Genomic DNA, 72,089 nt, shown 5'->3' on the forward strand with positions numbered 1-72,089 from the left:
AAGGGATGAGATAGTGGAGCGTGACCACAAACTCAACTTCCGGTTTGGCCACGTCACCGTGAGCGGTCTGAAAAAGACCAAGAGAGCTCCGGAAGAGACGCCCAATGACGGCACATGCAAGGCTGTCGAGGATACCCTCGAACAACCGAATGTGGAGCCGAAGTCACAGCGAGGTGAACAGGATGAACAATCCATCACCAGCATGGACATTGGGGACGACCAAGGGGATGGACACCCTATGTCATCCCAAGAGCTGGCCCAGGAGCTCCTCCTGGACGAAAGCTGCGAAGAAGCCGAGGTGACCGTGATAGCCGGTGGTGGAGAGACTTGCTCTCTCTCTTCACCAGACCTCACGGAGCATCAAACCTCGGAGTGATGGCTGCATCAAGCAGCACTCGGCTAGCCCAGGTAAACATCCATCGGGCCAAAGCAGCATCTGCTGTCTTGGCGAGGATGTTCACCTCCCAACACCTCGGGCTAGCCCTTGTACAGGAGCCATGGTGGCACCATGGCATAAAAGGCCTGTACACGAAGGACACTAAGGTAATATGCGATCCAGGAGGATCACCTCCCAGATCATGCATCGTTATAAGGAAAGATATCAACTATAGTATCTTTTCAGAGTTCATGAGCAGAGACTGCGTCGCCGTAACCATCGACGGCACAGAAGCTGCACCGAAGCTAGCAGTGGCCTCCGCCTACTTTGCCGGGGAGGAGGCCTGTCCACCGCCAGGAATACCCGGGCTAGTAGACCACTGCCGGACGAACAAGATCCCCCTCATCATAGGATGTGATGCCAACGCACATCACGTGATCTGGGGTAGCACGGATGTCAACAACAGAGGTGAGCAATTACTAGAATTTATTTTAAACAATAACCTAGAGATCTGTAATGTCGGCGCCAGGCCGACATTTGTTACTAGGGTACGAGAAGAGGTGCTAGACATAACTCTAGTAACCAACTCTTTTAAACCCCACATTAAGAACTGGCATGTGTCACCAGAAGAATCAATGTCAGACCACAGGACAATTTTGTTTGAAGTAGCCTTTAAAACAAAAAGATGTAGCCCTAAAAGAAACCCCAGAAAAACAAACTGGGACAAATTCAGGTCAACTCTAGAGCTCAATCTTTCCAACGAACCGTCAGGATACCCTAGACATCCCTTGGAATTAGACAGAGCGGTAGACAACCTGGGTCACAAGATAGTAAATGCCTTTGAAGACAGTTGTCCTCTAGGTAGACAGAGGCGGGAAACAGACGCACCATGGTGGAATGCTAGTCTTGAACGACTACGAGTAACCACTCGGAAGCTTTTCAACAAACCAAAAACTGATAGAAACTGGGAACTATACAGGCAAAGCCTGACGCTCTACAACAAAGAGATCAGGAAGGCCAAACGGAAAAACTATAGGAACTTCTGTGAGGCAATAAGTAACGTCAACGAGGGCGCGAGACTGCAAAAAGCAATGGCTAAAAGTGCAGCGGATAGTAATTTAGCCCTGAGGAAAGGGAATAACACCTTCACCTCCACGGATCGGGAGAAATTAGAATTGCTATTTGACACGCATTTCCCGGGGAATACTCCCACCATGGGAAACGCAAGGCGTGATCAACATAGAACCCCTAGGACAGTAGCCAGTGACTGGGCAACAGCCAAATCTATAGTTACGCCCGAGAAACTCAAATGGGCTATTGGAACCTTCCAACCATTTAAATCACCGGGATTAGACATGATCTCTCCAGCTTTCTTACAGCAGGGGCAGGAACTACTCCTAACCCGCCTAAGAAGACTATTGGTGAGCAGCCTAGCCCTTGGGTATATCCCAAGTGCATGGTGCAGCGCTAGGGTGGTCTTCATCCCCAAGATCGGGAAGAAAGACATCACCAGCCCAAAGTCCTTCAGACCTATCAGCTTAACTTCGTTTTGTCTCAAAACGCTGGAAAAACTGGTAGACTACAACATCAGAAGAACAGCTCTCAGAGACTGTCCGCTGCAAAACACACAGCATGCATATAGAGCAGGCCGTTCAACAGACACTGCACTTTATCAACTATGTCGCACCCTAGAAGGGGCAATTGACAGCAAAGAAATAGCTATCTGTGCCTTCCTAGACATAGAGGGAGCCTTCGACAACACATCACATGATGCAGTTCGAGCTGCCCTGTCCAGAAGGAACATAGACACTACTACGAGCAAATGGATTGGCAACCTACTTGAATCCAGGCAAGCAACATGTACACTGGGTTCAGAAAGAGTAACAATCGCTACCAGCAAAGGCTGTCCGCAAGGAGGAGTACTGTCCCCTCTGCTATGGAGCCTGCTAGTAGATGACCTTCTCAGCAAGCTTGCTGGAAAAGGAATTCAATGTCAAGGATACGCCGATGACATCGTGATAATCGCCAGAGGCAAATTTGAAGCGACACTCTGCGACATCGTCCAACTAGGACTAAGGACAACGCTAGACTGGTGCAGGGAGGTTGGACTCAACTTAAATCCTGCTAAGACAGTCATCGTTCCTTTCACAAGGAAGTACAAACTACAGAGAATGAGACAAATCTCACTGCTAGGAACTCCTATAGAAACTAGCCGAGAGGTTAAATATCTAGGAATCACCTTAGATAGTAAACTGACTTTCGCTTCCCATGTCCAAAAGACATTGGAAAAGTGTTACAGAGCACTCTATACCTGTCGGAAAATTGCTGGGAAATCCTGGGGAACCAGGCCTCAGATAATACGATGGCTATACTTAATGATCGTGAGACCAATCCTCACCTACGGAGCACTTGCATGGGGCAAACGAGCTAAGCTCATCAGCATGCAAAACCAGCTAGGAAAACTACAAAGACTTGCCTGCGTATGCATGACAGGGGCAATGAGAACCTGTCCTACAGCTGCCTTAGAAGTTTTGATGGAGCTAACACCACTCCACTATGTGATTGATATCCAACGCAAAGCTACACTCCTGAGAATAAGCACTGAGGGCACAGGTAGTGGTTGCATTCTAAATAACAGGGATGCGACTAATTTGCTAGGTGAGGTGCCCCTAATACTCCACCCTAGGGATGAAATGACAGCCGAACTAATCTTCGAGCAGAACTTCACAGCACACCTAGGCAATAAGAAAGATTGGACCACACTGTCTGAAGTGCATCCGATGGCTAAACACACCATTGCATGGTACACAGATGGATCCCTGACACAACAAGGCACGGGCCTTGGAGTAGTAGGGCCTCGCATTAAATACCACGAATCCCTTGGCCAATACACCAGCATATTCCAGGCTGAGGTATGTGCCATTGGACGTTGTGCAGAGCTCAACATACAGCGTGGATACAAGGAAAAGGACATATCGATCCTTTCGGACAGCCGAGCAGCAATTACTGCTTTACATAGTAACAAAATCACCTCGAAGCTAGTCCTAGAGGTGAAGAGTAAGCTAAATATACTGGGCAGTCGAAACAGGCTGGCCCTCAGATGGATTCCGGGACATAAGGACATATCCGGAAATGAACTTGCCGATAAAATGGCAAAACTAGGAGCCGAACAGCCCCTGGTAGGCCCAGAGCCCTACTGTGGCATAGGGAGGCACACTATAAGAGAATACCTTAGGAAAGCGGAAGGCGCCATGAGACAAGAACACTGGAGAAATACCCCAGGTCTTAGGCAAGCCAAAACTCAAATAAATAACTATAACAAGAAGAGGTTCAAGGAACTTATTCAACTGGGGAAAAACTCACTTAGGATCGTTACCGGATTACTAACCGGGCACTGTAGACTGAAAAGTCACCTAGGTAAGATGGGAATAACCAGCAGTGGAACTTGCAGATTCTGCGACATAGAGGACGAAACCTCTAGACACATCATTGCAGACTGTCCGGCGTTAGCAAGCATAAGATGTAAAATCTTAGGAACCAGAACTCTTACACCTGAGCTCCTAGTAAGAATCAACCCACTAAAACTCCTCGACTTTATTCGAGGAAGTGGGTTGATATCTGAGCTGTAGGCTCTGAATGGGGGTACAATAGATCTTATAGGTCGCGGTACACTGGACACCCCGATATTAATAATAATAATAATAATACTTTGCACAGATACGTGTTTGAAAGAGCGGAGGATCGAAACAACCGCCAAAGACTTCGAGACATTTCCGGATTCGATTTTGATGAGACCTCGGAAAATTATCAGGCGAAGCTGTATACAGCACCATCTAAGCGAACGGGTCTTAGCATCGATCTGCAATGTTTTAAACATAACATACAACGTTGATGACGTAGGACTTCACATATTTCGCAATCTGTTGCAAAATAGGCTTCTCGCACACAACCAAATCGACTCATCAGACGACGAAGACGAAAATGTCGATGTGTTTGAGAGCGGAAGAAGTACATGAATCGACATGACTGAGGAAGAAAACAGAATGCAAAATGGGTGAATTTCTGCGAATAGTGCGAATCAACAACCGAAAACTATTTGCAAAGACCTGGCAATGCCGCGTTTCGGCCTTAGCTTCCGCGATTTAGAAGACTCAATTCGTTTTTTCGACGGTACTAACTCAATATCTATTGAATCGTGGTTAACTGAGTTTGAAGAACAGGCCGAGATCATGTGCTGGAAGAGGTGCCAAAGGTAATATTCGCGAAAAAATCTTTAAAAGGAACTGTAAAACTCTTTGAAATGAGTGAGAGAGGTCTAAGCACTTGGAAAGATCTTAAAACTTCTCTCATAAATGTGTTAAAATAAGCAGCAAGCAAATACACCAACAGCTAAGCAAAAGTAAACGCGATAAAGAAGAGTGTAGTTTCGGTTACCTGTACCGAATGAAGGAAATGGCCATTCGTGGTGAAATTAGTGATTCAGTTTTTAATACAGTACGTAATCGATTGACAAAACAATTCTATACGGTGCCAGAAATTTGAGTGAGTTCAAAGAGAAGTTAAAAAGTTACGTCACAAAAAACGAAAGAGAAAAAGTGTACGACCACAGCAAACAAGAACTTTAAAAAATGAAAATTTAATACTGTTTTGTATTAACAACGCGAAAACTTGTGACTGCAGTAGTTCGACGATGTTAAAATTGCGAATTTGTGAAAAACTATTTCGAAAGCACGACGAAAAGGAGTGGCTACGATGACGTTCGATTGATCACTGACTATTATATTTCAATAATTTCTCTAAGAACCTAACTTATGCTACGGTGGCGAGAGACGGGGCGAATTCGCAAGAGCGAACGGACGAAAGCTTTATTGGCTCCCGCTCTCGCCCTACAACTAGTGATTTAAATACAAGCGCCAAGTGCGCAAAGACCTGTTACAATTGTTCACCACACGTTTCGAATAATTGCAAAAACAAAGAACGGGGTACAAAATGCTTTAAGTGTAACCAATACGGACATATTTCACGCAATTGTGAACAAAATGCAAAAGCTGAGAACAGTAAAGTGAACACCCATAGAGTGCAGTCGAAGAGAGCAGTTTCACGAGCTTACATGCTGAGATTATTTTCACTCGTGACGGATTGCAAGTGCGTAAAGTGCCCAGTGACGACGAACAAAAAAACGATTTCGTAAACGTAATGCAAATTGATATGGCTGAAAACAATAGTGAACTTAATATTAACGAGCATAGCAGTACGTTCGCGAAAGCCGAAGTTCGTAAAATAGTTACCAACTACAAGCCGCTTCACACAAAAACAACTAAAATCGAGATGCGCATAGTTCTAAAGGATCATACGCCAATTTTTGCCTGATCAAGACGATTGCCGTTTGGTGAGGCGCGCCTAGTAGAAGAGCAAGTAGAAGAATGGCTACAAAATGGAATCATCGATGAGTCTGACTCCGAGTTCACAAGCCCCGTAGTAATGGTAAAAAAAACAGGACGGCTGGAGAGCCGGTAGGGGAAAATTGTCTTTAACGATTACCTTATTGATCCTTCGAAAATCAACGCAGAGAGTCATGGAGTGACTCTGCGTTGATTTTCGAAGGATCAATAAGGTAATCGTTAAAGACCATTTTCCCCTACCTCCTATTGATGATCAACTAGACCGTCTACAAGATGCAAAGATTTTCCACACGATCGACTTGAAGAACGGATATTTCCATGTACCTGTCTTAGAGTCAAGCCGGCTTTGAACGAAGAAAATGCAGTACTCAATCTGAAGGAGGTTATTGACACCTGTGCAGAGCATGGTCTTGAGCTGAATCTTAAAAAATGTCATTTTCTAAAAACGCGAGTACAATTCCTTGGCCATATCATTGAATACCAAAAGATTTATCCAACACCAGAGAAGATTGAGGCTGTGTCTAAATTTAAATCTCCGCAAACTTTGAAGCAGCTGGAAATTTTTTTGGGACTTACAGGCTATTTTCGGAAATTCATTCGAGACTATGCTATTATTTCTAAACCCCTTACAGACCTAACTAAAAACAATACCAAATTTTTTATGGGTCCGAAAGAAGAAATGTCCGTTAACAATCTGAAGAAGATATTGACCGCAAATCCAGTTCTGAGCATCTACAATCAGAAACTCGAGAGTGAAGTACACACCGATGCTTCCATTGACGGATTTGGGGCAATCCTTTTGCAGAAATCCTTAGACGACGGTCAGATGCATCCAGTACATTTTATGAGCAAGAAAACCACTGAAGCTCAACGAAAATATACCAGTTACGAACTTGATATTCTTGCAGTCATTGAAGCACTAACCAAGTTTAAAGTTTACTTGCTAGGTATCCACTTTAATTATTAACCGACTGCAACGCTTTTACAAAAACTTTGGACAAACAAAATCTTTGCACAAGAGTCGCTCGCTGGGTTCTATTTTTACAAGAGTATGACTATGAGGTAGAACATCGATCTGGAACTCGTATGAAACACGTGGACGCCCTGAGCCGTTACCCAGTCATGACAATTGTTGACCAAAGTTTATCATTAGGTATTCTAAAAGCGCAGGAGCAAGATGAACATCTCAGAGCGATACTTGATATTCTCAACGACGGAAAAGAAGCCTACAATGACTATTTTTAAAGGGTGGCATTCTTCACAAATTAGTCAGTGACGCTGAGTTAGTTGTGGTACCGAGAGACATGCAAAGGCAAATCATAACACGAGCTCATGAGCAGGTCATAGATTGCTGCGTTCCATGTATTCTGAGCAATCGCAAAAAAGGTAAACAAGAAGGACTACTGCACCCTCTGGACAAAGGAGACGTTCCTCTACACACCTTTCATATCGACTTTTTAGGTCCGTTAGACTCAACCAACAAGGATTACAAGCATATCCTAGCAGTAATTGATTCCTTTACCAAGTTCTGCTGGTTGAACTTCGACTTCATCGAACGAAGTAATCCAAAAACTGCTTAACCAGAGTGCAGTATTTGGAAACCCTGCAATCATCATCTCGGATAGAGGATCCGCATTTACTTCGTAGGGCTTCTTAAAATATTGCGACGAGGAAAACATTAAACATATCAAGTCGAACACAGGACTTCCACGCGCGAACGGGCAAGTCGAGAGATTGAACGCCACTATAATTTCAGTCCTCTCGAAATTAAGCATCGACGACCCAACAAAGTGGTACAAGCACGTCAACAAAGTACAGCAGGCGATAAACTCTACATTTTCTAGATCCATCGCCACAACGCCGTTCGAGCTTCTAGTAGGCACCAAAATGCGTACAAAGGAAGACTTCAAGCTCCAAGACTTGATAAACAAGGAGGCGATTTCAGCGTTTAACGACGAGCGAAATGATTTAAGAGTTAAAGCTAAAACTAAAATCTTGAAGGTACAAGATGAAAATAGAAAATCCTATAACTTGCGTCGCAAGCAAGCCAATAAGTACGATGTTGGTGACATTGTCGCTATTAAAAGGACTCAATTTGGCAGCGGCCTGAAGCTGAAACCAAAATTTTTGGGCCCGTATAAAATTGTCAAATCAAAAGGCAACAACTCCTACGATGTGCAGAAGATCAGCAGTTTTGATGGTCGTCCAATTAATTCTTCGACTTGTGCTGAGTATTTGAAGCGTTGGTGAACACCTGATAAAGACGACGATGAATTCGAGGCGAAAGCATAACAGGATGGCCGAATGTGGGGTGTGTCTGCTTTAAGGAGCAAGCATGCCATACGTTTACCCTAGACAACAACCTTTAAGCTGAACGAGAACTACGAAAGATGTGCGATCCAAAAGTAAAGACGAAAGACGAGAAGACTACAAATGAAAATTAAAGACGAACGACGAGGATGATCAAAAAGCGAGAGTTGGCTTTATGCAGACGACGAGAAGACGAAGAGTTGAGTTCGAGCCTTTGACGAGAGTGGTTCCAAGACGATATCCAAGGACGTGAAGACGAGAGATCTTGTTCAATTTAAATTTTGCAAAAGTGTATTTCTATTTCTAATACTTAATAACTAATCAATAAACAATAATAAACAATAATAAAAAATCACACAGTTATTTTTTTGAGTCCTCTGGAATCAATGGACATACGAAATTTAGGAATGCCCGATGCATTTTTTTTCTTTAGTACCATTGCAATAGGACTACAATAAGGAGATTTTAATTTTCTGATAATACCTTGATTTATCATTTCCTTAATTTGTTTTTCTACTTCTGTGTCATTAATGTAGGAATAACTGTATGGTCTCCTATAAATTGGTTCTTCTTGTTTTGTTTTTATTACGTGTTTGATTTCATTCGTGTAAGTCAAATCGTCGCCTTCGCGATACGGAATATCAAAATACTTGGACATTCAATAAAGAAATTCAGTTTTTTCTTCATTATTTAAGTGATCGTCTCTTAAATAATTATTCGTTAAGTCAGTTTGCATGGCATAAATATATTCGTCATCATTTATTATACTTGAAAGAGTTTGATTACGTTCCTCTGTTATATTTACCATTAGAAATTCGTAATTATTAAGATTAATAGTGTTTCTCATAAAATCAATTTTGGCTGAGGTTTCTTTTCGAATTTTTCTTCCTATAAAAATATCATAATATTTAAAAAGTTTTTTAAGAAAAATGTTTGTTTAGATGAAAATAATTTTGGAATACTAAATACGATATATTTATCTTAAGTTACTGATTTTCCTATCATTTGAACTTTTGTCAAAATATTTTTAGATGGATATTTTAAAATGTTTTCGTTTATTAAATTTATGCTTGACCCGTATCAATAAGAAAGAGGCATGCATTGCATTTTTATTGCGGTGGTGTTTCTTCCGATGCTGCTGTCTGAAATTTTTCAATTGTGTACATTGGCTCAGTCTTACGTTGTTGTCCTGAATCTGAGGCTTGGCACGTTTTTGGTGAATATTAGTACTCTGAGTAGTCTGGGTACTTGATTATTTTGGAAGGATCTAGGATAATATTGATTACCAGAAGATTACCAGTTCCTAATAGAGTCGAACTTGTTCTGTCTCTGTTGCTGTTATATCATCTTTGGTAGTTATTATTTTGGAATCTATCTCCTTGAATATTGTCTGACTGATTATTAGAGTACAAGTTTCTTGATGATCTAAAATATAGATTTTCGTCGTCATCATTAGAGTTTTGAAATTTATGCGAGGGAATATTTAATGGTTTATCTACAAACAATCCTAGCGCTTGGGCAGCTTGCTTTGATTTAAGAGGAGTTGATATATCACATTTCCTCAACGTAATATATGTTTCTACTCGCAATTTTTCGCGATTCACTTCCGCTTCATTCAAAGTTCTTGAAACTAAAACCGTGTTTCATGGATGGTTATATAAGCTGAGTTTACAACATATTCTACTTTTTTGTTCTTCTAATTCTTCAACAAATCTACGTACATTATTTTTATACCATTGCAGAGGGTATTATAATTTCAGTCAGAAGTTTCCGACCATATAAACTATATATATTCTTGATCAGCATTACTAGGAGAGTCGATCTAGCCATGTCCGTCTGTCCGTCCGTTTTTACACAAACTAGTCTCTCAGTTTTAAAGCTATCTGCATGAAACTTTCCCAAAAGTTGTCTTTCTATTGCAGGTTGTACTTAAGACGGAACGAGCCGGATCAGACGACTACAGCATATAGCTTCCATAAAAACAATCGGAAAAATAAATGAAAAAAATTATAACTTTTCTGTTTTCTAATTTTATTTTTAGTTCTTCGACGTTTAGTAATGGCTTTCATGGAAACAATAAAAATATTAAAACAAAATTATTTTTTAAATGTTACTTTTTTGTTTTGTAATTTTTTTTTAATTCTTTTTGATTTTTTTATATCATAACTTGACAGTTTATAATTAAGGTTTTAATTATATTAAAATCGGAAAAACGATAACATATAGCTGCCATTGAAACTATCGAATAATTGAGCAGCAAATCATCATAGCTTCAACAATTTGAAACGTAAACGCAAGTAAATCATAATTTGAATGTATTCAAGAATATTTAATTTTTGCAATAGCTGCAAGGGTATATGAACTTCGGCTTGCCGAAGACGGTTTCCTTTCTTGTTTGAATTAAATTTCACCTATCTTAGCCCAATTTTTTCATTCTCATCTAAAGGCTCAATCACATCCAACGGTGGTCGTCCTATCAGAAAGTTGCCAGGTGTTAGAACTTCATTGTCCTCTATATCCTTATCTTTTAAATATAGGGGCTGTGAGTTCAAAACTCCTTCTATTTGGTATAACAATGTCGACATCTCTTCGTATGCCAGATTTCTGTCACCAATGACCTGGTTTAGATGGTATTTCATAGATTTTAGGCCGGCCTACCAGAAACCTTCAAAGTGAGGTCCTGCCGTGGGAATGAAATGCCAATCAATTCCCTCTCTCCCGAGTAAAGATCCAACCGCGAAATTTTCTTTTATTGCTTTCGCCAACTTTTCGTCCATTTTTCTTGCTGCTCCTACAAATGTGTTCCATTGTCGGAATAAATAGCACCACACCACCAAAGTTATGGTAGAATCACTCCAGGCGTATATTTTTTTCGCATTATTAATTGATTGCAGCAGATGCCTTTTCCGAAGCGTCTGCAAACCCGTGCAGTTCAATAATCGAATTCAATTTGCTTTGAATCCATCTCGGTATTCTGATTTTCTCCAAAATTAAAAGTTTTTCTTTATAACCCGACCATTACTGGGGACCAACATTTAATAATTCCTGATCCCAGCTTTTTTCAGAAATCCAAAGATTTTGTAAAGAGCTTCCCTACAATGGTTACTGGGGCTAACCATCCTAACGCGTCATACATTTGTGACAGTGTGGAAAGAAGTGTTCGTTTATTTTCTTTTTTAGAAATCCCTAAGTTAACGTTTCAGATTTGTTAGAAATCCATTTCCTTAAATTCAGGTCAACTTTATTAAACTCGCTGGAAATCTGTTCTATATTATTTATAGCGATTTTCGATGTCATAAGATCATCCATGTTGAATTTTTTCGGATCAGAACCCCAATTAATCGCTCCCAATACGGAGCGCAATATAGGCCTTCAGCCACCAACAAATATTGTTTGCTTTAGCACATAAGTTTATTGTTTGCTCTCGCTTGTTCTCATTTTTGTACCGCTCTTATAATGTCAAATTTATCTAAGCCGAGCGATGCTTCGTTCCGCTCGAAGAGGAGAGGCTCGAAGAAGATTGAAAAGGCAAGCCCGATCACTTTTTATATCACGAATAGAGCAAACATTAAACGGCCATCAAAGGCACATTTGAATTTTAATTCTTGCGTGCATTTTTATTTGTTCGGAAAATAACTAACTAACTATTGGGGTAACTTAGCGAGCAATTTTGGTGTGGAGCGCAATTCGGCGCTCGCAACAGCAATCACATCGACTTCGTTTCGTTTTCTCGCACTTCGACGGGTGCAGTGAACCAAGTCAACGGTTGAATCGGTAGCTCACGCAGCTGCACAGCCTAAATCAATAAATGTTATTGATTCGCGCAGCTCCCCAGCCATACATGGTGTTTATTTCGTTCGTGAAAATAACTCATTTTCAATAACAGAAAAAACTCAACATGGTAAACGCCTTCAAAATGCACATCATAGAACCAAGTGATCGAAATTTTTATAAGCTAAAGTTAGACGAGGAGAGCTAGAAGCCCGTTTGGAGCCAATTCAGCAAATGGATATGGATTTCAATGCAGCACAAACAGCCTTGAAAGGCTGGACTTGCAGCAGCTGGCTTCTGACGCCCGCATGTAGTTTTCGGACGTTTATGTGAAAGTTAAATCTAAGCTCTCGCGGGAATTGATGGCTGCTCGCACAGTAAACGCTGTTAGCTCTACTGCTCGACACCCACTTGAGCAGATGTCCTCGTTTGTCTTCGATATAGGCCGCTCGCGACTTCTAGAATTGCATCTGCCTCGGTTGGCGGGAACTACATGGATTGGCCAGAGTTCTACGCTCTGTTTTCGACAATGGTTCATCAAGAGTCGCGCATTCCAAAGATAGAAAAGTTTCAGCATCTACGTGGATGCCTTGATGTCGCTGCATTAGATACTATTAACCGAGGATAACTGCGATAAGGCCATGAATCTTTTAAAGCATCGTTTTAATAAGTTAATAAGTTTTTATGCATTTTCAGGCACATATCAAGGCCATTTTTTGGGCTGCAGGGGGTGGAAAGGCTCGACTTGCACGAGCTTAGTGACAAGCTCAACTCCTATTTGCAGACCTTGGCGATTTCAGGAGATATCAGATGGTCTTCTAATCTACATCGTCACTAATTGCGAAATTGCCAGAGAGGTCGACCATGGCCACGTTCTTGAAGACAAGATGTCGGATGTTGGAAAATCTGAAATCGGTTATGGTAACAGATTATCGATCATCTCAAGTCCATATATCTGATATAGGGGACTCTTTTCTGCCTTCTACAAAATCTGTAAGCATTGTTGCAAAGTCACAGGACCAACTCAATTACTGGAATACAGGATAACTTTGGTTTGAATGAAAATGGTTGGTCGATTCCAAAAAATTTGATGCTAGTAGACCCAGAATTTTTTAAACCTCAACGAGTTGATTTGTTGATTGGGGCTGGGATCCTCATTGATTTATTGTGCGTCGGTCAGATACGGATTTCGGAACAATTGCCAACCCTACAGAAGACCAAGCTTGGTTGGATGGTATCCGGACGTGTAAGTAGATCTCTAGATAGGCGTGCAGCATTAGCTGTTATTGAGAATTCTCCTGCTATCAACGATGATTATTCGCAGCTAACTAGCATTGTGAAACCTTTAAAAAAAAGGACAATATCGGAGGAAGTCGTTCACTGCGAGCAGCATTTTGTAGCCAATAATTTATATTATATATGCGCTCTGAAGCCTTTGGTATTGTGCATAGTCATCTCTTATGTTTTAAATCTAGTTGCGCCTGTGAAAACGATGACTATTCCCAAGCTTGAGATCTCCGCCGCCCATCTTTTAGCTGAGCTGGTCTCCGCCATTGTGGTGGGATTATCAACTGAATGTCAGTATTGTCAATATTGCCCTTTCCTGGATTCGAGAATCGCCGCTGAATTTTTATGTGTTTGTGCCTAATAGAGTCGAGCGTACCCAAAAGCTCACCGTGGGAATGAGATGACACCATGTACCTTCAAAGTCAGACCCGGCAGACATAATATCGCGGGGCTCAACACCTGTTGAGCTAATGGACTGCAATCTTTGGTTTTTTGGGCCTCCGTTTTTTCTTAAGGGCAAGTCAGAATGACCAGCAGACGTCCAATGTCCTTCTGAAATTTGCCGAACGTCGTCACGTAGAATTGATCATCGCTGATAACAGGGATATATCTTACGATTGCAAATATCAGAACTCGTTTGGATCACTGCAGCGCGTGTTTGCATATATATATCGATTCTACATGCTTAAAAGCAAAGGCGTGCCACGTTTAAAGAGTCGACTCACTGTAAGTGATATCGACAAAAGAAACGCGGCTGCTCATAAGAGCGGTCCAGCGACAGGAAATCGATGCAGTGATAAAGACCCTAAGAAGTAAACAGTCATTACCGCCAGGAAGCGCAATGGCTTCGCTAAACTTTTTTTTGGAAAATTTTGGTCTGATTCGAGTTGGAGGCCGACTCCAAAATTCCGATTTGGATTACGACGCTATACATCCAATTTTGCTGCCGAAGGGACATCCTGTTGCAACATCCGCATTTATCTTTTTCACGAAAAATGTAGGCATGCAGGAGCCCAAGAATTACTCGGGTTGCTTAGGCAAAAATTTTGGCCTATCGGTGGACGGCAATATGTGGCAATCGTCATCAGAAAGTGTGTTCGGTGCTTTCGTTTAAAGCCAGTGCTAAGTCCCACTTCGGAGCATTTCATAAAACCGGCGTTAATTTTTGGCGGACCCTTTTATTACAAGTCGGAAATCAGGAGCAGGCCACCGATCAAATGATACATCGATGTTTTTATATGTTTCAGCACCAAGGCGACGCTTCTGGTAGTCGTCCGGGATTTGTCCACGGATTCTTTCCTGGCCGCACTAAAAAGATTCATAAGTCTACGTCCCAAGCCTTGAGTTATCTGGTCAGACAACGCTACAAACTTCGTTGGAGCTAAAAACGAGCTTGTGGAGCTTCGACAACTGTTTCTAAGCGATCCTCATATATCATCATTGTCGAATACCTGTGTCTCAAATGGAATCGATTAGAAATTTATCCCTCCTCGCCTCCTCGTTCACTGTTGATGAAATTCAAACATTAACATAAAAAATTGGTGCCTTGCTTAGTTCTCGACCGCTTTATGCCATTACAGAGAGTACTGACGACCTAGAAGTGCTCACTCCGAATCATTTCCTTAATGGGGAAGCGAATGCTGCCTTCGACGACCCGAACGTGACGTATCTCAAGGTTAATCTTCTAAGCCGATGGCAGCGACTTTGCCAAATAAAGCAGAGTTTCTCGAGGAAATGGAGCAAGTGGAGATCACAAGTTCAAAACGTCAAGCGAGTAGCAATTGTAATGCTCCAGGAGGAAACGCTACCGCATTTAAGATGGCCACTTGGGCGCATTGAGAGCGTTATTCCAGGGCTGGTTGGAACCATTAGAGTATCAGTAATTGTACCCAGAAGAAACTTTTCAAATGGGATATGAGAAAGATTGCGGCCCTGCCCCTCCTAGACGGGTCTGTTGAAAGCCTGTGCCTTCCAACGGGGGGTGCATGTTCGGTTCAGAACCCCAATTAGGCGCTCCCGAAACGGAACGCAATATAGGCCTTCAGCCACCAACAAATATTTTTTGCCTTTTAGCAAACATTAAACGGCCATCGAATCCATATTTGAATTTAAAAACTTGTGTGCATTTTTATTTGTTCGGAAAAGGGCATAAAATAAACAGAAGTCATACACCCAAAATATGTGTTTCTAATTATATTACCAATTTATCTACTAAAACTCTAGTAGCCAAATATGGATCAGATGAAGTACCATAGGTTACTGTTTTTAATGTATAGGACTTTATTTTACCTTCAGGAGAATCTCTCCGTAATATATATTGATGTTCTTGATCTTTGTTATCAATAAATATCTGTCGGCACATTTTTTCTATGCCCGCTAATATAACGTATTTCCATTTACGCCAATTCAAAATTATATCCAAAATTTCTTTTTGGACTCTACCCACGTTATGTCACCCACCCACGTTATGTCATTAATCGTCAAACACTACTCTTAATTTTGTAGTTAGACTTGAGTCCCCAACTACGGCTTGGTGAGGTAGGTAAAATTTTCCCTCCTTTTTTGACTCTACCATATGTCCAAGATCAATATATTCTCCCTTAAATGATTTATAGGCATCTCTTATTTTCTCATTCTGCTGGAATTTTTTCTCCATGTTAATAAGCCGTGGCATTTCTTGGGGCTTTGAATCATCAATTATCATTATTTTCCAGTTCCCAGCATCCTTCTAAATCTTGTTCTTCAGTAATAGTTGCAACTATTGAGTGAGTGGCCTTAGACTTGGTACAACCAGAAATAATACACCCAAAATGTCTATTTGACCTAACAGGCCATACATTTTGCCAAAACTTTCTGCTCCAATTATGACATCAACTCGTACTGGTTTATTAAAGTGTCAGCTAATGAAAAATTTTGCCGTTTTGCTTTATCTATATTTATTTCTTTAATCGGCAGAGCTTGCATTAATTTTGGCAATATAATTGCCTTGGTGACCAATGGCATTTAGAATTTGGGGATTTTATTACAATTTTCATTTTATATTTTGATACCCATGTACCTTTAGAAGATATCCCATTAATCTGAGCTTTAGATTTTATTTTTGGCAGCTTTAATATTTGTAATGCCTCTTCTGATACAATAGTGGTTTGGGATCCACTGTCTATCAGCGCTCTTTAGCTTTCAAAACCGCTATTGGCAGAATTTACTTTAATTCTAGCTGTTGAAAAAAGTCACACAAGTGTGGACTATTTCTCTCTTTTGAGTATTTAAATGCAGCATTGTGTGATGGGCTTAATTACAAAGCGAACAAAAATATTCGCTTGTACATCTCTGCCCGTTAAGATGCTCTGCGGGATTCAACCCTTTAAATTTGTGACATTGGGTTATGGAATGTTCCATAATTTTGCAGATTGGGCATCGTTTCCTCCGATTTGCAAAATTATTAGGCCTGGAAAAGCTATAATTATTATGCGTACCGGAAGTCTTTTGGATAGACTTTTCTTCCTGTACAGAGCAAGTCGAACACAGCCGCTGCTCAAAAAGTCCATAACATTCGATAATTTCTGGATGTTTTTCGTTTTTTTAATATGACTCACATAAAGTTGAAGAGTCAGGGTATTCAATTTTTTGAGCACCATATGAGCAAATAGCACATTAACTTCGTGGGACAGATTGTCCATCAGTTTTAAGATGTGTGTCGCTTCATTAATGGTGGCAATACAATTTTTTAATTGCCTGACAGAATCAATACTTAAAATTAAAAGGCGATTTAGCTGTTCCGAAAAAATTGTATGGAGGTACTTAGATTCTCCCAGAGGAAATGAATTAAAATTTTTTTAATTCGCAGAGTTTCTCTTTTCTGGCTTCGAGTTTCTAGGAACGTTTTATCTAAATATTCCCTAAGCTGCTTATTTTTTTGATCTATTAACGGATGTATTTGCCCTTTTTTAACCTCTGCCTCTTTTTTTAGAGCCTCATAGTCGATCTTAAATTAATTAATTGTCGACAATACCTGGTCGTACCTTATCTTTTTATAAGCACGCCTTACCACGATTTTGAAAAAAATTGGTTTATATAGCAACCTTTAGCTTTATTAAAAACAAAAGAAGATTCTTTTGTATCTTTTTCCTTACAATGTTATACTCTGTGCCTTACCACGGGTGGGGGGAACAAAAGATTTCTATTTTTCTGCAGTACATACAAAACTTAAGAAGCTGGTTTATAACTCTGAGTCTCTTAGCACTGGTGGGGGAAAACTGCAGAGTGCCTCGAAGGACCAATAATGAAAAGAAGGCCCAAATAATGACACCTCTTTATTTGCTGAGTTATAATTTCGAACTGTTTTTATTTAATAAAGTTTCTTAGCAAGTAACATTGATGTGATTCATATTCTATTCTTATCTAAGGCCTACGCACTGTTGGGACTGAGCGGGAGAGCTTGTACAGTGTGGGAAATATTTTAAGTGATAATATTCAGAGGCTCAAGTGGCCTGCACTTACAGATTACAAGTGCTAACAACTGTTCTCTTGCATGGTAAAAGATCGAAAATTATGGCTCTGGATCGATTGACAAAATGATATGCTCATAAAATCTTATAATCGGGACTATTATCTTATTTCTAATATCCAAAGGAGTGGTTTGTTTATCCCTAACTTCGGAAAACATTATTAAGTGCGATAAGGGATATCACAACTACTTTGAACGCAGGAGGTCATCAAAAGGCTGCTATGTTCAGCTCATATACGTATATTTATACGTGTTCATGTTTGAATAATGTTCAAATCTGAGTGAACAAACAGACGCGGTCTTTGCGTAGGCCATAAATAAGAATAGAATACGAATCACACTAATGTTACGTGCTAGGAAACTTTATGAAATAAAAAAGTTTGAAATTATAACGCAGCAAATGAAGACGTGTCATCATTTGGCCGTTCTTTTTAAATGAATTTGATAACATTTTCGGATTTCCCTTTAACATAAGAAAATTTAACTAGCTTGTTAGCAAATTTCCCTTAAGAATTTTCCTTTTCGGGTGAAATAAAACCGCTACGGCTCTTAACAAAGGCTAATTCTTTGTCTTGTCGTTCCAGCCACATTGAACGCATGATACACACATAGCTTATAAATCCTCTAACAGTCCTTCGTTGTCAACCAAACACTTGGCTCACCTTAAATATGTTAAGACCCGTCTGTATAAAAAGTTTGTAAAACAGGAATCGAATCGGGTTTCTCCGATTAGCGTCGCTAAAACCATTTACATCCATCATAATTCTCAATGCTATAACAGCTATCGTTTACGCTGCAATCCCTTCAATTAAACAAACAAACTGCGTCAAATGACCAGGAAATCAGAACCCTGTTCGCAGATTTTTTCCAATCCACCGATTCGCCCTATTCAACTCATACCAAGCTCAGACTTTATATTCATTCACTTGATAGATGGAGGCGAAGTCTAACGCAGCCTATCAATGACAAGTCTGTCTTTTTCACCAGGTCCGAATATAGTGCCAAGCTTTTTAAGTACTCTTCAGAACTACTTGCAGTTCCATTAACCATTATTTTCAAAAAGTCCCGATCTATGCACCTCCTCAGAAAATTGGAAAGGTTTCTCCGTTATTCCACTTAAAAAAAAGGGCAGCTGGTACGATATAAGTAACTATTTGGCAAAGCCAAGTTTGGTGCTACTCCTAAGCTGTTCGAAAAACTGCATCAGTGTCGCTCCTTAATATTTCTTAGAGGTTCTTAACCTCCTAACAAACTGATGTAATTTTACTGACTTCAGCAAAGCCTTCGATTCAGTGAATCATGAGCTACCGATACAAGCTCTTCTGATGTGGATTTGTTTCAACCTTACAGGTCGGACACAAAAGGTAGAATACAATGGCATTAAGTCCAAAACAGTTTTTGTAAGCTTTGGTGTCCATTATTATATGGCTTATTTATTAATGATCTTCTATAAACAATTGGGGCCTGTCAAGTTTTGATTTACGCAGATGTTGTGTAAGTTAAGTAAGCATCGTCTGGTTCCTACATGCAGCTTCAGCTAGACTTAAATAACCTTCTATCCTTCAATCCAGATTAGTGTAAATCGTGTCGTTTATCGATCCATATCGTTTTATCGATCCAATACTAACACATACTCTACTGGAAATTTCATGTTCGAACGTGGCAGCTTTATTTATTTAATTAATCTAGGTTTCCTGTTCGATCATAAAATGTGCTTTAACCCATACAGATTGTTACCACTTCCAACACAGCTATGAGCCTACTAGCGTTTATTAAACGCTGGACCAAGGAATTTGATGATCCGTACATCACAAAACTCCTATATGTTTCCCTAGTTCGTCCAACACTGGAATATTGCTCAAGCATATGGTCTCCAAATATGAAGATTATCAAGAAATGATATAATCTGTCCAGAATCAATTACTTCTATTTGCTTTGCGAGGATTAAACTGGGAGTCTGGAAGCCGACTTCCTTTCTATAGGGGCAACCTGCGCCTTTTGGACCTGCCAACCTTCACAAACTCTTAACTGGCACTGTGGTTCATCTCAACTGAAAAATTCCCTAAACTGGATTTGATTCATTCGACAAACATAATGAACTTTATCACCAATTATCTCTTGAATTATGATTTAAATTCCAGTAAGGTCCTAAAATTTTTGTCATAAAACTTCTTTCTGATTAATTAATATTATTTTTAAATTATTTAAGTATTGTTTTTTTGACACCACCACCTTTTTGGCAGCTTGTTTTATTTAAATAATAACTCGTAAATTTAATCGTTATAATATATATTTATTTTGGGCTTTAAAATCGCGGGGGAACGACAACGACAATGTATTTTCTTTAGATCCAACGAGCAACAACAACCAGAGAGTCGCAATCGGTATATATATGCCAATTAGGGAACAACGACAAGAGCAAGAGAGCGTAAAAAGATGTTGATGCCGGTAGCATTGCAATGGACAACAATCGATTGTTTACATTTTAAAAATTTGACTGCTCCCAACATTGTTAAATACCTGTAAAGTTTTTAAGTTCATCGAGCTGTCCATAGTCCCAATCAAATAAACAAAAAAAAAATAATCCAAAATAACAAATTGTATTTATTTTTTAAGGCAGTGATGGAAACGGCCCAGCAGAAGTGTTGAACTCTTGTAGAAATCATCTGTGCTGCCCGACATAATTCAAAGATTGTTTTGCTTTGTAAATAACGAGTTGTGGAGACAATAATTGTTAGGCATGAGTCGCAATAAAGGAAACTTCAGAAGCAATGCCCAGCATTGTTAAGGCCGGCGGTCACTCGGTCTCCCTTAACGAAGCCTCTGGCGTTTTTGAAACGACGAATATTTCACCCTGTACTGTGTTCTTGTGCTTCCTATCCTGATAAAATAGTTGATAATAATGTCAATTTTAAACTACCTTACATATCCGTTAGATGTACACCAGTTGTTTTTGAGGTAGTGTTGAAAACTATTCATAATTTGTGTTGCAATGGTTGATGAAAAACGTCCCTACATAACTCGTTTCACACTGTAAGTATATTATGTTAAACGGTAATTAGGACAAAAACACTTTTATCTTTAACTTAGATTAAAAACCTTTCTTTTTATATCAAATCGAACATAAAAGAGTTTTTCCAAAATAAACCCTTGCATCGATCGTCTCAAATTCGTTTGGAAGCTGAATCAGGAAATGCTTAAACTCCGACGGCTAGAATCAAAGCTATTCTGAGGTGCAATCGAAAAATGTTTTTGCAAAAATCAATCAAGTTATTATTCATAAAACATCTAAGAATTAGATAAAAATATTATTTGCACGTTAACTAATTGCAAAGTATTTTAAAATAATTATTTTCTTAGCTGGCGGAGATACATCCGCCATCCAAATTTTTTGCAAAAAGTTTTCGTATAGTTTTTTTCGAAGTTAACAGATAGCTAACAGATGGAAACTCGATTCCGTGAGAAAGAGTGGATTTAGTGGTGTCCGCACTGGTGCTTCCATACCAAAGTCTGGAGGAAAAACTGTCGTTTCTAAAGACCGAGTTGGAGAACCTGGAAAATTTGCAAGGCACGTCAATCGTGGCAGCACACAGGATCACCCTGAAGGACGATTAGTCGGAAAAACAGCGGTACTAACCGAAAATGCGGGGCGAGATCTATGCCAAAGTAGACGAACTACTCGAAAAAGGCTGCATCGAACCGTCAAGAAGTCCGGTCAGCTCACCAGCAGTCATGGTAAGAAAGATGCCCGGGAAATGGAGGTTGTGTGTAGATTTCAAGCAAATTTACGCAAAGTTTAAACTACAAAAGGCTAAATACATAAGCAGCCAGCAGGCAGTACACGGCACTTACAGTGCCAGGAAAAGGCCTATTCCCATGGAAAGTAATGTCGTTCTAGCCAATTCCCAGAACATGTATGGGAAAGTTGAAGAAAGAGCTATTTCTAGTAAAATAAGCTAGCGATGACCGAAATCGAAAACCGAAAATAAATTAACACCCAAAATAATACAATTTCTCAGACAGAGGAAATGAGTAAGCATTGATTGCACAACAAACAGCAAAGCAATGCCCTCAATAATAGAATTTCCCAAACCGAAGAAGAAAGCATTAATTGCACAACTAACAGCAAAGCAATGCTCTCAATAAAGTTATAACGAACTTAGCTTGCACCTTTTGGTCAGCGATCGTGGGAATGCAGAACAGCCAATTTCCAAAGTTGATCGAACTCAACTTAGTGCATACAACAAAAACTATAATTAAAATGCACTGGCCAATTACAATTAAGTTTGGCCAACGGCGACGGCGACCAAGAGCAGCAACCAATAATATGAAAAAACGTCAGCAGAAAAATCAACAGCGGCAGAGACGGCGGCAGCGATGGAGCGACGCGTAGCTATAAAAACAATTGTTTAACCTAAGTAAGTTAGTTCTTAATCCAACTCAATAAAGAAAGGTTTGATGTTTTTATATAAAAATTATAATCAATCTTTTAACTGGCGCCCGAACAGGGACCTGATTAAAACCGCGAAAGGATAACAAGTTCCGCGTCTCGCGAAGTTCAGAAAGTAAACAATTCTGACGTTTCGTTTCAAACCTCCGCCTAATCAGTGAGAAGTAAAAAACCAAAAATACCGAGATTCGGAAGTGCAAAAGTGCCGTTTAAAAAACGCCGCAAATTGTCACTCCTGAAAAAAAACAGGACTTGTACCCGGTGGAATAATCAGGCCAAATTTTATCGCCGTGATACCTTTAGTATCCGTTCGAAGGGAACGTGAATTAAGGTACAGAGAAGGCCCCTTAGTAAACTCACACTCAGGAGAGATCGTTGCAGAGTGAGATAAAACGGAATCAGGCGAGCCTGTCATCACGAGAGCACGCCGAGATATGTTACTACTGTAAGAATAGTTTTAAGCAATTTATTAACAAAAACATAAAAAATATTTAATCGAAAAATATTCAAAGAAGAAAAAGTTTTACCCAAATATAAAGTGGAAGACATATTTTAGTAAGTTAAAAAGAAAAAATCCAAAATATAGGGAAAATAAAAATTCCCACACAATAATTACAAAGGTAATAAAAAATCGCACACCCTAATTCTTAGAAGACAACTTCCGAATTCTGAATAACTAAAATTAAAAAAATTAAATTAAACTTTTCGCTGCTCATATATCCATACCCAAAATGACCGAACAAGATTTGGCAGACAGACTCGCGAATCTTACCGGACCCTCATCAGCCAGTTCCACACAAATAAACACACGAATCATGACCGAGAGGGACATTGAGGAAAAAATAAAAACAATCTTAGAGACAAATCTCAGTAGCCTAGTAAAGGAAATACTTAATCCAAATAAAGATTTTTCCAAATATACAGACCAAACAATTAAAAGAGAATTAACGCACAATCTTAGTGAGTTAGATAAATTACCAGACATTGTTCGGACACTTAGAGACTTTTCAGGAAACAGAAGTGAATATTCATCATGGAGGAAAAGTGTCGAGAGGGTGTTAAAAATCTATGAAAACAGAATTGGTTCACCAAAATATTATGGAATTCTTTTAGCAATCCGTAACAAAATTACTGGTCAAGCGGACACAGTATTAGAATCATATAATACCCCCTTAGATTGGACAGCTATTTCAAAATGCCTAACAGCGCATTTCGCCGACAAGCGCGACTTAAAGACCTTAGAATATCAACTATATGCTCTAAACCAAGGTAACAATACTATAGATGAATATTATCAGGCAGTTTATCAACAATTATCACTAATTCTGAACCAAATTGGCAGCTTAGATGCCTCACAAGAAACTATACAATCTCTGACAGCCATGTATAGGGAAAAAGCCTTAGACACTTTTGTCAGAGGACTTAATGGAAACCTGGCACAATTGCTGGCCATTAAAGAACCACATGACTTAGAATACGCTCTACATTTATGCAGTCTGCTAGAGAATCAAAATGCTAGGAATAACCAGACACCAAAAACTCCGTATTTAGGGAGGGCACCCATGCTACCACCTAAACCCCAACAACCATATAGGATGGTAGCCGTCAAACAAAATTTCCATCCGCACCTCTACCATAACCCAAACCAATCCGGAAAACCCCTAATTACTCAAACTAACCAATTCAAATCTTATAGTCAACCTTATACAAACCAATCCGGTGTAGTAGCGACCTATAGCATACCAAAACCTCCGCCACGACCACAACCGAAACCGGTACCTATGGACGTTGATCAGTCAGTTCGATCACGTCATATAAATTATATGAACAAACCAGTAAATAATGATTATGCAGGGAAAAGACCTGTCAGCACCGCTAATGCCCCAAGTAATAATAAGATGCCAAGACAGTTCCATATTCAACCAGAGACAGGAAGTAACGCGCAGCAAAATTCAGATGAAGCTTCATCAAGTTCAGAACAAGAGTATTATCAGTTGGCAGAAGAAAATAACGTTAACGAACTTCAGGAGGAATATGTATGGCAAAGCGATAACGAACAACAAGAATACATAGATATGTCAGAACTTTATTTTTTAGAATAAGCCGTTCCTCACTACCTTACTTTAAAGTAACCACGGGGAACGGAAAAATTCTAAAATTCTTAATTGACACGGGCTCTAATCAAAATTATATTCAAAATCAATTAGTACCAAATCCAAAGCCAAATGAGAACACTTTTTCAGTTAGTTCAGTCGGTGGTAACAATAAAATAACACAACACGCAATACTTAAGCTCGCTAATATTTCGGATACACCCATGAAATTCTTTTTACTAGACACCCTAAAAACTTTTCATGGTATCTTGGGCAATGACACAATGAAAAGACTAGGAGCAATAATAGATGTAAAAAATGATATATTAATTCTCGGAAATAAACGCAAAATTAAAATTCATCAACTAGCGATACAAGCAGTAAATACAATTGGACCGCAAGTCAGCCTTATGACCGAGTCACAAAAATCAATAATAAAACTCCTCGTACAAAGCCACAAAATCCTCTTCGCAGATCCCGATTCAAAGTTAGCATACACAACTAAAGTAGTAGGTGAGATCAGAACTTCATCAGATTCTCCAGTTTACGGAAAACATTACCCATACCCAATATCACCCAAACAGGAGGTAGAAAAACAAATAACTGAGATGCTAAGAGATGGTATTATAAGACCTTCAAGATCACCATATAATGCACCAGTCTGGGTAGTTCCGAAAAAGTCCGGCCAGTCCGAAGAAAAAAGGTACAGATTAGTAATTGATTATAGGAAACTTAATGAAGTTACTATCTCAGATCGGTATCCCATACCCGAAATTGGAGAAATTATTGCGCAGCTCGGGGACAACAAATATTTTTCGGTATTAGATCTTAAGAGCGGTTTTCATCAAATACCACTGAAAGATACAGACATAGAAAAAACAGCATTCGCGGTAAATGGCGGAAAATATGAATTTACGAGACTCCCATTCGGTTTGAAAAATTCCCCTTCCATTTTTCAAAGAGCGTTAGACGACATATTGAGAGAATACATAGGGAAAATTTGCTATGTATACGTTGATGATATTATAGTCTTTAGCAAAAACGAAGTGGAGCACGGCAAAAACTTGGAAAGAGTATTTTCAACACTACAAAACGCAAATATGAGGGTTCAAATAGAGAAATGCCATTTTTTTAAAAACGAAGTAGACTTCTTGGGGTACACAATATCAGAAAATGGAGTAAAAACCAACATAGATAAAATAAAAGCGATTACAAAATTTCCAGTCCCAAAAACATTAAAAGATCTCCGTTCCTTTTTGGGCATGACAGGTTATTATAGGCGGTTCATAAAAGAGTACGCCAAAATAGCAAAACCCCTAACCATTCTTCTAAGAGGCGAAGAAGGCCGGATATCTAAGACCAAGTCAAGCAGAACTGCTATCAACTTGAGCAAAGATGCGATTACAGCATTCGAGAAACTTTAAAATACTCTCGTCTCCAGGGAGGTTACCCTTGCCTATCCAGATTTCGGAAAAGAATTTCAATTGACTACTGACGCTTCAAGTTACGCAATAGGCGCAGTATTGGAACAAAATCATAGGCCAATAACGTTCATTTCACGTACTCTGTCAAAGACTGAAGAGAACTACGCAACTAACGAAAGAGAGATGCTCGCGATCGTTTGGGCGCTCCAAAGTTTAAGACATTATCTTTACGGGTATTCAAAAGTGGTAATATACACGGATCACCAACCCTTGAGTTTTTCGAATAGCGTAAATAACCATAACGCTAAGCTTAAACGCTGGAGAGACCTCATTGGCGAGTATAACCACGAGATCAGGTACAAGCCCGGAGTAGCTAATGTGGTAGCGGACGCGTTGCCCCGGGCCCCCGCAGAAATTAATTCAATCAGCTCCTCAGCATCAGCCAATAGCGACGGAAGCTCGTCACACAACCTCATATTTTCAGTAGAAGCTCCAATTAACGTATTTAAAAACCAATTATTATTACTGACTGCCGATACAGATTCTTATAGCTTCGAAATGCCATTCCCAACATACCACAGACACATAATTAAACAAAAATCTTACACGGAAGAAAAACTTATTGCAATTTTAACTAGTAAACTTGATCCTAAGCTTATAAACGGAATCATTACATCCGAAGAGGTAATGGGAAAAATTCAAAACATTTACCCTACCTATTTTAAATCGTACAAGGTAAGGTTTACTCAAAACGAAATAGACGACGTAACTTCGGAGTCCCAACAAAACGAAATAATTACCCTCGAACATAAACGAGCCCATAGAGATGCAAAAGAGAACAAATTACAAATTTTGAAGAATTATTTCTTTCCACAACTTACCAAGAAAATCCAAGCAATAGTTCAAGCCTGTCAAACTTGAAAAGAATTAAAATACGATAGACACCCCCCAAAAGGAGAAATCCAACCGACCCCTATTCCTAATTACCCAGGAGAAATAGTTCACATAGATATTTATATTACCAAAAAACATAGAGTCTTAACGGGAATTGACAAGTTTTCAAAATATGTTCAAGTAAAAATTTTAGAGTCAAGAGCATCTGAAGATATTAAAAATCCGTTGAGGGAAATGTTAATTGCTTTCGGTATGCCGAAATGGATAATAATGGACAACGAACGATCATTTGGCTCAGCAGCAATAAAGTTTATGTTAGAAGATGAACTCAAAATATCATTACACACCACCGCACCGTACGCATCGACAAGTAACGGACAAATAGAAAGGTTTCATTCAACCCTATCTGAAATCATGCGGTGTCTCAAAAAAGACAACGGGAGCATATCATTTGAAGATTTAATCTTTAAAGCAGTTCAAGAAAATAATAAATCGATACATTCTGTAACAAAAGAAAGACCCATAGACATATTTTTCAGAAGCACAATCTCTAGTTCAACAGAAGACAAAAAAGGGCAATAGAAGCAATAGGTACTGCATGGAAATGGCTGGCGTGATCGCCAGATCACCACGACTATCAGATCTTAAAAGACAAGATAAATGAGCAGCTAGAAAACAACAATAGACAAGTAGTAATTAACAGATTAATTAATCAAAAAATAAACCAACTTACTAACGCTACTAATGCAATGTTGAAAATTACCCAGAGCTCGGAAGAAATCATAAATCAGAAAGCAAATATTTTAAAGTATAAAATTCAATTAATAAAAGAAGAAATAATTAACATAATATACGCAATTACATTGGCCAAATCTAACACAATAAATTCATTTGTACTTACAAACACAGAAACCAAAATAGTGGAAGAAATTTTTAAAAATGAAAATAACTTATTTTTTAACATAGAAAAATTATTGGAATTTGCTTGAATCAAGTTAGCCACAAATGGCAACGACCTTATTTACATTATTAGCCTACCAACCATTGAATCAGATAATCGTAGAACTTTAAAAATTAAAGCAATAAAAAAAGCCCAAATAATCAATGATATAAAATATGAAAATTTTTTAGAATGTAAGAGACAATTATTGGCAATAATTAAACCTTGTGAATCCTATAATGATAAGACAATTTGTAATTCAGAAAATTTGTTAGATTTAAGTAATGATACTTGCGTAAACGCTCTATTAAACCTTCGAGAACCAGAATGTAAGATGATCAACAATCAACATATACCGGATTTCGAAGAATTACTACCAGGCACCATCCTGCTAAACAACTTCAATGGACCAGTCTCACTAGATGAAAAACTTCTACAACTGCAAGGCTCTTTCATAATACAATATCGTTATTCGACGGTAACAATTGGTGAAACCATCCTCAAGTCAAAGGAAATCAACGTAGTCGAACCAGAACCTCCGTTATTCCAACTATTGGGCGAAAAGACTAAGTTAGAGGAAGTTCTCTCACTACAAATGGTCAAGGAACTCAACATTAACAACACAAAAGCGCTGGAAAAATTAAGAAGCAAGGCAACCATAGAATCTTCCGTTAGCTACGGATCCGCCATCATCCTACTACTACTTATAATAGGATCAATCACGGAACCCCTACGAAGACGTAGGTCAACGGAAAGTGCACCAGTTTCCGTGCCAGAAACGCAAGAAAAGCCCACGCATTCCGGACCTGTACTCTACTACGTTGCGACCGAGGACAGTCGCGTTTAAGGAGGGAAGAGTTAACACCCAAAATAATACAATTTCTCAGACAGAGGAAATGAGTAAGCATTGATTGCACAACAAACAGCAAAGCAATGCCCTCAATAATAGAATTTCCCAAACCGAAGAAGAAAGCATTAATTGCACAACTAACAGCAAAGCAATGCTCTCAATAAAGTTCTAACGAACTTAGCTTGCACCTTTTGGTCAGCGATCGTGGGAATGCAGAACAGCCAATTTCCAAAGTTGATCGAACTCAACTTAGTGCATACAACAAAAACTATAATTAAAATGCACTGGCCAATTACAATTAAGTTTGGCCAACGGCGACGGCGACCAAGAGCAGCAACCAATAATATGAAAAAACGTCAGCAGAAACATCAACAGCGGCAGAGACGGCGGCAGCGATGGAGCGACGCGTAGCTATAAAAACAATTGTTTAACCTAAGTAAGTTAGTTCTTAATCCAACTCAATAAAGAAAGGTTTGATTTTTTTATATAAAAATTATAATCAATCTTTTAACTAATAAAATTTGCATGAAAACAGGTGTAAAACACTTTACTGATCTCAGGAGGTTTCATTAATTTAAATTTGAACATCGTGTTATGAGACCAGAAATATTGCTACGACTTTGCGTATCAGGACGGTATTATCGTTATCGGGCGAAAACTAGTAGAGCACATGCGAAACATCAAGGAATTATTTTGAATACTGCGAGCGTCGAACCTAAAAGCAAACGCTGATAAGTGTAAATTCTTCAGTAAGACTCTTCAATTTAAACGCATTACAGACCAGGGCATAGAGACGGATCCGGAGAAGATATCGGCGATAGCGTTTCTAAACCCACCGGCAGCTGCCAAGGAGCTGCGGCTGTATTTGAGTGTGGCGTCGTGGAAGGTAGAAAAGCACATGCGATACATCAAGGAAGTACTTAGAAGACTGCCACTAAAACAAACGCTGATAAGTGTAAATTCTTCAGGGCGGAACTTCAATACTTAAGGCATTGAGACGGATTCGGAGAAGGTATCGGCGATAGCGTTGCCAAAACCACCGGCACTGTCAAGGAGCTGCGACAGTATTAAAACGCCCTTCTCCGAAAGAGTTTCAAATGGGAATGGACCGAAGACCACCAGCAGGTCTTTGAATCAATCAAGACAAAATTGGGCGCCGACCCAATTTTGGCATGCCCGGATTCCACAAAGCCGTTTGTGCTGCTGGTCGATGCCAATGAATATGGGCTTGATGCCATTCTCATAAAAAATTCCGACCTATTCCAGCCGGACTTTAAATGGGTCGGAGAAGAATTTTACCAAGGAGGAATATCCGAGCAGGTGTTCTGGTAGATAGTCTTGGTAGTGGTGGATCCGTAAGAGTGCGATTTTAAGTCGGATCTGCGACCTGGTGACCGACGGTGTGGTTTACGAATACGCATCTAGCTCGGTCGTGATCATTGAGCCAGGCCGGTTTACGAATTCAGGCCCATCTCAGTGAGTTTTTCTCAGAAGTCACGTTTCCGGCTCCCGATGCCCTACAAACTCTACTTGGTTCTTCTCAACGACACAAAACCCTACTTACCCGAAATGCTCGAACGACGAGACCAACATGACGGAGCAAGCCGTGTGCAATCGGCAATCCTACGAGCTACGAACGAATCAACCGAAAACCACTAGCGAAAAACCAAAAATGCCTGCAAGTACCGAACACAACTGATATGTACGAGGAAAAACCAATACCAAAACCTCGATCACGCAGCGGGAGCCATGGTTACACTACTCAGAGGCTGTGCCTTAGACTGGTGGCACACCCCAATGTCATCATGGAGTTCATTCTGAAAACAAATATTGGAGTAATACTAATCATAAACGAACTAAATTGTCTTTAAATTTAATGTTAAACTTTATTTTTTCTTTGACGCTGGCGTGTTCTTCTTCCTTCCGCTTGATTCGAACTGAACAAAAATAACATAAAACACCCGTTATAACAGAGTGGCAACGCTTATAAAGAAGTATACATTAAACACCCGTTATAAAATCAAATTGTGCAGCTCTTCCTAAACCTACCGCCCGGCCCTGAAAATCTGTATTAGAATCAGGTAGTGAAACGGTTCTGGGGATCTCCGGATTTTTTCTCCTGATGATGCTTTTAATTTAAGTAAACTTATGTCTCCGCATTCCAAATTAGGACATCTGGTGTTCCATTTTGGGTGCTGCTGGAAGGTGGTCAAATACTCCTGATGCCAACGCTTCCAGAAACCTTAAAGAAAAGATTTTGAGTGCTGCCAGTAATCCAATCGATTAGTTGAGACTATTCCAAGGTGTACGGCCGACCAAAAAAACAGGTGTGCGGGAAATAGATACAAAACATTTGTGTACATTTTCCGCGCCGTGAGATAAAACGGCGTAGGGCTGCCAAAAAGGTATCTGAACTCAAATGGAGTGCTGCAGTTTCCATACAAATGAACAGACAAATGTAGCATTTCTCCTTGCATGGGTTGCGTCCCTTGAGAACTGTAAGGATCATAGGACCTGCATAGTCACATCCCGTGTTCTGAAATGGGTAAGCTTGACGAACTCTGGCTGCCGGTATATCAGCCATAAATTGAGTAGCAGAATGCTTACGCTGCTTAAAGCACTTCAAACACTTATCGAATGAGATTTCGTGCACCTCGGATCCAAAAATTTTGTCGAATAATGGCAAAGAGTGCTGATACACCAGGGTGCATGTGTTAACAATGCTAATTTTCTATAATGAGATATGTGATACAATGAGTTGTGGGCTTAAACGTCCGTCCACTCGTTGAATTTCATCGTTGTCCATAATTGGGGAAAGAGCGCGAGTTACCGCTGATGTCTTCCCGATGACATCACCTCCACCCAAACCCCCTCGGGCATAGTCCCACTAACGGCGATGCCGTTCAACCCGGACATAGGATCGCCAACGCAGCGGTTTCTGGATGCCGGATCGTGTAAACAACTGGGTCTCGGGCATCCGGCCGAAACCGCTGACCTAGGAGATTTCGCAAACTCAACATATGTACCCCACCCGCAAACGAAGCTCACATTGTACTTGAAACCAAAATAAAAATCAGTCTTAGAGCGACACTTGGAAGTATAAGTCTTTCATTCCCGAAACCTCCTAACTCGACAGCCTACACCAGCCAGATCCGACCTGTAATTACACCAGCCAGATCCGACCTCTAATCTACACCAGCCAGATCCGGCCTTCGACTATAATTGGCGCAGCCGGTTTTTTTAAAAGAACCAAGGATGAAATTCAGCGAGATCGGCTAAGCCAATGGGCAAAGTAAAATAAAATAAACCAGTGGAAATGAAAGTGCAAACATTTTTGTGTGCCCACAAAGTAATGTGTTAATAAAAAAATTATATATATTTGAACAAAATTTTTTCTCAACGATCTGAGTCAACAAGTTAGTGACGGTTAACAAAAAATTTATAACAAATACCCGTTTGGTGTTTATCAATTGTTGACACTGTACACTGTACATTAAATGTGGTTATCTCAATCTATCTAAATGTGGCCATCTAAATCAAACTATGTATCTATACGAATTGTGACCATCAATCGCTGATCGGCACAAAATGCATCGCGCATTGTTATAGATGTATAAAACGACATGTTAAAAGGAAAAAAAATATATATAAATAAAAATTTTATACACGACAAATTTTTATTATATATCTATATCAATTGTGACCATCAATCGCTGATCGGCACAAAATGCATCGCGCATTATTATAGATATATAAAACGACATGTTTAAAAGAAATGTAAATAAAAATTTTTATACACATTTTTATTATATATCTGTATCAATTGTGACCATCAATTGCTGATCGGCGCAAAATGCATCGCGCATTTCTACAGATATGTACAACCTAAAATACTCCAAATAAAACGTACACTGAAAATTTGATTTTCGCACCCACATCATCAAAAGATAATAAAAAAAATAAACAGCTACAATGCTGCAGAAAAGAATACAAACTCGTCGATGAAATCGTTGAAAGAGAAAAAAAAAGCCCTAAACTACTTACATTGTTGGCATTTCAACTATAATTTAATAGCCTGATTCCATTGCCGCATTAGTGGACTTTTTAAATGTGCCTGATTCCATTGGCGCATTAGCATTTAGTTAATGCTACTCCGACATGTGAGTGGCACAAACAGCTGATCTGGGCTTGTTTACTTTTGAATTTTGGCAAATCCAAAAGAAAATAATTAAAATTAATGAACATGAGTGAGTTTACCAAACTCTGTAACGCTCAGCAGGAAATTCATATTGCGACCGAGACATTTGCCAACTTGGACGATAAAGAAGAGAAGCTGATTGCGTTGTTATGACGGGTTTTCAACCGAGACCACCACAGTTTCTAAAAAGGGCAAGGATCCCCGTATATGTGAGAGTTATTTTAACCCAGAGATCCAGCAGTAATGCATTGTGGTACTGCGAGCAGAATTTGCAGCGTGCGCTCTAGGTTTCAGTCATTTATGTACAAAATAGATTTTATATTCAAAAGACATCAAAAATTGCGCCAACCTTGCTTATAGAAATCAGCTGTTGTAGTGGTGGCACGAACAAAATATCGTTAAACATCGGTATTTTTTCTAAAAACGTTCGGGGCGAATAGTTTTTAATCGCATTTAAAAATCGCATTTATTTTAAATGCGGCATTTAGCCTTATGCGATTCCATGTGTAAATAAATGCGCATTTGGCTAAATGCGTTTTAATGCGCCAATGGAATCAGGCTATAAGAGTAAAATCAAATAACAATTTGCAAAAGAAGTACACAGTAATCTTAGTAATCATTGCCACACCAACGGATTGAATAATTACTTTGCCCCATGGTCACCACAAAAAAAAAAGTACACACACACACACTAATTATGTCAGTTTTACAGATTCTCAGCGTAATACAACGACACAAATTTCCGTAACTATTAGCATAGACTAAGCCATACACCCGTATATATATTTACACGTAAAATTACCTATATACGAGAAAAAATATATATATTTATTTTTTAATTACACACATACATTTACACAAACGTTTTCTTATTAAGTTAGCTACACGAGAAAATATAGGTAATACGATTTTTTTTCCTTTTCCATACAATTTATAATTTTACACCTCTCCTTTTAAAGCACATAATATCTACCAAAACATATAATTCCAAAATTTACATATATTTCTCCTAAATCTTTAATTACGCAAATACGTATTTTCCCCACCTAATTTCAAGGAAAACAATAGTAGAGAAAACTATAACTAGACAAGGTCTCAGGAATAGTACTAGCCTTCCCAATATTAGGGAAGAAGAAATTATAATCATGGATTCGGGAAACGCATCGGGCTCTAGGACCACTAGCCCCACTGATAGTGCCACTAACAATATAGGAAATGCTAGTACCATTCTAAACACTTCGTCAACCACTACCCTAAATACCACTCTTAACCCAACCGATATATTAGCCTTCGTCAAACAATTGCCTACTTTCGAAAGGACCCCAGGTACCCTCCAGATATTTATTGTAAGCGTTGAGGAAATTATTATGCTAATAAGGGGAACGGACCAGACCCCGTACGGACAATTACTACTAAGAACCTTGAGAAACAAAATTATAGGAAAAGCGGACGAGACTCTGAATATCTTGGACACCAAGCTAGAATGGGACAGTATCAGGGAAAATCTGAAGCATATGTATGCCTGCAAAAAGGCAGAACCAATACTCATCGCCGAAATTCAGAACCTTCCCGCTAGTTTGTCCCTGGGTAAATTATTTTTCGAAATCACAAGACTCCGTAGCGAACTTTTGTCACTCCCCGCAGACCCAGACCACGGTGTAAGTGCAGCATCAAAAAGAGCTCTTTATGATGAAATTTGCCTTAACGCCTTCCTCGTCGGGCTACGAGACCCACTCAGAACGGTCATCCGAGCCCGGAATCCGACAACGATTGAGGCGGCTTACGAGTGGTGCCAAGCTGAGCAGAACTTCATTTATCAAAAACAAAACAAACTACAAAACAATAGATTCATCTCAGACCGCAATGACCCAGAACAACTCTGTTGGTGGAAATAACTACTCTTCCAATAATTACGGGCAAGATTATCCTGGAAATTCCTATTCCTCGGGAAACCCGTTCCGCCAAGGCCCCAACCAAAGCCAGCATCGTTTCAATAACAACAGGCAGAATAACGACAATAGAATGGGAGAAAATAATACTGATCAAAATCGTAGCAGTACCTCAGGCAGGCTTGCTCCCAATTTTAACAACATTGACGACAGCTCAAATTTTCAACAAGAAGCCTCGACCGACAAGTCGGTTACATAAACAAAAAAACGCACGGTCTATCTCGTCCCTATATAGTTATCACTCTATCCTATTCCCCAAAACCACTAAAATTCCTCATCGACACCGGTTTCACTTATTCTTTTGTAGACCCAAGCCTTATCCCGCAAGATGCCATACAAAAATTAGAAAATGATGTCCGAATCACAACAGTACTGGAAAGTTATTCGCTGACCTTAAGGGCTGTACTACCCATACCAATAGAATTTAAAGAACTTGGAGAAATTCAGTTACTACTTTTCAAATTCCACCCATACTTTGATGGTCTTCTTGGAATGGATTTCCTAACAGACCGGAAAGTAAAGATTAATATTGAGGATCTTAAAATCGAAACCCCATTCACCACAATCAACATTATTACAGAAGTTAATGAGGAACAGACGAACTTTTTATCCAGCCCCAAAGTAAAACCATTATCAAACTACCAGTAAATCTAATGGAAGGTGACTTTCTCTGTAATTCATTAGAGGTAGACAGCAATCTTTCTGTTTGCGGGGGACTTTACACAGCCTCAGACGGCCATAGCTTCTTTGAAATAACTAACAATTCCGGGACTGGACTGATCCTATGCCTCGACCAACCATTAAAGGTACAACCATATAACAAAGAATGTTACGACCAAATAAACGGGGTAACACTCAACCCAAGCTACCAACAAATAAGGGGCAATCTTAGCGAACAAATTTTAATGGACCATCTAACGGACGAGGAAAAACAAGGGTTGGTTAAAATTTGCAAAAAATGTCAAGATCTTTTCTATGATGACGCGACACCTCTGACATTTTCTAACACGGTCAAGCACCCTATCCCGACCACCGACAACATACCAATACATGTCAAAAAGTACAGATATCCATATAAATTAGATTTTTCACTTTGCGATATATTAAAAAAAAAGCGATTTTTATTTTAATATACAGTGGAGTTTTATTGGTAATGTCTTAATAGTTAGATTCCCAAAATTGAACTGTCTTTACAATTGCATTATTCTTATAACTATAGCTTTTATCGGTGACAGCGACGCTAGCAGCGAAAGTGGACTTCGATCAGAAGATTTGGATTGGTCGAATTAGTGGCCTGATGGGTGGGTTGTCAGGCTGCATCTTTTGTTTATTAAATTTGGATTGGTCAAAGCTTTTATGCTGATGAATGGGTTCTCATGCTGGACCCTTTGTTTAAAAGTTTACCTCTTGTTTATGTCTGCTGTCGTCGGTAAAGGCGTGTGAAATGTTTATAATAAGGGGACTGTTGATAACAGGCGTGGGAAATGTTTATGTCTAACGGGAAATGTTTATGTCTGATTAATTTGAATAACTCCTATAGTAGGCTCTGAAATGTTATGTTTGACAAATGAAGTAATGGGTATCTCGGGATATACAGGCTGGGTGTTATGTTTGACAAATGAAGTAATGGGTATCTCGGGATATACAGGTTGGGTGTTAGGCTTGATGTCTGGAGTATTTGGAAATACGTCACTCGCCCCTCCTTTAGAACATTCAACATCCTTGTTGAATCTAACAAAAATTTCTTTTTTGTTGGCTAGGCGCCTGTAGGTAAATATGATGTAAGTAGTGATAGTTAAAACTATAATTATTAAAATTGTGAATACAATACACTTGTAAACTGTTTCTTGCTTTTCTTGATAGCTAATTGATTTCTTAATTTTTAACAATGGAATTGGTTCATATAATGTTACATTGGTGCTAGATAATATAATTTTATATTCGTTTATAATCTTTGAAGTAGTAAATTTTATGTTTCTTATTTCTAAAGTGCATTGACTTAATTGTATTATGTTGTTTCCCTGTATCGTTTTGTTGAATATTTCACAATCTTGTTTAATTTGTGTTTTGCTTAAATTATAAGTTATAATGATGTTCGGTTCAATATATTTTATAGATTCATTTTCTGATACAAACGTGTGTTGACAATTCGCTAGTTGATTAGTAAGAATTTGAGAGATACATTGATCAGTGATTATAAATTTTTGGTCTAAACTTGGTGTGTTTTCTAAATAAAAAACAATGTTTTTATCAGTTACAAAATATTCAAAATTATCATTTATGTCAATTTGTCGGCCTATATTATCTGGGTATTTTATAATTCTATATTTTTGGGTTTCCTTAAATGAAGTTGGTATATGAACTAAAATAAAAGTGTCTTTAGTCTGGCTACTTATCCAAGCTGAAGTTTTGATTGCTAAAAGTTTTTCTTCGTCTATATCATCCAACTCTTCATGTTTCAATATTTTAGGATTGAATATTCCTATTCTTGTTAATTGTAATCCCATTTGTAAATCTTCAATATACTCAAGGAAAATGTTTAATGAATATCTAAAAATGTGTAATGCATCCATTTCTTCTTCATCTTTCACAAGTCTTTTTTATGTCTTCGGATTGTTTATTTATTACTGTAACTATTTCATTAAAATCTTTATTTTCAATTACTTGATCTTGTAAATTTATCTTCTAGCTCTTTTTTATCGTCTTCTGTTAATGTTCCAAATAAGTATTTATAAGCAGTTCCTACAATATTAAATAATCCTCGTTTTTGTCTTTGTGTAGAAATAATTCCCTTGATTTCATGTTTTAGTTGTTTTAGTGCTAAGGCAATATCTGGTACGTAATTAAACTTGTTTTCGTATTTCATAAAGTCCTGGTATGTTTCTAATATTTTTGTTTGATTAATCTGTATCATATGATGTTCGTAACTTAAAGGTATTTTTACAATCCCTGTGTTCAGAAGTAAATAACCGTTGTTTGAAGTGATAGGTGTAATACTAATTTGTTGAGCTGTTGTCAATGTTACATTCGTCCACGTCATTATCAAGATCATTTTCAAGATCAGAGTCAGTACTGTCAGATTCCCTGGAATGATTAGAGAGATTTTGCGCTTTAGCTTTTTTAAATTTACTTATGTGCTTTATTACTTTATGACCTCTATTAGTTTCTTGCCAATGCTTTTCGTCTTTCTGTTCTAATGCTCCTGTCTTTTTGAATGGGTTTACTAATTTCGCTTTACGTTTCATATCTTTTTCAACTTTGGTATATCCAAGATCCACTTCATGTTCCTCACGATTTTTATTAATTTTATCTATTTTATGTTCTTTTTGTTTTTGCATATTTTTACTCGGTTCCATACCATAAAGAAAGATTTGAGCAGGGGTCTTACCAGTGGCATCATGGGTTATTTCGTGATTGTAGACATACGTTGCTTTTTCTATATTCATTAATTTGTCTTCAGCATCAGAGAGTGTATTTATGATTCTAAGTTTTTCGTTAATTGTTTTATGAACCCTTTCTATGTCAGCTATACCATTTTTACTACTAGTGATTTCAATACTGATATTTTCTTTTTGTAGCCAGTTTTGTAAAGATTTCGATACTAGGCCGGGATCATGATCCATTTTAATAGTTTTCGGTTTACCTATCATATTAAAAATTTTGAGTAATGCTTTTTTACTTTCAATCCAGTCTGTTGTTTTTGTTTCTATAATGGAAATGAATTTTGAATAAATATCAATACATGTCAAAAATTTACGTTGGTCAATAAAATAATAGTCAATAACATATTTATCACGAATATTTTGAGTTTCAGAAGTCTTTCAAAAGGGAGTGCAACTTTTCTGTGCTCTGCTTTGCATAAATTACAGGCCTCGCATTTATTTATAATGTTTTGAATAAGTTTTTGTGCGTCTGGGAAATAGTATTTAGTTTTAAAATCGTCATACGTCTTTTTAATGCCTTGGTGTATCGTCTTTTCGTGTATTTCTAATATTTTTTCGTGGAAGTCTGCATATGTGGACAAGTTTGGAAGTATTACTGAAGTTTTCATTAATTTTGTACCAGTGTTTGGTTTAATTAAATCCATATAGGTTCGCTGAAAGATAGCAAAGTCTTCGTCATTATTAATGAACATAACAAAATTGTGTCCACATATGAATTTTATAATTATAACCTCTGCTAAACGGTCAGTCATGTCACTGTAAATTATTTTATTAATAGTTTTGTTAAAGTAGTGAGTAAGTTCGTTAGTGTCTTTATTTCCTTTTTCAAATATTAGTTGGTGATTAAAAACGTTAATAGGTCGTTCTGTGATCTGTATGCAATTGCCATTATCTTCTTGTGCACTATGCACTGTTGCTGCAGTAGTTTCTAATTCATCATCATTTTGAAAAACTTCTTCAAATTTTTTATCTTTAGTTCCTTTTTTTGTAATTCTTGATAAAGCATCTGCTACGTGATTCTCTTTTCCTTTAATGTATTTTATTTCATAATCAAACTCTCTAAGTTTAATTTTCCAACGTTGTAACTTCATATTAGGTTCTTTTATATTATGTAACCAAACAAGCGGTTTATGGTCTGAGCATATTTTAAAACTTCTTCCAAAAAGGTAAGGGCGGAAATATTTGGTTGCCCATACTATAGCTAGTAATTCTTTTTCAATAGCTGCGTAATTTAACTCATGTTCATTTAAAGTTCTACTGGCGAAACAAATAGGCTTACCTTCTTGAGATAAAACAGCACCTAATGCATAATTGCTTGCATCTGTAGTTAAATCAAACTTTTTTTCGAAATCTGGATATGTGAGAATTGGGTCGTTACTTATTAGAGTTTTTAATTTTTCAAATGCTTCGTTATAAGTTGGATCTTTAACATTTATTTTGGCTCCTTTCTTTAAACAAAGAGTCATTGGTTTTGCGATTTTTGCGAAATCTTTTATGAATTTGCGATAAAATCCGCAAAGGCCTAAAAATGATTTTATTTGTTTCGGAGAGTTTGGAATTTTAAAATCTTGAATAGCTTGAATCTTATTTGGATTTGCTTTGATTCCTTCAGTTGTAATTAAATGTCCTAAAAATTCAGTTTCTCGTTTCATAAACTCACATTTATCTAATTGCAGTTTAAGATTTGATCTGCGAAGACGTTCGAATACTTTTTTAAGAGATTGGATATGATCTTGCAATGAGGTTGAAAATATGACAATATCGTCCAAATACACAAGACAATGGGTACCTATTATGTCGTATAAAATATTATTCATGCAACGCTGAAATGTCGCTGGGGCATTTTTTAGACCAAATGGCATCCTAGTATACTCATAGTGACCTTTCTTGGTGGAAAATGCAGTTTTTTGTATAGATCCTGGGTCCATTTCAATTTGATGGAATCCTTTAGCTAGGTCTAATGTTGTAAAGTATTGACATTTACCTAATTTATCTAAAATTTCATCCATGTTTGGAATAGGAAATTTGTCATTTATGGTTATTTCATTGAGTCCTCTGTAATCAATGGCTATACGAAATTTGGGAATTCCCGATGCATCCTTTTTCTTTGGTACCATTACAATAGGACTACAATAAGGAGATTTTGATTTTCTGATAATACCTTGATTTATCATTTCCTCAATTTGTTTTTCTACTTCTGTGTCATAAATGTACGGATAACTATATGGTTTCCTATAAATCGGTTCTTCATGTTTTGTTTTTATTATGTGTTTGATTTCGTTTGTGAAAGTCAAATTGTCACCTTCGCGATACTGAATATCAAAATACTTGGACATTAAATAATGAAGTTCAGTTTTTTCTTCATTATTTAAGTGATCGTCTCTTAAATAATTATTTGTTAAGTCTGTTTGCATGGCATAAATATATTCGTCATCGTTTGTTATACTTGAAAAAATTTGATTCCGTTCCTCTGTTATATTTATCATTGGGAATTCGTAATTATTTAGAATAATAGTATTTCTCATGAAATCAATTTTGGCTGAGGCTTCTTTTAGAATTTTTCTTCCTATAAGAATATCATAGTGATTTGAAAAGTTTTTTAAAAAAAATGTTTGCTTGGATGAAAATAATTTTGGGATGCTAAATTCGATATATTTTTCTAAAGTTACAGATTCTCCTATCGTTTGGACTTTTGTCGAAATATTTTTAGTTGGATATTTCAAAAAGTTTTCGTTTATCAAATTTATGCTTGAGCCTGTATCAATAAGACAGAGGCATAGTTTGTTATCAATTTTAATTTTTATTGCGGTGGTGTTTCTTCCGAGGCTATTGTCTGAAAATTTTCACTTGTGTCCATTGGCTCAGTTCTACGTTGTTGACCTGAGTCTGAGGTTCTGGCACGTTTTTGGGGAATATTAGTACTTTGAGTAGTCTGGGCATTTTGTACTTGATTATTTTGAAAAGATCTAGGATAATATTGATTGCCAGAAGAATTATTATTATAGCTGCTATTATTACCCCAGTTCCTATTTGAGTCGAACTTGTTCTGTCTCCGTTGATTGTTGTTATATCGATTTTGGTAGTTATTATTTTGGATTTTTTCTCTTTGACTATTATCTGACTGATTATTTGGGTTAAAGTTTCTTGCTGATCTAAAGTATTGATATTCGTCGTCATCATTAGAGTTTCGGGATGTATACGAGCGGGTATTTAAAGGTTTATCTACAAACAATCCTACAGCTTGGGCAGCTTGTTTTAATTTGAGAGGAGTTGATATGTCAAATTTGCTCAACGTAATGTATGTTTGAACTGGCAATTTTTCACGAATCACTTCAGCTAATGTATCATTCAAAGTTCTTGAAACTAAAACCGTGTTTGATGGATTGTTATCTAAGCTGAGTTTACAACATATTCTACTTGTTTGTTCTTCTAATTCTTCGACAAATCTACGTAAATTATTTTTATATTTAGTCTCACGTAATTCCATAATCATCCGATGTGGAGGTGTTGCGCTGTTGTATTCGCTGATAAGTAAAGTCCTTAATTCCTTCCAGTCCTGTGGTATATTTCTCATCAACAATGTTCGGGCTCGTCCTATTAGAAGGTTTCGGATGGCTGCTTGTATAATTTGATGTTGGGCTTCTGATGTTGTCGGATAATGGTAAACTAGTTCGTCAACTTCCTTTATGAAGAGAGCCAAGTAGAGTGGGTCTCCATTAAATTTGTTTATCTGCTTAAGTTGCAGAAGAAAATGGTTCATGGCCACGTCTGTAAGAATTTGTGTTGCTTTTGCGGCTGTGGCTGCGGCTGCTGTTGATGTTGATGGCATTTCCATTTTTACAGTTTATTAAAATTTTTTTTTTTTAATTTTTTAAAAAAACAAAAATGTTATTTACACGAAATATATCAGTTATTAGATTTATTATCGCTGAATTTAGACATTAGAAATCCTCATTCGTGATTTGACTAATGTTGTTGTTTTATTTTCACAATATTTAAGTAAGTTCGTTTTGCGGATACAAATAAATTTATTTTCACGAAGTGATTTTTGAAGTCCTTTTTAGGTAGTCACTCGCGAGGATATTACTTGTATCCTACCGGCTGCGCCAATTAGATTTTTCACTTTGCGATATATTAAAAAAAAAAGCGATTTTTATTTTAATATACAGTGGAGTTTTATTGGTAATGTCTTAATAGTTAGATTCCCAAAATTGAACTGTCTTTACAATTGCATTATTCTTATAACTATAGCTTTTATCGGTGACAGCGACGCTAGCAGCGAAAGTGGACTTCGATCAGAAGATTTGGATTGGTCGAATTAGTGGCCTGATGGGTGGGTTGTCAGGCTGCATTTTTTGGTTTATTAAATTTGGATTGGTCAAAGCTTTTATGCTGATGAATGGGTTCTCATGCTGGACCCTTTGTTTAAAAGTTTACCTCTTGTTTATGTCTGCTGTCGTCGGTAAAGGCGTGTGAAATGTTTATAATAAGGGGACTGTTGATAACAGGCGTGGGAAATGTTTATGTCTAACGGGAAATGTTTATGTCTGATTAATTTGAATAACTCCTATAGTAGGCTCTGAAGTGTTATGTTTGACAAATGAATTAATGGGTATCTCGGGATATACAGGCTGGGTGTTATGTTTGACAAATGAAGTAATGGGTATCTCGGGATATACAGGTTGGGTGTTAGGCTTGATGTCTGGAGTATTTGGAAATACGTCACTTATATACATAAGGAGGAGGTCCGAAAACAAATATCCAAAATGCTTGAAAAAAAAATTATAAAAAACAGCCACTCCCCTTGGGGTGCCCCCGTGTGGGTAGTTCCAAAAAAATCTGACTCCCCCGAACAAAAGAAGTGGAGATTGGTAATAGATTTCAGGAAACTGAACGAAAAAACCATCTCCGACAGGTATCCGATCCCCAATATTAACGACATTCTTGACAACATCGGTAGGGCCAAATATTTTTCCACTTTAGGTTTGGCTAGCGGGTTTCAGCAAATCCAGATGGACCCCAGGGACATGGCCAAAACAGCCTTCACGGTGGAAAACGGACATTACGAATTCACGAGAATGCCCTTCGGACTGAAAAACGCCCCAGCTACCTTCCAAAGGGTAATGGATAATGTACTAGGCGAATTAATAGGAGACATCTGCTTAGTCTATCTTGACGACATCATTATATTCTCTGCCTCCCTCCAAAAACACTTAATGGACATAAACTCTGTATTTCAGAGATTACGCCAAGCCAATCTAAAAATTCAAATCACCAAGTCAAATTTCTTGAGAAAAGAAATCGATTTTTTGGGACACGTAATAACACAGGATGGTATCAAACCAAACCCAGACAAAATAGCAGCGGTGAAAAATTTCCCTTGCCCAAAAACTGCTAAACAAATAAAATCCTTTTTAGGATTATTGGGTTATTATAGGAAGTTTATAAAAGAATTTGCTAGAATAACGAAACCCATTTCTCGCCAGCTTAAGGGTGGCAAATCCGTTATTATAGATGCAGAATTTATAGAGGCGTTTGAAATTTGCAAAACTCTTCTAACAAACAACCCGATCTTGCAACACCCAAACTTCCAAAAACCATATTCTCTCACCACGACGCAAGTAACTTCGCCATTGGTGCCGTTCTCTCCCAGGGCCCTGACGGGTCCGACAGACCAATTTGTTTCGCGAGTAGAACCTTGAATGAAGCGGAAACCCGGTATTCAACTATAGAGAAAGAAATGTTTGCATATATTTGTATGGCAAAAAATTCAAAATCATTACAGATCACAAGCCCTTAGTATGGTTACAAAACTTTAAGTGCCAAAACCCGAAGCTGCTTCGTTGGAAACTAACCCTCTCTGAGTACGATTACGATATTGTCTACAAAAAAGGCTCACAAAACGTCATTGCCGATGCTTTCAGTAGAATTGAGTCAAACATACTTGCCAACGACGGCGACCGCACCGTTTCACCTAGTATCCCAGTAGCCCAAAAGGCACTTAACACATTCAACACACAAGTTATATTCGAAATCGGCCAGACCCCCTCATTTGTAACAAGCAATCCATCTAAAAATAAAACACGGACACGTATAACGGAACCATCTTATACCTTAGAAGGAATCACAGATATTTTAAAACCAATTTTAACACCAAACAAGACCTTGGCAGTTCACTCACCCGACGAAATTTTCGATATAATTCAAAATGCTTACACCAAATATTTCGCAGACTCCGGTTTGTATAAGATTTACAGAAGTCCCATTCTTTTACACGAGCCTATCGACCCGAACGAAATTAAATCTCATCATTCTATCAACAATCATAGAGGGATGGAAGAGATGTACCAGCATCTAAAAAGATTTACGTACCCCAACTAAAATCTCTAATCTCACAAGTAATACGGGATTGCGAAACCTGCCTTACACATAAGTACGATAGGTGTCCACAAAAACCACCATTTGTATTACCAGAAATACCGAACAGGCCCCTAGAAATATTACACACGGACATATATACTATCAACAATTATTATAACTTAACAATTATTGATAAATTCTCCAAATTCGCTCAAGCCTACCAGTTAACCAACAGAAACTCAATTCTTGTTATCAAAGCCTTTAAAACCTTCTTTTGCCAGTTTGGAATGCCCAAAAAAATAAAACTTGATCAGGGGGCCGAGTTCTCTGGTGCTATTTTCAAAGACTTCTTGGCACAATACGAAATAGAACTTCATATTACTTCCATTCAACAGTCCAGTAGTAACTCTGTAGTAGAACGTTTACATTCCACTCTAACAGATAGATAGAATCATTTTGAGTAAGAGAAAAGAATAAAAATTAACCATTGAACACGATGAGATACTTTCCGAAAACATAATAACCTACAACAATGCGATCCACTCTAGTACAAATTTAACTCCATTCGAACTTTTTAGTGGCCGCACTCACATTTAAAAAAAAAAAAAACAGTCAAATTTGACAGTGAACACGATTACTTACAAAAACTTAACGAATTCCAAACTGAACTATACCCGACCTTAAAGAAACACATGGCGGACGCAACGAAAAGACGAATAGATCGCTTAAACGAGAACAGGACAACCCCCCCTGACTTACCGGTTGGAACTTCTATTTTTCGCAAGGAAAATAGGAGAAATAAAATCACACCTCGTTTTAGTAAGCACAAGGTTTTACTGGACAGCGGAGTAACATTACGAACAATAAGGAAACAAAAACTACACAAGCAAAAAGTTAGGAGAGCTGTAATACAGACAAATGACACATAAGCATACTTGCGAAACTTGGTTAATCATACTCCCAATGTAGTTTTACAGATTGACCTTGGGAACAACTCAACGGCTCGTTAGCGAAATATTGGATAAAGACCAACCCCTTTTAAAAATCAACCTGGGTACAGCGAGAGTGGTAAAATCATTTAAAATATTTAAACATGTAGTTCATCTGAAAAATTATGAGGAATCGGCAGCTAAAATACAGGAGGTGATAGACGAACAGGGTTTTGAAGATTTGAAACTCACCTTACATCAAAAATTATCTCAAGTTCAACAAAGACTAAATTCCTTGCTTCCCAACAATGGGGGTAATAGGCCCAGGAGAGGATTAATTAATAGATTAGGCCACATAGTTAAAATAGTTTCAGAAAATATGGACGCCTATGACGAGGCAAAAATAAACAAAGACTTAGAGGCCTTACGCAGTAATTCCGAAACGAACCTTATTTTCCAAAATGAAGCACGTATAAGATTTGAGGAAATAACTTACCACATTAACAGGGAGCAAGAGCTTATAGGCAATTTTGTAAATTCATACCAGAATAAAATCTTTAAACAAATAGATGAGGAACAGAAAAACATTCAACTTATTCAATATATAGACAGGGTTAATTTCAACATAGATTTACTTTACAATCACTTAAATAATATAGCAGAAAGCCTACTATTTGCCAAATTAAAAATAGTCCCGAAATACTTATTAAATTCTATGGAAATGGAAAAATTAAAAACTTTACTAGCAGATCAGAAAGTAGAATTTCAGTTGGAACACGAATTATATAATGTGCTTTCATTAGAATCCACTACTATTAATAAAACACTCATATTTAACATTAAAGTTCCAATTCTGTCCCAACAGTCTTACAATTTATACCGACTCATAGCACTACCACTTAACAAAACAATGTTTGTAAACGTACCGAATGTTATTATTAAGAATGATGTAGAAATTAAGATTATTGATACACCTTGTATAAAAGTGGGTAGTACACATGTTTGCGAAACTCCTTCGACTCCGAATAACACAGAATGCCTCTACAACCTTCTGGACGACTGGGAAGCGACCTGCAGCACAATAAAAAGGGACCATCAGCAACAGATCTTCATTCCCATAAAGGGATTGATGGTGATCCTCAATGTGGAGAACTTGAACATCACCTCCAACTGCATCTCCAGTAAGATCTTTAGCGGCTCTATGCTCATAAAATACGATAACTGTTCTATCTCTGCCAACGGGACCAAGTACGTCGAGGCCGCCACTACAATAATTGACGACATCGAAGTAAACCTCCCTCACATCCAACTCTTAACAACAATTCCCGAGGTCGAACCCTTAAACCTTCAAGTACTACATCTGAGCAACCTGTAAAATGAATTGGCAGTTTCCAACATAGAAGAACGTGCCACTATTCACCTGTCAATCATATACATACTAGTGGCATCGTCAATCCTGATTACAACTGTGGCTTGGACCTTTAAAAGGAAGGAGATAATCTTTTCCCCTACCCCTGCGGACCCCATTGTCACTCCCGCCATACCTTCATTATGGCCATCGTTCCAAGCTAAGGGGGAGGAGTTACCGCTGATGTCTTCCCGATGACATCACCTCCACCCAAACCCCCTCGGGCATTGTCCCACTAACGGCGATGCCGTTCAACCCGGAAATAGGATCGCCAACGCAGCGGTTTCTGGATGTCGGATCGTGTAAACAACTGGGTCTCGGGCATCCGGCCGAAACCGCTGACCTAGGAGATTTCGCAAACTCAACATATGTACCCCACCCGCAAACGAAGCTCTCATTGTACTTGAAACCAGAAATAAAAATCAGTCTTAGAGCGACACTTGGAAGTATAAGTCTTTCATTCCCGAAACCTCCTAACTCGACAGCCTACACCAGCCAAATCCGACCTTTAATTACACCAGCCAGATCCGACTTTTAATCTACACCAGCCAGATCCGGCCTTCGACTATAATTCGCGCAATTTTAAATCCCTTTTCAGACGCCGTCCGGCCTTTACGCGTTGACGATCATCTTCAAATGCTGATTGAACATGTCGACGGCAGTAGGCACGTGCTTCGGTTATTTCGTCAATGCGCAACGATATCTAAACATGTTTGTGTTGAGATCTTATTGCACGAAGAAAACGCAGTACATAGGCCATGACACGAACGAGTTTCAGCCAGTTCGTCTGTTATGGATGTTCCAGGACTTGGGTCTCCTACGGTGACTTGGGCTGAAGTTTTAACTTCTTGACTTTGTCATCTGCTAAGAAACTAGAAGTTTGTAAGTAATGTTTAATTATCAAAGAAAAAACATCGTCGTGCAGCCATTTTGGACTCTGCCACCAAAGGTCAAAATTGAGAAGTTCCGAAGCCATCATCCCTCTGGATGCGCAGACGGCTAGGTTTTTCCACTAACCATACAACATATAGACTGGTCATTCCCCGGTGCTCTCAGCAGCAGGCCTCGGCGCTTCGTGTGCATTCGGGTTTTATGCTTGCGCACTCATTGCACGAGTTCAGTCGTTCAGTCCCAGAGTGGCGCTTTTTGAAGAAGGCTGCCCTACGCTTGAATTGGTCTTTGTATGTATGCGTGATCATGCATTCTCATACACGGGAGCATTATTTTCTCCTTATAAGCTTTAGCCTCTTCATTTTTAAAACTTTTAAGAGTTGAATAAACCGATCAGCGACAGATACGACTCAGAACGACCATTTATAATCATAAACGAACTCAGTTGCCTTTAAATTTAATGTTAAACGTTATTTTTTCTTTGACGCTGGCGTGTTCTTCTTCCTGCCGCTTGATTCGAACTGAACATTCGCAGGGAAACGTAACACAAATAACATAAAACACCCGGTATAACGCTTATAAATAAGTATACATAAAACACCAGGTATAAATTCAAATTGTGCAGCGGTTCCTCAATAACTACAAACCATCGGACCACATGGAAAAAACACTGGAAAGCATCACACGTTGGAACCAGAGTGAGGATGAGCCAGCGAAGAAAAACACTCGAGAACTTAGGAAAATAGTGAGATTCACTTACCGAAACAGTCGAGTAGAGTTCAAAGGGTATGCTAAGCGTGGAGAATGTCGCCTATTAGTCGAGGAATTCGAGGCCCTCCAATTACAGGAAAGCACAACAACAACCGGAAACGCACCATGAAATCAGTGGAGACCCCAAGAGCCACCACAAGCACTAAACAGAGGGATTACAAGATCGTTCGACAAGAACAATAGATGCTCAAAGTGCAAAGCAGTAGGACACAGGGCACTGGAGTGCAAAATCATGAGATTCACTACGCTTACAGAAGAGTAAAAACTGGAGTGGGTCTACCGAAAAAAAAGTTCAAACGGTATGCTAAACGTCGAGAATGTCAAACACAAGCGGAATATCTCCGATTAGCCGAGGAATCACAGAGGCCCTCCAATCACAGGAACACACAACACAGCAGCAACCACCTGGAATTTACTGGAGACACGCGGACAAGATGGAACACGTACGATTTACTGGTGTAACCGGAATGAAACGACGGGAAACGACAGAGGTCCATGGGATCAGAGCGGGCACCCAGGGCCCACACCACACCCGCAGGGGCAATAACATTTAATGATTGACGCACAAGACAATAAAAGAATAGCCAGACACGAGAAAATAAAGCGGGTAACCGAAGCCATTAGACTAGCAGGCGGTACAAACCGGACAGTCATAGAGGCACTGGAAGTATGATACCTATACAGTTCGGAACCAAACAAGCACAACGACACTGCTAGTCCTTGACGAGGTGATCGGATCCTGCTACTGGGAGTTGATTTTTTGGAACAGTGTAACGCCACAAAAGAATGCGGAGGCATCACAGCAATAATCAAAAAGGACAGAAAACAAAGAACACTAGCAACGGGCGATTTAATAGAGGCAGAGATCCAAGAAACCCTCAAAAGGTAGTTGGAGATGATGAAGCATGACCGCCCAGTCAAAGAGAGGTATTACCCCGAAACCCGGCAATGCAATCAATCATAGATAACCATTGAGTCCTCACATTCCGCTTACAGCTCACCAGTAGTAATCGAAGAGAGGAAAAACAAAAAATGGAAACTATGCATAGACTACAGGCAGCTGAATGTGCACTCAGAACGAGATGCATACCCAGTACCTGGAATGGATCACATACTTAACCAGCTACGGGTGCTAAAATTTATAAGCACACTAGATCTAAAAAGTGGCTACTGCCAGATACCGATGGACAAAATTAGTAAACAGTACACCGCTTTTACCGCCCCAGACACTTCCCAAAGAGCCCAGGACTCAGTTATCGGACCAGAGATGGAACCATTCGCATTCGCATACCTGGATGACATTGTGGTCAAGAAGTGATGAGACGACTTCGCCAGGCAAACCTAAAGATCAACACGGAGAAGTGTCACTTCTTCAACGAAGAGTTTAAATATCTTGGTCACGTAGTCAGCGCAAGATGCGGAAATGATAGCTGCATCCTCAACATGCCAAGCCCACAGACGACGAGCCAAATACACAGCTTCCTGGGGTAGCCTCGTGGTAACTTCACCGAACTGGCGCAACCGCTATACAACTTGGTAAGGAAGTTAATGAAACGAGGAGACAGACCTGGTGACATTCGACAAAATCTCGAAGTGGGTAGAACTAGCAGCCGTCAGGAAAGCAACGAAGGAAATACTAACACGGTATGGAGCACCGAAAAGCACCGAGTACAGTTCACGAGCAACAAGTTTAAGACGCAACTCCTGAAATGGGGAATTGCGCACTAACTGACGGCCCCATGCAATACCCAGTAGAACCCGGCAGAAAGGGCAAACAATGGCAATCGACCTATCAGAGAAAAACGACGAAGAATGGGAGCCCAGACCGCCCAAAGGAAACGCCCAGCACGTGGAGAAGGTGGCGGAAGCCGTAGCCCTCTCCAAGGCCACATAAAACGGAAATAATAAATAAAACCTAACAATTGTCTTTTATTTGGAAGTCCTACGTCCGCACAACTATTTAAACCGAGCGCCCAAAGCAAACGAGAACTAACGATAGTCGATATACATGGCCCGATAACAAGCTATCGAGGCGGGATTATCACCATCGCTCGCACTGGTCACACTACACGGCGCCTATATAAACGGAGACACAGCCCCGGCCATTCCGCAGCGCCGACGCAACTAAGCAAGAAGTACACAACTCGGTCCTTTCGCAGCGCCGACGCAACGAAGCACGCAGTTACACAACTAGGTCTATCCGCAGCTCCGACGCGACAAGCAGTACGTAGCTCTACACTTCCGCAGCGCCGACGCTTCAGACACCGAATTTAATTTTGTTTCATCCAACCGAAGAAAATATAAGTAGGCTTTATAGCGTTTTTTCTCTCTGTCATTATTGGGGAAAGTGAGGATCTATAAAGGAAATAAATTTCTGTCTCAAATCCTGGCCACGGCGAGCTATACCGCCTCCCGAAACAGGGTCGTTACATACCAACTGATAACATATCACATGGCCCTCAAGTGGTTAAATAGCATCGAATGTCCGACCGGAAGAGCTGGAGCTGCAACAATACGATTTAAAAATCTTGTTCAGGAAAGGCCAGCTTAATAATGTGGCGGACGCACTGACACGGCAGCCCCAACCTGAAATTGTCGAAGGATGCAAACGAAGCCGGACAACAGAAGAAACAAGCCGAATGTAGCTAGATAAAAGATAGCACATAACCCGACCGGCTGTACCGGCATATGCCTCACGGAGCCGAGAACGATCGCATGGAATATTTGCGTACCAACCGGATCAAGGCAGCGAGTCATTGCCGAAAACCATAATATGCCGACGGCCGGACACATGGGCAGCCGGATCGCGAGGATCCCAGCGAAGTACCATTGGTCGGGCATGCACCGCAACATTAGGAAGTATGCGCGGAACTGTGGGAGCTGCCTCAGATACAAGACCAGTAAGCTTCAGGCGGCGGGAAATATGCTTACCCAGATCCCAGATGAGCCCTGGGCCGCTTCCGATGCTACTGGTGCTGGTATATCGTTTCTCGAAGTGGACAGAACTGGAAAAACCAATCCGGGCCAGGCGGTCAAACGATAGTTGATGTCGATGGGTACAAGAAAATACTGGATTTCTCAATAAACGATCACACCGAGGCAGCTCAGGCAACGTATGACAGCGTAACGGCATTGCCGATGGCTAAAGGTGCTTCAGGGCGCTGGCTGGGGAAGTCTTACGGGGAAAAGTCTGGGAAAGTCTTTCGGAGAACTGTCTGGGGATCACGAGGAGTACGAGTTTGGCGGGTAATTTGAATGAACGAACATCGGGGCGGGGAAATCAACACTTTCATGACGTTTCCGATGGGAAATGTGAGAAGTGGACCGGATCACGTGACCTTGAGTAGAGTGATGGCGGAACCATCACAGGCTATAAAAGGGGGCGAAGCGTGTCACTAACGCCGAGTACGACGCTTCTTTGGATCTTATGTAGTTTAATTAAATTGTTCTTCTTCTCTAGGGAGTTCCACCAAACAATGATCCCATACAGAATCGGTCTGAATATTGCTTTATTAAGCCAGTGTACGCTAGAAGGAGAGATCCCCACCTACGTCCAATTGTTTTACGAAAGTGAACAAAGCCAAGGCCGCCTTCCGGTCTGCTATGTTTTCCGTCCAGCTCAGTTTCCTGTCCAGTATTAAGACAAGGTATTAGGTATTTGAGTGAATGATTCTCAACAGGTGTACGAATTCAAATGAATTCAGAATGTTGAAATATATTTTTTTGGGGTGCCGCAAGTACAATACCAGTGGCAATAGTCGCCGCAATAAATACAATACCAATTGGGCTGCGGAGAAGTGAATTTGTACTTATTTGATTGAGCATAACTAGCGGTTTATATACAAGGGTTTTTTATAGGTCTATTCTAGATTATAATTATCAGTTACATGGTTTATCCTAATAACAAAAATTAAATAAAAATAAAATAGTCCCCAATATTCTGCATGCAGATGGTGTGAAACCGTGACCGATCGTGGGTTTTCTTTCATAATGGGTCAGAATTGACACATGTGGACACAGGCATACGTGGTTTAGGAAGGCCGATATCACTAATGACCCTTGTCTATTTAACCCAAAAACGTCAATCCAGCTGAGAACAATTTTCTTCTTTACGAAAATCGTGCATTCTCCCGGCCGTTTATTGTTCAACAGTCATTAATATTGATAGTAAACGGATAAGTTGTTAATGTGACCGCACTCGTAGGTATACTAGGTCTTTGTTAAAGTGGTGGAAGAGGCGTAGATTTATGCCATCTTTTGACCAGATGAATAATGGTGATGGTCATAAGAAAAATCAATCCAATATAAATAGCGATTTGATGATCAATATTAGATTAATTGTTTGGTAGCTTTACGCTATTTGGGGAAACAGCTCCATTTTTCTTTGAAGAAGCTTATTGAAATGTAGTTTCTGAGTATCGATTACAAACATCGTATTTGAATTTGTCGGAAAATTTTCAGTTAACTCGCCATCTCCGAATCAAGCATATGATGCCTGTAGTGTAGTTTCCTTTACAATAGTTCATTCACCCTTTATTAACTAATATGCCATAAGAATGGTATCTGGGGAAACTGGGAGTATTTGTTCTGGTTTCAAGTGACTATATATTTGTTCCATTTGCTCCTTTAGTTGTCGTGGTAATATTAGCATTGGGCTAATTGAATTATGACGAATATCTGTTACAACATTTATTATTTCTGCTTGGCCCGTTGAAGTTTTGATGCCAGAATAGAAAGTTGAGTTGACAGTGTTATATACCATGTGAATTTATATAATACACTTTTGGTACTTCCTGTGTCGGAGATTTAGTTATCAATCAATTTTAATCGTGTTGAGTTGGAAATCTTATCTCTTTTTATGACATTAATTTTTGAATCAATCAATAAAGTCTGATTGTTTAATAAGTTCAATAGGTGTTTTTCGTTGCCTTTAACTTTTGTTATTGTCTTGGCCATTTCGTTAGCAAACAAACTACTTGCTATATTTTTAACGATATCCAGTGGTGCTCTTTGCTTAAGCGATTTTGGTAGTAGGATATTTTCAGCCTGCAGATCTTCTTCTAAATGTTTAAAGTGATGATACAGACTTGTACACGCTTTTTGTTCTGGAAATTGTGTACATAAATGACCAATTTTACTAACTCCCATTGAAAATTTGTTCATATCATTCCAATACGGCCTTAAATTGTAATAAACAATTATAGACCAATACGTTGTGGCAAATTAACCATTTCCAACTTTTTCAAAGAAGATTGATTGATTGTCCAATAGTTAATGGTAACAAAAGAAGCATTACTATCAACGTCATTGCCAGTGACGACAGTACTGAAGATTTTTTCCTTTTTGGTGTGTTCTCTTCAACAACCTTGTCCTCTGCGAATAATGGAGCTATGTGCTGAATGTCCCTCTTGAAGAAACCTTTTGCGGTTTTGACTTCCGCTACTCTACGAAATTTCCTTTCCGTGGAATACCTTAACAATTCGTCCCATTGGCCATTGCAGTACTGGTGTGTAATCTTCTTTTATTAACACCAGCTCTCCTTCGTTAATGTTTGCTTAAGATCGTTAAGGTTTTATACAGCTTGCCATCGTTGTCTCAATGTCTGGGCGGTGAGTGGTTCTCCAATAAGAAAATGACCTGAAGTAATTGCTGCATATCATTTGGATCAGTTGACATGGGAACCAAAGGTCGAGAGTTTAAAATTTCTTCAATCTCGACTATAACAGTTTCGAACTACTCATAAGTTAGATTAGCTGTGATGACATTTTTTAACAGCAAATGCTTAGCCAATTTTACAGCAGCTTCCCACGATCCTGCAAAATGCGGGGCTCTTGGTGGAATAAGCTTAAAATTGACTTCTTGTCAATACAACTTTCCATAATGCATTGCTCCTGAAGCTTAATTCTTGCTCCAACAAATTATAAAACGACGAAGCTCTGCCAAAAATGCCTCTGTAGTAAGATCACTTACTAATTCCAGATGGACTGGCAAAGCAGCAAAATATTGCGATATATGCAGTGTGCGGTTTCTTACCGCGAATTTTATAATGAATCTTAAATGGTCGACAATTATCAACGCCAGAGTTTAAAATGGTCGTTCTTGCTCTTAATGGTGGTAAATTTCCCATTATTTGTTCCAATAATTTGGGCTTGTCTCTCGTACTCTTTACGCAGTTGAGAACAACACAATGCATATCGTCCTTAAGCATTTTTTCAAAAATTAATTTGACGATTTGGTCGCTATATGAAAGTAATATTGGGTGCTTGGTGACAATTCAGCTGCTTCCAATCTACCGCCAACTATGATGAGATTATCTTGGTTTAAAAATGGTGTGAGCGTGTTTAAACTGCGGCTTCTTTCGACTTCACGATAGTTCTTCAAGCTCCTATATTCCGAACCGAAATAAATGCTTTTCCTGAATAATGCGTGGTATTACATTTCTGGCTCGTTCCATCTCCTCTAACTTAATTGTTGCACCTTCGACTCGTGGCCTTTCTTTCACCCGCATAACATATGCTACTATCCTATGCAGTTTGGAAATGGAGTTCCTATGATTTATGCGGTAAAGAGGCACATCATCTTTCACTGTTACTATTGATGAATTTTGCGCCTTGATGATACGCTGTGAACTTGCAGAAATGAATGATACTGGCCACTTTGAAGATGGCCCATTATATAATAATAGGCCAAAAAACCAAAGGCTGTGACTGGCAAATTTGGAACCACATATTCCTCTTGAAGCCACATCCGCGGCATTCTGATCTGATAGAATATGGCGCCATTCCTTTTGCAGAGACGTTGATTGAATTGTCGTAATCCTAGTAGCCTGATCAGGCATTTACTCGTTGAATCAAATTTCTCCTTCGTAAGACTCTGCGTGAAAATCTTTGCTTTAATGACGACTGGAGAGAATAATCCAAGTGGATCAAATGTTTTGAATATTTCTGAGACAACGTCTCTTCTTGTTAGGTTGGTTGTTGAAGAAATTTGTGTTTTGCTACAAAGTTTGTCTATCTTGGAATTCCAGAGGATTTTTGGAGTTTTGAATCTGCAATCTTCATATTATGTCATCTTTATTTAACCCCTGTAGCAGTTGGTTGCTGTTTGCGCACCATTTTCTCAATTTAAATCCTGAACTGACTACTATTTTGTCAAGCTCAGTTCGGATGAGTAAAGCTTCCTGGATTGTATCTGCTCCAGAGCAAACGATCCCAGGGGATACTGCTTCAACTGATTTATTGCTAAGTATTCTAAACATCTTGTGGCTAAATAAGGTGCTGAATTAGTGTCATACGTGACCGTCTTCAGTCGATAAAATCTCAATTTCTCTGAAGGGCCGTTTCTCCATACGATCATCTGATAGTGCTGGTCTTGTGGGTTTATCCAAATCTGCCTATACATTTTCCCAATGTCAGCGGTAAACACATATTTGCATAATCTAAACCGTAATAGAATAGACATCAATGTATTTTGCACTGTTGGGCCTTAGTGCAATAAATAATTCAATGACTTGCCAAAAGATGATGTAGCGTGTAACGTTCGACTAAAGTGTAAAGTACTTTAATGTTTTGAAGGATCTGTATTGGCTGGGCACGCTAAATATTCCGGCTCTAGCTCGTCGGCTTGGGGGGTTGAGGTCTTGCTCGTACAGATCTTGACACTGTCTACGTATTACTATTAATAAAATCAGAATTGAGCGTGCATGCGACAATATCAAAAGCTAGATACTTAACCGGAAGAAAAGATTCATAATTTAGAAAAGAAGAGTTTTGAGAAATTAATGAAAGGGGACAGTGTAAAAGAAAGAGAGCAATTTGTTGTTTGCGACGCCGTAGATGTAATTTGGCTCGCATATTGCCCACCCTACCTATGACCACCTGCCGCTAGAGCATAACTCTGGTGATACCTTTTATACCCTACGACCGCAGAGATATCAGCTGAGTTCATTAATAATTAATAATTCTCAGTGTAAATTCATTTTTTTTCAATTCATTTTTTTTCATAGTTTATTTTAGAAGTAATGGCTTCCTCGGCGGACGATCGATCTTCCGACGCAGGCAGGCTGGAAAAGAAATCAAGGAATTTCTGCTTTGACATTGTTATTATTTTATATAATAAAATAATATAATATAATATATATTATATTATATGTGCACTTAAAATCATTTCATTATTATTTTTTTTTTTTGAATCAAAACGAATTTAAGAAAACTTTTGCAGGGAAATAGGAAACGTAAATTAACCGCGCACTAGATGAATCATAACTTAATTTAAATTTTATAATTATTTAATTAAATTAAATTTTTTTTTTATAACATAATTTGTCACTTCAATATTCAATCGCATTCTTTTAATACATTTTTTTTTTTTTTGATTTACGTTAACACATGGTTAGGAATTTCTCCCAGTGTAGCCTGGTTGGCTGATATGCACGTGAACATTTTTCGCAAGCTGGATATTTTTGTTTAGGTTACAAATGAGGTTAAGATCGAACCCAAGGGTAGTTTTTACATTTTTTTAAATTTGAATTTGGGTTAGGGCTGATCTAATTGGACATTTTTTTTTTTCTAGCCTATATGCTTAGAGTGCTTCCTGCTCCTACTGCTCCCTAAGGCACTGCGGCTTAGCAAAGGCGGGTGCTCCTCAGGGCGACTGCAGATCGCCGACAATGAGGTGCTCCTCCGGGCGGATCCGAATCGCGGGGCAGCGTGGGTGCTCCGCGGGACAGATCTAACTGCCGGCCGAGGTGTGTGCTCCTCCGGGCTGATCCAAATCGCCGGGCAGCGTGGGTGCTCCACACACAACTCACTTTTTTTGCTTGAATTATTACGTTAAAAAAAATCACTTTGAGAACTTCGAAATACCGCGTGTAAATATTTTTTTTCCCACTTTGCCGATTGAGAACGGATAAAATTGCACACGTCTGACTGCCACGCCGGTTTAATTAAGAAGGAAGTTCAAAAATCATGCGGCGTCGGTTTCGGCCTTTTTCCAGAAATTTCTGCGAGCTGAAAAATCCGCCATTTCGGCTTAGGACAAGCTTCTCAGCAACAGCTGATCGTGGAACTATCTGGCATCACCCGCAAAAATTACTAATTTGTATTTTTCTTGCTAAACACTAATTTCCGACACTAAATTTGGCTAGCATCTGGCTACTCTCCAAAGGTCGCTAAATACAAAAAGTAAGCGCCAGTTTTCAAGCCAAAACAAACAAACGTTCTTCAGGCGCCGCTACAAAGCCCCTATAATTCGACCCGGTAAATCTTCCAATTCGTAATAAGAGTTTCCTAACTTTCTTCGAACACTCGCTTTCACAAAGGAAGGACCGAATTTTGCGTTGTATCTAGTTTGAACACAGCTTTGTTTAAAATTTCGACGGTGAATCTCTTGTCTCTCTTCAAAAGACACAACTCTTGAGCGAAGATTATATCGCTTCTCGTTTATATCGTGCTTTTCCTGCATTAACTTGCAAGCTTTATCTCGAACTATTTTAAATGAATCCTGACGATTGAATTTCAAAGAACGATCATCTAGTAAATTTAACTTTCTTAACAAAGAATATGTACCACCGGATGTAATCATATGCTGTCCGAAGACCATGTAGTAGGGAGAGGTTCCCAAACTAGCATGAACGGACGATCTCAACGCGCAACATATTCTGTTGAGATACTCGTCCCAGTCCTTTTGGTCAGGTCGAAGATAAGCCCTAATTGCAGAAATCACAGAGCGGTTAACGCGCTCGGACGCATTAGCCTGAGGCGAATGAACGGCCGTCAGCGTATGCGAAATGCCGTATTGCTGCACTAATTTCTGAAAAGCGTGAAAGCGAAATTGTGAGCCGTTGTCGGACACCACTGTTTCAGGAGTACCATATGCCATAAACGACGTCCCTTCTAGATATTTTATAACTGCACTTGTATCTATTTTTCTTACGGGTTTGAGAAATACATATTTTGAAAAATGGTCGAGCACGTTAAATATACCAATATTTCCATTTCTGGATCTGGGATAAGGTCTAAGGAAATCTATGAACAACCGTTGGAAAAATCGCTGACTTTCCGGCGCTTTTCCTAATGCCGGTTCAATACACAATTTGGAGCTTTAGTGGTTTTGCACACTCTGCAGGCATTTATATAAGCCTTTACATCTGGAACAAGGCCAGGCCAGAAATAGTATCGCCTTACTCTCTCAATCGTCTTGTGTTTGCCGCCGTGAGGAGATAAAGGACTATGGAACCAGTTCTTTGGGTATCCAGAGCTTCCAGGCATACTCATCATGGACTTGCTCTCCCGTTAAATGTTCGGCTTTCCGATAAACATAACCACTGTCAGACTTCAGATCAGGAAAATTTTCTTGGTTGGCTTTTACCTTTCCTACAAGAGAAACATACTCAGCTGATTGGAAATGCTCTGAGTTCATGTCCACTAAAAATCCTTCGCGTAAGTCTATAGCGGCTACCACGTCTTCGTTAACACGGGAAAGTGAGTCGGGTACAATATTTAGAGAACCCTTTCGATGTTCAATTGTGAAATCATATCTTTGTAAAGCTAAAGCCCATCGAGCGAGTCGTGAATTTAGGTCGTGATTAGACATTAGCCACATCAATGAGGCATGATCTGTTATGATTTTAAATTTATGTCCCTCCACATAAGCCCTAAAATTCCTAAGAGCTGCTACCGCCGCTAGGCATTCTTGCTCTGTGACAGTATAATTACGCTGAGCTTTGTTCAGCTTCTTTGAAAAGAAAGCAACAGGCCGTTCGTCGCCTTCTTCCGACCGCTGTACTAGTACTGCGCTTATCCCTGTTTTACTAGCGTCGCAAAGTATCGCGAAAGGGGCTGCATAAGACTGGAGCCTGGCTGAGTGAAAGTTTTAAGCCTTCGAAAGCTTTTATGGCTTCGTCGGTTAAACTAAACCTTCGTTTTGTGGTCATGAAGTCTGTTAAAGGAGCTGAGAGTGAAGCGAAATTAGGAACAAACTTACGATACCACCCACACAAACCCATAAAACTTCGTAGACTGCGTAACGTCTTCGGTAAAGGAAAATTAGTAATTGCGGCCACCTTTTCTGGGTCGGTGCGTATTCCACCCTCGCCGATTATATGACCTAGAAGTGACTTTTGCCAATATTGATCGTCAAACCTGCACGCTTTATCTGCAGCGCGATCTCTCTGAGAACTTCAAGATGTCTCTCAAAGCTGGAAGAAACTACCAATAAATCGTCAAGGTAAATGAACACCTCTTTTCTGGGATGAGCTGGCACAACCTTGTCCATTAAACGGGACATTGTACTAGTGGCATTGCACAGCCCAAAAGGCATAACCTTAAACTGGTAAAGCGGTCTACCAGGGACAGTAAGAGCCGTTTTGTCTCGTGATGAAACCGCTAAAGGGACCTGCCAGTGCATCCTTAAGGATGCCGCCGCCTTAGGCAAACGACTTAAAATTCCCGCTATTTGGGGAAGAGGGTATGCATCTTTTTCCGTGAAACTGTTTACCTTTCGGCAATCTAGACAAATCCGAACTTTTCCGGGTTTTGTCACCATTACAATAGGAGAAGACCACGAACTTTCGGACTCCTCTATCACACCCAATTGTAACATTCTGTCAATCTCGGCATACATGGCCTTTTCTACTGCGGGTGAGACAGGAAAGTGTCGTTGTTTTATCGGTTTAGCCGTACCGACATCGATTGAGTGCGTTATCAAGTTGGTCTTGCCGAGACCTTCTTGAGTGAAAGACGGAAAACAATTAATGACGTTCGTTAATTTGGCTTTGTCAACCTCGGACAAGTTATGCTGATCAGCATTAAACTTACGGTCGGAATCGGATTCTAGTGATGATATATCGATGCATTTCGGAAGCAAATCGTAAAGTTTCCAGAAATCTATGCCTAAATACAAATTTTGCTTCAGCGAAGGTACCACGTAGATTTTTAAGGGTATTTTAAAGTCGTTGTATTCTACAACAACTTTTAAATGACCAACTATCTGCTGAGATGTTCCATCAGCAGTTGTAGCGCTGCCTTTTATCGACTTAAATTATTTACTGTTAATTATGTCACTGACTAGGTTTCCACCGACACAACTTATCGATGCGCCAGAGTCTAACAGTCCGTAAACGGTACGATCGAACATGCGAATTGATAAAAAGGGTCGAGGATATTTTGGTCCTGCAGGTAGAGACTTTATATATTCCAGTCCGGCTTTACACGTTTTGACCTCTTGCCAAAATGATTTCATTCGGAAGGAACTTCGCGTTTTTCGCTTTTCTAATTTTTGTTCTTTATTTACTTCCGGGATATTAATTTTTCCTAATATTGGAATTTTGCTATGAAGCAAAGGACAGTCTGGGGATATTTGTACGCCAGGGAAAAATGTTGGTGCGACTATAGCTGCATGGTCTATTGATCGGTCATCGTTGCTTGGCTCCGAACGCCACTGGAGGCCTTCTGTTTGTATGGCGATATCGACCCGCCCGCTCTGGAGTTTTTTGAACACTTGTTTCAACTTGTTTTGTATGTGTTGACAGCTCCGCATCCGTAACAAAAAACTTTTCTTTCGGCTACACAGTCCTGATACCTGTGACCTTCCTTGCGGCAATTCCAGCACAACAAGGAAAAGGCTTCGATATCGCCTTCTTTATCGGATTCCGATTCTGGAGCCATCTCCTGTTCTGGACTAAATTCCGAGACTTCACGTTTGAAAGGGGAAGATTCGAAATATCCCTGACAACGTCTAACATCAGACAAAAACGCTTCACGCCTGCGACAAATCTCCCTCAGTTCTGAAACTGATTGAATGTCGATATTCAAAATTTCATGTCTAATTTCGGTACGAAGATTGTTTCGGAGAACCCGAATGAGCTTGTGAGGCATCCAAGGCTGTTCGAATCGATCGATTAGACTTGAAATGGTGTCATAGAAACTATCAAAAGTTTCGTTTGGCTTCTGTTTGGTGTTCCTAATCAACTCCTCAAGATCACCATCATCCCTACTCGGTCGAATCTGTAGACGCAAGGCTGAACAAAAGCTATCCCATCGGACTTCACCATAAGCTTTGTGATATCGCCAATAGAATTCATTGGCTTTCCTTTCGAAAAGAACGCTAGCATTTTTACAAAAAACAGTGTAATTATTGCCTAACGTCTCCTTAGTTAGTGCTTCAACGCGGTAAATAAAATTGTCCACTGACACTCCTACACCGGAAAATTTTATTTTCCAGCCGTTCAAAATATGAACTACTTTATCTGGTCGATTTAATAAGTCTGCTTCGGCACTTCGTAGCGACGCAGGAGAACACGGAGCTAAAATCTCTTGCCTAGAATTCACCCCGGTATCTTCTTTTGTATCGATCCTATTGAAACCACTTCCGAAATGTTGAGAATTGAACGGTTGACTCAGCTCGATTGGGGTTCTATTAGCACCTTGATCGGACATTATCCTTGACATAGTTTCAGAAACGGACTTTTGAATTGAACTGGCCATACTTTCGGTAAGTGTAGCTAGTAATCTTCGCTCCATGGCTAGTAACGTGATGGCATTTGAAGTAATAGCACTTGGAATAGTATCACCGCTGTTAATGGTATTGGAATTGTATCCTGACGAAGAAGCTATATCATCTGGTACTTGTTTGTCCGCGTTATCTGCGGGCTGACGGTTCTTCGATTGGCTACGAGTTTGTCGGCTATCCCCACTATTTGGGAGAGTTGGCCTAGAGGAAGCTTTGCACACCGGACACAGTGCACTTTTCTTCCAATGCGCTTCTATGCATCGCTTGTGAAATTCATGTTGACATGATGTAAGGCAAACCTCTACTTCGACCTTGCATATCGGACAGACGATGTTTGCGTCTCTTTTGGCAACCCTTTCCGAAGATCGGTTTATCCCCATCATGTACACGGACGATACAAATCAACTGTATATAAACGGTAAGATAATATTTTCCTCAAAAATATCAGTGGTACGATAGTAGTTTCAGTGATAAAATATCAGTGGTACGATAGTAGTTTGAGTTATAAGATATAAGAGATACGATAATAGGTAAACAAAATTTTAAATCTTTGAAACAAACGGAAAAAAATCGAAATAACGTGATAAGGAAATATTAACTGAACTTTTTGCTTGATGATCCTCTAGTCCCAAGAAGGGAAAAAATTTGTTTTCCATAACATCTTTCTGGATATGGCACTGCTCGTGAGTTATGCCAATATTTTCCGTATAGAGAAGTATATGTACTAATTTAATTTCATAAGGGTGATTAGCTTAATGACTCGGTATTTGATTTCGGGACAGAAAATCTACCTAGTTCTGGTTTATGCCTTTGCTTTCCTCAGATCAAGACACCTTATCCTTTCTGCTATTTAAAGAAAAAAAAATTCTCTCGTTAATTTATAATTTTCGGACAGTCAGAAATACTAATAGTCATTCGAACTGTTTTCCAGGAATAATTAAAAATTCAAGAAAAAATTTAAAAATAGTAAAGAAAAATGTTAAAGATTGTTAATTTTATGCATCTGTGAGTCTCAATGAATTAAACTGTATTCATTAAGGCCTACACGTTTGGGCGCCACTTTTCTTATTAATAATAATAAATTATAACTGTAGCGTGTAACGTTCGACTAAAGTGCAAAGTACTTTAATGTTTTCAAGGATCTGTATTGGCTGGGCACGCTAAATATTCCGGCTCTAGCTCGTCGGCTTGGGGGGTGGAGGTCTTGCTCGTACAGATCTTGACACTGTCTACGTATTACTATTAATAAAATCAGAATTGAGCGTGCGACAATATTGCTCGCATATTGCCCACCCTACCTATGACCACCTGCCGCTAGAGCATAACTCTGGTGATCCCTTTTATACCCTACGACCGCAGAGACATCAGCTGAGTTCAGTTATTTAGATTTTTTTAAGCTTTCATTTTCATATTTAATTTAATTGCAAGTAACATATTTAATCTTTCTTAGATAATTTACGAAAGGGAGAGACAATTTCGGCGAGAAAAGATAAAATATAATACGCGTTAGACCTCATGGGTAAATACTGGGCTTCACAGGTGTATGTAATTATTAATGTACAGTACATATGTATAGTAAAAATAGTTTAAAATAAGTATAGGGTATATTAAACAAAATGATTTTTAAAAATAAATAAATAGTTATATGTTCAAGGAAATTCAATAATTTGTACTTTCATGATTATTAATACTCATTCTTAGTTCATCATTCATCAGTGGTTCGCTAATTAATTACTTTTAATTTTATTAAAAATAAATTTTTTTTTTTTTAAAGAAAAAAAATTCTTAGTGTAAATTCATTTTTTTTCAATTCATTTTTTTTCATAGTTTATTTTAGAAGTAATGGCTTTCTTAAATTTTCGGCATAAATATATATATATATTTTTTTTTGTTTATATGAATTTAATTGGCACTTATATTTTAGTTTTTAATAATTTGAAATAAAGGTAAAACAACTCACACAGCTGGTTCCTCGGCGGACGATCGATCTTCCGACGCAGGCAGGCTGGAAAAGAAATCAAGGAATTTCTGCTTTGACATGGTTATTATTTTGTATAACAAAATATTATAATATAATATATATTATATTACATGTGCACTTATAATCATTTCATAATTTTTTTTGTTTAATAAAAACGAATTTAAGAAAACTTTTGCAGGGAAATAGGAACCGTAAATTAACCGCGCACTAGATGAATCATAACTTAATTTAAATCTTATAATTATTTAATTAAATTAAATTTTTTTTTTATAACATAATTTGTCACTTCAATATTCAATCGCATTCTTTTAATACATTTTTTTTTATTTACGTTAACAAATGGTTTGGAATTTCTCCCAGTGTAGCCTGATTGGCTGATATGCAACGTGCAACATTTTTCGCAAGTTGGATTTTTTTTTTATTAGGTTACAAATGAGGTTAAGATCGAGCCCAATCGTAGTTTTTACATTTTAAAAATTTTTTTTTTTTTCTAGCCTATATGCTTTTTTGGCCGAGATAATTTCATGTTAAATTAAATGAGAGAGTGCTTCCTGCTCCTACTGATCACTGAACAAAATTGGGGTGCTCCTTAAGGCACTGCGGCTTAGCAAAGGCGGGTGCTCCTCAGGGCGACTGCAGATCGCCGACAATGGGGTGCTCCTCCGGGCGGATCCGAATCGCGGGGCAGCGTGGGTGCTCCACGGGACAGATCTAACTGCCGGCCGAGGTGGGTGCTCCTCCGGGCTGATCCAAATCGCCGGGCAGCGTGGGTGCTCCACAGGGCAGGTTTGGACTGCCGGCCGATGTGGGTGCTCCCCGAAACGTAAAATTTCAGCCTTTTAAAAGAGATCGAAAATTCAGCACTTGAAAATATTTAGCGAGAAAACCCACACAACTCACTTTTTTTGCTTGAATTATTACGTTAAAAAAAATCACTTTGAGAACTTCGAAATACCGCGTGTATATATTTTTTTTCCCACTTTGCCGATTGAGAACGGATAAAATTGCACACGTCTGACTGCCACGCCGGTTTAATTAAGAAGGAAGTTCAAAAATCATGCGGCGTCGGTTTCGGCCTTTTTCCAGAAATTTCTTCCAGCTGAAAAATCCGCCATTTCGACTTAGGACAAGCTTCTCAGCAACAGCTGATCGTGGAACTCTCTAGCATCACCCGCAAAAATACTAATTAGTATTTTTTTTGCTAAACACTAATTTCTGACACTAAATTTGGCTAGCATCTGGCTCTGGCTACTCTCCAAAGGTCGCTATATACAAAAAATAAGCGCCAGTTTTCAAGCCAAAACAAACAAACGTTCTTCAGGCGCCGCTACAATGATACTACTGATGCGTCACATACAACCCGTAACTTAGTTGTCTGACTATCTGGCTTTAACACACAATGATGTGGAATAAAATAGTGCTGCACATGTTTTTTGGGTTTTGGGTTTTTTGGGTTTCTCAGAAAAAATGGCCTCTAGTGTGAGGAAACGAATTCCAGAAATTCTTGAACGGATTGCAATTCTCTTGTATTTAAAGTGATTGCTCATACAGTAAGTGAATTTTGCCGATCCAACTTCTTTGTCAATATATGAAGTAAGATCGGATCCCAGTTGTCCGATTTTATATCTATATTTTTTAATGCCAATAATGTTTCCTTCACATTATCATGCAATGCTTTTATGCCTTTATGCCTATCGAGCAATTTTTTAGTAATGTGTTACATAACACTCTTTTGTTACTAAAGCGCTCTTGTAACATATTATATGCTGTCACATAATTTTTATCTGTTAGAGACAAGTGTCGAATTAAGCGTTCGGCCTCTGCCGTAAGGTTTGTTTTCAAAAACCACATTCATGAATCATTTTCTTAAATAAGTCATGAAGTTGTTGCCATTGTAAATAATTTCCATCAAATTTTGGAATTGAAAGCTTTGGCAGAGGTCATAGAGGAACTGGCTTCATCTTCCTGCTTTTTTTTTACGCCAAATGTCATTTGAAATGTTATGATGGCATCTTCAGCCATCAAATATTGGGAATCATCATATCCCGATTCCTTAGGGTTTTTGAATTTTTTGTGGATTTGGACATGAAAACTTTTAATTTCATTCCAATTTTGTGAAACGATTACTTGAAAATTTTGGCGCGTTTCGACAGTTATCTACTCATTATGCGCTCCAAACTATCAATTAGTACTCTTTGTTCATGGAACATGGATTCAATTTCTAAATCCTCCTCCGTAGATGTAATGGATTCAGTTTCCATTTGCAATGCGGAAGATTTTTAATTTCAATAAAATAATTATTTTGTGAGTATCCGTGATTTTTGATTTTATCATCTCTGGAATCGAAATTACTCTAGTCCAGGGGCCTTCCAGATTTGCCTAACTTTCTGAGTAATAGGCAGGCTTAGACTTCCTGCTCTCAGAATCTTTTTTAAAATTTCTAATTATGCTTTGGATACGCTCGCCCCGCGATTGCTGTTCATCCAATAAGAAGCGAATGCCTAATGACGCATTTAACTATTATAAAATAAACCTTTAAGAGGAATTTTGTTAATGATGTGCCTCGGCTCACACCGTGGTTTATAAAAAATTTGTAAAACTGGTCAGTTATTCAAGTCTTTAGTTTATTTTTTTTTTGGTAGGAAAGTTTGGTATGCCGGTTTGACCAAAACGTGTCCTTGGTTGTGTGTTTGATTGAAAAGTTAATCGTACACAAATCGCAGAAATTACTTAGTCGCCTTGTTGACATTAAAAATCTACTTATAAACTGTTTATCGCCAGGTTGATAGCAGTAGAAAAAAATACCGTTCGCGAAGAGAACTTCTATTTTATGGTCGGTCGCCAGTAAATCACTATCGTGATTGTTGCTGTTGATGCTGTTGTTATTGCTGGTGACTTGATCTTGTGGTATGATCAAACAATGATCGAGAATGCGAGTTAAAATTGAAGTATCAATTTAAACAAATTTTTCGGTTCAAATGTACAAAATCAAGTGAATTCAGAATGCTGAAATATATATTTTAAGAGTTTAAATAGGTATTGGACAGAATCAAGTAGACGTTTTTCCGATCGCTCCGCCGAGTGAACGGAAACACTAAGTTATTTAAAAACAAAAATACACCAATAAATAGCGAAAAGACGCTGGCAGCAATGCCAAACAACAAGGGCTTTCTTCCCTAATAAAACTAATAACAAATACGAAGATTTAAATAAATTAAAATAAATAAATAAATAAATAAGCCAGTGAGTCAAAATCGTGTACAACAACAACAACAGTAAGACGCGCGTCGACTGTCTTCGTCTTCGAAAAATAATGCATACTTAGCAATTGTCTCATCGGAGACAGTAAATAAAACAACAACAAGTGCAATGTCGCCGCCCGCTACTAAGAGAGCTCGGTCTCTTTCGCCAGCACTATTTACCAACTCAAACTGCGCTGCTCCAACTTAGTCATGTAGTTCGCAATGCCCTTGCCCCCTTATAGACGCACCGACTACATTAGCTTGTGCACTCACTAATACGGTGCCCTCAATAACAACTGTCGTATCGACTACAACAACAACAACTTCAACATCGACCAACGTGTGGCCGATTTTGGCATCGCGAGCAATACTAGCTTCTGCTGCAGAGCTCTCACAATGCAGACTGGTATCGATCGGTATGTACAAATAAAAAGAAAACTTTGTCCGCAAAAAGCTAGAGAAATAAATTTGCCTAAACTTACGAAAACTTCAAACATCACCACTACGGCAACTTCTGCAAACAAATTGTCCACGGTCAACCACCCCAAGCCAATAAAATTGTAAAGCCACCACCTATCTACATTAGAGATCAAAATGGTTCAGATCTAATCAATAAACTCAAGCAAAAAATTGGGCAATACAACTTTTATATTACTATTTAAACAAGAGGTAATGTATCTGAAACCAAGCTCCAGATCACCAATGAAGCCAACTACATTGAGCGTGATAATTATTACACCTACCAACTCAAAACTCAACTCAACTTCAAGTTGTAATAAAGGGTATCGAGTCAACCGTCCCGGCAGCAGATATAGCTGAAGGACTTAAAGAAAATGGTTTTGACGTTAAAAACGTAATGAACATAACCAACAGGGCAAAAATTCCTCGGCCAATCTTCAAGATTGAACTTAAACCAGACGCGACTACTCTGAAGAAAATCGCAGTGCACCCCATACACAAACTGCAATACCTACTCTATCGAAGAATAAAGGTAGAGGAGCTGCATAAACGAAACGGCCCGGTACAGTACTCCTGGAGTTACGTTTGCGGCTGCACTTCGAAACCCTGGATTGTCGCCTACAAGAACCGCTCAGCCCGAAGCATTACAGCCCCACCCACCTATACCAAAACCGAAATATACTCCGCTTCCAGAGCAAAACGCTCAAGGACCAACTCAAACTTATAACCAACAAAACCAGACTTACACTCCACAAATATAAGCTACTTTAGCTACACTCACGAACATTATGCTTTCAATGCAAGGTACCCTCCAGGAACTAGTGCGAAACCAGAACATCCTTATGTAACTTCTAATCAAACAAAAGTCAACTTAAATGGATTCCTTAAGAATATGCTTTTGGAACGTTAACGGTGCTTCGCTGCACAGACTTGAACTTCTACAGTTCTTAAACACCCAGGACATCGATATCATGCTCCTCTCAGAAACGCACCTAACCAATAAAAACCATTTCTATCTCACTGGCTACATCTTCTATGCGAGCAACCAACCAAACGGCAAAGGTCATGGAGGGACCGAATTCCTTATCAAACAGCGCATTTGGCATCACACTCTGGAGGCGTTTGCTTACAACCACATACAGGCCACACCCCTACGAATCAACATAACCAGCGGTCCAGTTACCCTATCGGCTGTGTATTGTCCCCCACGGTTTAATAATTCAGAGAATGAATTTTTAGGCTTTTATAACTCATTGGGTAACTGTTTTATAGCTGCCGGTTACTTTAATGCGGAACTGTAATCGGACCATTCGCCTGTTTTACTCTGCCTATCTGAACATCCACAGTTTGTAGAGCGACCACAACTTCTGACATCCAATACCACAAACTTGCTAAAGTATAAAAAATATATAAGCTCACACTTTGAAATCGAACCTAAAATCTCCTGTGAAGCTGATATTGAGGAGTCACTTAACATATAACATGCCAAACACTCTACACCCGAACTTTCAGCCTCATCCACCAAACAAACAAACATTTGAAACAATCACAATCATAAAAGCTATTGCAGAACAAATTAATTAAATTAATTTCGCCTAAAATGATAATTGAATTGCCTTTATGCGCAGTCAAAAGCGTAACCACCATATTCAACTCAATTCTTAAATGGGGCTATTATTCCACACAATGGAAAAAGTCTGTTATTACAATGATACCAAAACCAGGCAAAGACAAATCCCAACCTTCGTCCTACAGGCCCATTAGCCTCCTTCCGTGCCTATCAAAATCTGCTTTTGTGCCACCTTAGAACACACCTCCTAAACGACAGAGCGATCCCCCTGCATCAGTTCGGCTTCAGGGAAAAGCACGGAACTACCGAACAGGTAAATCGCATAACAGCTGAAATACGCACAGCGGTTGAATGCAGGAAATACTGCAGTGCCATATTCCTAGACGTATCTCAAGCCTTCGACCGCGTTTGGATTGACGGTCTGGTTCATAAAATCAAGACTGTCCTACCACAAAACACCCACAAATTACTTGAATCCTACTTTAAAGACAGAGTATTTACTGTCAGATGCAAACATTTCTTCTCCGCCAACCACAAAATCGAAGCTGTGCTCGGACCGATCTTGTATGTCCTATACACGGCTGACATTCCCACAAGCAGTCAGGCAACTCTATCCACCTTTGCTGATGACACAGCTATAACCAGTCGTTCAAAATGTCCAAAAACAGCAACAGCGTATTTAAAAAACACCGGGAAAAATGGCTAGCAGATTGGCGCATACAAGTCAACGAACAAAAATGCAGACATATTACGTTTACACTAATCGGCAACCTGCCCACCACTGGCCCTAAACAACAAACAAATCCCCCAAGTCGACGAAGTCACACACCTGGGCATCTCGGTTACAGCGCAACGACCGCCCACTCCTGCCCAACTTAGGGCCATTAACCAATTAACAATTATAATACAGTATAGGTTAAGATTTGAATACTTATTGTAAGTCTTTTCTAGAGAAGATTCAATAAACAAAAATAAAACGTAAAAATTAAAATAGAAAAAAAATAGGTATATTCTAGATTACAATTATCAGTTACAGGGTTTATCCTAATAAAACAATATAATTTAGATAAAAATATCATAAGTGACCGATCATGGGTTTTCTTTTATGATGGGTCAGAATTGACACATGTGGATACAGGTTTCGTGGTCCTGTGTTGGTTTAGGCAGGCCGATACCACTAATGACACTTGTCGATTTAACCCATATATATCAATCCTGCTGCGAACAATATTCTTCTTGCCGAAAATTGTACACCAGGGATGGTTCAATTTCTAGGTTTGTTAGTGCTCGTGGGATTGCTTCTGTAGTGATGAGAAGCCGCAAAGGAGGATTCCTTGTGGTGGAAAGCTTTTTCTGAGTTGGATACTAGTGTGTGTAGTGCAGTTTCGGTCGATTTGCCCTTTCGGTAGGCATGCTGAGCGTTTAAGCAGAGATTAGGGTTTACTGCTATTCTGATATGGTTATCTATTAGCCTTTCTTGAGTTTTTATTAGAAACGCGGAGAGACATATCGGTTTACAGGCTTTTTGAGAGGTAAGCGAAGGTTTCCAAGCCTTGGGAATGAAGATGACTTTTTCTTCTACCCGCCTTTTAGGTATGTATTGAATTAGTAAAAAATTATGTTTTTCATTTCTTTTAAAATTGTGCTGGGAAGAGAGGGCTTTGAGGTGTTTATAGCCCATTTGATGCGCTCTGCAATAGATATTTCTGAGATAGCATACTCGTCGAGGGGGTCAGAGCTATTAAAGAGAAGCCTCCCTAGGGTTAGGGGAAAGTGAGTATCTAGGAGCAGCTCTAGTGTTTCTTGGCTGGTCTCTATCGATCTGTCTGAAGGGTTTTCGAGGTATCCCATGGTGGTTAAGCTTTAGTAAGAATATTTTTAAGTCGAGCCACCTCGGTGGTAGACTCAATGCTGCTGTAAAACCGGACCGACTCTTTCCGATTGGAATGTCTTATTTATTTTTTGTACACGCTAAGTTTCGTGTAGTATTCAATATAGCTATTGTCAGTGTTGCTAAGTTTGGCCATGTTATATTTTTGTCTACAATCCTTTTTCAGGCGTGTTAGGATGGTAGATCACCATGGAGGTTTATGGCTATATTTTACTTTTCTACTAGGAAGATTTAAAGATTCCCTTCAGGTGTCTTTTAATTTGTTAACTATTTTCTAGAGTTTATCCTGACTGTGCGAATTAAAGAAAGGGAGGGCTTCTAGGATAGTGACAAGAAATTTGATATAGTACCTCCAGTTAGATTTAGTTAGTTAGTAAGTGATTTCTTGAAGGAGAGGGAATAGAGTGTTTATGGTAAGCTCGGTGTACCGATGGTCAGAGGAGCAGTGGTCATCCCCGACCATCCAGAGTCCGTTTCGATCAATCAGAGATTGAGAGGATAGAGTGATGTCAAAAACATACCTTCTGTTTCTGGTAATAAAGGTAGGGTTATTACCTCTGTTGCAGATAAATAGTTTGTAAAATGTAATCGAAAAGTAACCCACCCCTTTCGTTGGTGTCTGTACTTCCCCATTGTGTGTGGTGTGCATTTTCATCCCCTCATAGGATGAGTACCTTAGAAGAGATGACGTGTACGAGATTTTTGAAAAGTATACTTGGTAATTGTCATGAGGTATGTAGAAGTATGATATGGTGTGGTGGGTGATTTTACAAAGCTCAAGTTTGACCGTTGCGAGTTCGCCGTCACTGAACTGAGGAATAAGAGAAACATTAAGGTGTACTGGTACTGCTGTTACTGAAATAAGTATATTTGGGGGTTTTAAGGCCACAGATTTTATTGCCCACAATCCAAGGTTCTTGAGTAAGGCCTGTTTTTTTGAAGGGCAGATGTGGCTGCCTTACTGTGGAAAAGAATAATCTGAAGGCACTTCTTCATTAGGAGACTCGGGATGCGGCTGGTTAGGTTCCACAAGCAATTAAAGAAACATACCTTGAAGTCCACCTGGCTAGACGGCTTACTTGGCATAAGCAAATTGAAGCTAAAAGATACGTCCGTTTACTGAATCCTCCACTATTTTGCAATGCTAGTATAAAAAATGAGAGTTCTGGAAAAACAGGGGGTGG

At 39.0% G+C, this 72,089-nt stretch overlaps 1 protein-coding gene across 1 annotated transcript; it reads left to right on the top strand.

Annotated features, from left to right (window-relative positions):
• The first annotated feature begins 13,351 nt into the window (after positions 1-13,351).
• Positions 13,352-29,636, top strand: LOC121467668. Its single transcript, XM_041709775.1, has 3 exons — positions 13,352-13,436; positions 29,084-29,259; positions 29,394-29,636. Exons 1-3 carry the CDS (start codon positions 13,352-13,354, stop codon positions 29,634-29,636), a joined length of 504 nt encoding a protein of 167 aa, XP_041565709.1.
• The last annotated feature ends 42,453 nt before the right edge of the window (positions 29,637-72,089 follow it).

Source organism: Drosophila elegans, unplaced genomic scaffold (assembly GCF_018152505.1).
Source record: "Drosophila elegans isolate 14027-0461.03 unplaced genomic scaffold, ASM1815250v1 contig_498, whole genome shotgun sequence".
Classification (NCBI taxonomy): Eukaryota; Metazoa; Arthropoda; class Insecta; order Diptera; family Drosophilidae; genus Drosophila; species Drosophila elegans.

What these genes read in the sequence shown, in the direction of transcription:
- LOC121467668 (XM_041709775.1), top strand. Translation starts at nt 13,352, where the DNA reads ATGACTATTCCCAAGCTTGAGATCTCCGCCGCCCATCTTTTAGCTGAG. An exon ending in GGTGGGATTATCAACTGAAT is followed by an intron (nt 13,437 to 29,083) that starts GTCAGTATTGTC and finishes AACGCATTACAG; the next exon opens with ACCAGGGCATAGAGACGGAT. An exon ending in TAAAACAAACGCTGATAAGT is followed by an intron (nt 29,260 to 29,393) that starts GTAAATTCTTCA and finishes CTTCTCCGAAAG; the next exon opens with AGTTTCAAATGGGAATGGAC.